Below are 72,089 nucleotides of genomic sequence, written 5' to 3'. Positions count from 1 at the left end.
AAAAAGAATGGAAAGACAAAAGGGGACAAACACTGTGTTCTCACATGGCAGAAGAGCAGAAGAAACAAATTTGCCTCCTCAAGCCCTTCTGTAAGGCACTAATCCATTCATATGGGCAGAACCCTCTTGACCTGATCACTTTGTAAAGGCCCTATCTCCTCATATCACTACAACAGGAATAAGTGTCAACATGAATTTAGGAAGGGACACACTCAAACCATAGCAATTGTTGAGTTATGAGACTTTACATCTCTGGATAAAGTCTCTTATCAAGTCTCTTAATTTGTAAACATTTTCTTTCACTCTCTGGTTGTTTTAATTTTGATGAAATGCAATATTTATCTTTTTCTTTTGTCATTATTACTTTTAGAAACCATTACCTAATGTAAGGTCACAAAGATTTGCTTTTACGTTTTCTTATAAGAGTTTTGTAGTTTCAGCTATTATATTTAGGTCTACGATACATTTTAAGTTTATTTCTACATATTGTATAAGGTAGGGCTCCAACTTTGTTTGCATGTGGGTATATAATTATCCCAGCATCATTTGTTGAAAAGACTTCTTTCTCCATTAAATTGTCTCAGAATCCTTGTCAAAAATCAATTGACCATGAGTGTAAGAGTTAGTTTCTGGATTCCTATGTCGATTCCACTGATCTATTTATCTGTACTCATGCCAGTACCACACTGTCTTGACTATCACAGGTTTTGAGTTTGGGAAGTGTGCATCCTCCAAGTTTTTTTTTTCAACATTGTTTTGACTATTCTGCATCTTTACCACTAATTTTTATAACACAATTTTCAAAATTGAAGAGGGAATAGAGGGTGGGCAATAGAAAATGCTTGCATTGGAAGCCAAATGTGAGTATGTGTGCTGGTATAAGAATCTTTAAGACAGAAGCTTACTTTTGCTTTACAAAGTAAAAATTCTCTAAGAAATAGTTATTGGTAATAATTACCATGATATAAAATTTTACAAGGAAATTATATAAGAATATTTTTAATGATGAAGACCTTAGGACATAAAACTTGCTAGTCTTCACCAATTATCTCTAATTTATTTGGATAGAAAAAGCTCTAAGTGGGATAATCTGGGGGAAAAATTATTTTCTTATTTTTACAAACCTTTATAAAATCTGACTTTTAAAAGACAAGGTGGAAATGTCTACAGATCAGAAGATTGGTGCCTGGACTATTGGCATTCCTAAATTCCTGTCTGCTAAATCAGAAAATGTACATGCTTGTCCCTTCACTGCTGAATAAGGGAGTTCAAGAAGCCACTGGTGACCTTTGAAACAATGAAATATCACTTGGTTTTCCTAATGATTACTCAGAGATGTGTGAAAAAGTGATTGCAAACAACTGGGAACAAATAATAATGAGCAAGGTGGGAGGCTGCACTACCTGGAAGGAAGGGTACAGGTGGGCTTTAGAATCAGACTGCCATGAATTTTAAACGTGAATTTCTTACTGGCTTTGTGATCTTTGGAAGGTTATTAAGCTTCAGTTTCATTATCTCTAGAAATTGGTAAATAGCTCTTGCAGGATTGCTCTGAAGATTAAGTGATTAATTTAGGCAAGAGATGCAATATGAACATGCCTAGAAAAATACCTGCCACAGAGCAGGGCTTCAATCAATCTCAGCTATTTTTTTCTCCAATGCCTACAAGTGGAAAAATGATGAAAAAGACTGAACAAATAATATGTTAACTGAATTATTATGATAAAGTTGATATTTCTTCCCATGAAATCTCATTGTTTTTAATAGACAATATTCGCGTAAGATGCAATAAACATATTATCTTTCTGAATAATTTTATACAAATAAACAAACCATTTTAAAAAAAGAAAAGAAAACCTCTTTCATCAGCTCAATTGTCCTAATTCCTGGTTAGGAAAATCATGTTTCTTTAACTCTTCAGGATCTGTGAATACCATATATTCAACAAGCAAGCTTCAAGTTCTCATGGGTAAGTGGGACAACCAGAAAACGGAAAGTTAAATGTGTACAAAAGTATGCATCCTGGTCACCCCTCTGAGGATAAGGATGTGGTCTCTGTGTCCAAGGTCAAGCCTACAGTGGAAGGCCAAATGCCCCAATTTAAAATTATAGTCCATATTGCACAAGGGAATCTGGATTTTGCTCACTGTTTCCTTGACATTACAACAGTATCTGGCACACAGCAAGTGCTCAATAAGTAATTGTTGGATGAGTGTATAAATGAGTGGACCGCAGCAGGTATCATCCAGTACAGTAGTTTTTGAACCTGTTTTTAGCTGTGGGCTCTTTGTTCAAACAAAATATTCAGTAGACACCCAATGTGATAGAGATGCAAAAGGAACTTATCTTGTCCAGGTAAGACTGATAGGCCTGCACCCCAGGGACCCCTAGATTTTGCAGAGCATAGCTGGAAACCCCCAATCTCATTAAACTCCTCGTTTCAGAGATGGGAACAGTAAGGCCCAGAAATGAAGAGGACTTACCCAATGCTACACAGTGGGGCCCCAAATTTTACTTTTGCGGTTGGGAGTCCCTATGCCAGTGGGGAAAAGAGCAAATTCTACTAAGTGTTTGCATCACCAGGAGGGTGTGTAGACACCTGCAGGTCATCCAGGCGGCTTCAGTGTAGGGCCGATATTGGTTGTTTATCCTGTTGTTAGAAATGCAACTTGTTCTATGATGCAATAAGGAGCTTCAAGCTGTGTCACTGAGGACTCTCTAATGGCAAGGCTCTGTATTTTGGCTATAACCTTATGACTTCCCAACTCTCCACCCAGGAAATTTGCTTCGCAATTTAGACATCCTAAAATTGTCTCCAAAAGAAAGTGAATATGGATTCTTTGGGGAACACTTGTGTCACATGAGTGGATGAGAATTTAGGAGCTGACTTTGGATCTGGATCTGATAACCCTAGCATCCTTCCAGATCAGAGAGTTGAGAGCATCCAGCCGAGAATATTAATTGGTGCTGAGTGTGGAAGACAGATTCAACCTGTGCTTTCTCCCTTGGACTTTCATGTTTGCTCAGGTCATGCCCTGTTTGCTCCTCCATCCTCTCACTCCTCCTCCTTAGATGCAGCAGACGGTCTGCACCACTGAGGGCCTTGTACCCAGCCCCTTCTCCTCCTCCTCCATCCAGTCAGCAGAGGGCTACCAGGACCATGGGCTGTGGCTCAGAAAGACCATCCCTTCTCCCTTTGCAACCTCTGCTCTCACCTCCAACTTATTCTCCTGCCCCTTATTTTCCATTATGCTGGAGACAGAGAAAAAGGGAATAAGATTCTCTCGCAGATGGAAATTACAAAGTCAAAGAGCTGAGATAATGTGCAACTTAATGCTAGCCACCACAACATTTCTCAGTTGCACAGTCCTGGATAAAGTATGACTTCTTGATGGACATACAACAACAGCAATAACACTGTAAGTCAAGTTGTTTGAAGACGCCCACGAGGTACCTGGGAGAGGTCTACCAAGCTGGCAGATGCTCCAGGCAGTTTGGGGGCTGTTCCTCCACTCGACCTAAAGAGGGAGCTGTTTCCTTAGAATGCCTGAGCGAGAGGCCCTGCCCGCCAGTCTGGGGGTTTGGGGATCACAGCAGCCACCTGCTTGTGCATCAGGCTGTCACTGAACAAATGCAAGTTGCACTTTTCTCATTTTTTAAAAAATTGTGTCTACTAAACTGACAAGAGTGCTAGTAGATCAAGTTCTGTTACCAGTCAGGCTCAATGTCTTTATCTGTAAGTGGGAACAGGGGCACAGGTCCAGCTAATTTCACTGGGTGGTTAAGAAGCCTGGCTGTGCTTGGCACAGATGGGTATCATGTAATAATTAAGCGTGTTTGCAGTAGAGACTAAAAGATCAGTTTCGAACTGATACCTCACCACATGGCCTTGGCCAGGTTTCTAATCTCTCTGCCCCTCAGGTTCTACTTGTAATTTTGGGAAAAGAATAGCACTGAATTTACAAGATTGTTGTAAGGAATAAGTGAAAAATGTGTGCGGTGGATTGGATGGGGCCAATACATAATAAGCTCTTAATAAATGGTAGCTTTAAAAAATATAGCTATTGAAGCAAAAATGTTTTCAGACCCTGTCTTATTATGCACAGGTGAGACGCATGCTCTACTTCCTGACTTGGTTCTCCCACACAAAAAAAGTCAAACAATATTCCAGAAGGGAGGAGTCGTGTTTCCAATCCAAATGGAAATATATTGCTTGGGCATGCCTCTCCAGGGTGCTTCATTGAAGGGAAGGCACCCAAGCCATGTGAATATGAAACAGGGAAGTTGACACCTCAGTTTACACATCTCAGAGGGAGTCACGTCAATGTGTTTTTGCTACAGCAATAATCCTTCCTCCAATCTGTAACCAATATTCATTTACTCATTCAATAAACAGCCATGAAGCAATAACTTAACATGTGCACTAGTATAGTCTGTAGAGATAGAAAGATGAATAGGCCCAAATCCCTGACCTTAAAGGTTTACAGTCTAGTTAAGGGAGACAGGAAGACAAATGAATAAATAGTCACGATACAGAGCTGGTAAGCACAGGGTGCTATGAGCATACGTAGCAGGGGCCCCTAACCTGGACTATAAAAGGGGGGTAGTCCAAGCCTTCTTAGAAGAGACAATGAGCTGAATTTTAACAGGGAATGTAAATTTGCCATTTGAAGTGGAAAGAAAGGATGTTTTAGGCACAAGTTCTTTATGTTTCCCCTCCGTAATGCAAGAGAGTTACACTAGATGGTTTCTAAGATGGTTTTCTGGAGAGAGGGTAGTAGGAAGAAGGAGCTTCCCTGTAATAAATTCTGCTTGTGGAACTCCCATTCCATGCGCACACAGCCATGGGAGAACATAGTATGCTGGGGAGCTGCCAGGTTGTAAGAGCAGGATTTAAAACAAGGGATGAAGCTGGATGCTGACATGGTCATGGGTGTTCAGAAAAATCCATCTGTGTGGAGAAAGGATGGAAGGGGTGGAAGCAAAGAAATAGGTGGGAAGGGCCGGGTGCCATGGCTCACACCTGTAATCCCAGCACTTTGGGAGGCTGTGGCAGGTGGATCATGAGGTCAGGAGTTCGAAACCATTCTGGCCAACATGGTGAAACCCCATCTCTACTAAAAATACAAAAATTAGCTGGGCATGGTTGTGCACACTTGTAGTCCCAGCTACTCAGGAGGCTGAGGCAGGAGAATCGCTTGACCCCAGGAGGCGGAGGTTGCAGTGAGCCGAGATCGCACCACTGCACTCCAGCCTGGCGACAGAGCGAGACTCCATCTCAGAAAAAAAAAAAAAAAGAAAAAAGAAATGGGTGAGAAGGCAGTTGGTTGGGGAAAATCATGAGGGTGTCAGGGTCAGAGGCAGTGGCAAAGGAGATGCAGAAGCGGGGGGCGGCTGACTACAAAGGCACGTAGGACGTAGAGTTGACAGGACTTGGTGACTTGATGGAGAATGATAGGGAGAAGTCAAGAAGGGCCCCAAGGACCCTAGCTGGGCCCATGGGACCATCTCAGAGCCCTTTCACCTAGCAGCTAATGAATATTCCCTTTATGCATATGGAATCTATGATCTTCATTTTTTCCAGAGCAAAACTTACAGTCAGCTAGGGGAATCAAGACATGTTATCGTCATGCATCCTCCATCTTTGTTTCTGGTTTATAGTGGTTCTGCTGTTGTTTCAGAAGGGAGGAAGGACTAGACCCTTGGAGTGACTGCTTGACAACTGAAGCCTTCAGAAGGGGAGAGCACCCACCCCTGGAGTGGTGGCAGGCTTTTCCATTCATGACAGATGGGAGCATAAAGCAACAAGATGTTTCCCCAGAAACCTTAAAAATGAACATACCCTTTTGCCCAGAATTTCTACTTTTTTTGGAATTTAGACTACAGAAAAAAATAATTAAAATGTACAAGAATGATCCTAAAGATTTATTTCAAGGATGCTCACTGCAAAGTTGTTTATAATTGTGAAAAGCTGGAAACAAACATGACACACAGAAATAGCACCTGGCCTTAGAGGACCCAAGACTGGGCCTGGCTCCCTAGCTGAGGAGTCTCAATATAGGGTATGGGACTGGGAAGGAGATGTCCCAAGAACATAGCGAGGCTCCTAATGTCACGTAGTGACCAACATGTTCTGTTTGAATTGGGGATGGGGCGGGGGGAGATGGTTCAGCTGTACATATCAAGAATGGACTCTTTTCCCTTTCTCTTAGCTCCTAAGCATTGCTAAGCTGAGTGGTCGCACTGGAATAACTAAGCTCTGGCTGGAACCTCCCCCGAGGAATCTCTCCTCCCTGCTGTTCTTCCCCACCCCCAGAAAGCTTCGTTTCATGTCTAAAACCTCAAAGATGTGCTGAGTCACACTGTGCAAATAGCAGTGGACAAGGGAATTATAAAACGTCACTTCCTTTCTTTCTTGGACATTTATTTATTGAGTACCTACTCTGTGCCATGCCCTATGCTAAGCCCCAGAGAGAGAATGAAAAAGGCAACATAATCCCTACATATGGTAGTTACTTTCTTACCCAATATCAATTCTCCCCTTCTTCCTAACAATCCAAATCCTGATTGCATTTGGAATTTCAATTCATTCAAGTCATTAAATGTATCATCCTTTCTCTTTGCCACTAGGGATATCTATCCAGTCCCATTCTGACCAAAGAGACAGAAGCAAGAGTCACTAAGTGCAGCTTCCAGGAAAGCTCTGTAGAAGGAGCAGGCTTCATTAGTGAATACCTTATTAAATTCCCTTTTTCCAGTCTGGAAGTTGGATATGGAGAAAGAACTGTCATTTTGTGACCACTGGGTGACAAGCATGAAGAAAACAGCCACAAATTAAAGAGAGCTGAGCAGAAATCTACATGGAAACAGGGGCTCTAATGATTAATCATATTACAGAGTTATCACGGTAACCTTGGCTATCTAAAAAAAATTAGTCCCCTAATTTGTCTAAGATATTGATTAACTGGGCTTTTGGTTACTTGCAGCTGAACACAATCCTAACTGTCACTTGACTACCCATGGCCTAGGGGAGTAAACAGATTTCTAAGATATGATGCCTTCCAGGTTGATAAGCAGTTATGCGAATAGAGCACAGAATGGACAGATCTGCTTTGATGGAGGAGAAACAACTGGTCAAAAGGGTTTCCGAAAGGAAGAGATACTTGAGTTGGGTCTTGGAGGATGAGTCATTCCTCAGCCACGAAGGAGTAGAAATGGTATCCAGGTTGACAGGACGTACACGCAAAGACAAGAGAAGTGAAATAACGTGGCACACTCAACAGTGTTGCTGAAATGACTTCATCTGACTGGGAAGAGGATGCTTGTGGGATAAGGTGGGGGATGACATAGAAGAGGGTAGGAGCCAGGTCATAAAAAGACTTGTGGGATCTTGGACAAGTCACCAAGCCAGTTCACGTCCAGTTTCCTTAGCTATAAAGAGAGGGGGTTCACTGAGAGGAGGGGGTAGCTGTGACCAGGGGCCTGCTCTGCAACCATCCCTTGCGGAACACTGGTTGGAGGCTCTGGCTCCTTTGCAAGACCCGGAAGTTTCCACAGGAAGTGCTGTCCTGCCTGGCCCATCTCCCTTGGTTTCACACTGCATGGTGTAGTCCAAGGACTGCGCTGGCATTTCAGTTTGAACACTAAGCGGTGACTCAGAACCAACAGAAGTGTGGACAACTGTTTACTAAGAAGGCAGCCTTTGGTGTGACAAATTAGAGTGGGCTGCTGGGTTGTGCAGTACTCATGAGCTAGGCAGCTTGGAAATAGCACATACCATCGCACTGGGCAGTTGATTAATTTCTTGTCCTGTCTTGCCAGGCAGGGCATCACATGCCAACCCAGTCAGACCCACCATCTATATCCAGGCCAGGGAAAGTGTTCTTTTTGTCTTTTTCTTTTTTTTTCTGGATGATGCCCTAAGTACTCTGGGATATTGTACCAGCATCCCTTGTTTGTTTTTTAAAATAACTCTTATCCAGGAATACGACACTTTCTACTATTCATATGTTTAGTTTCCTTAACCTCTTGGAGCCAAAAGATTGCAGTCTATAGAGAGGACCATAAAGTTTTAGAGTCATGAATTAGCTTCTAGATCATCAAACAATGTCAGTACTTTAATTCACAGAATATTAAAAACCAACAAATATATATGGATATGCTAGGTATAAGGAAGTGTGATGGGCTAGATACTGTAAGAGAACAGATAACAAGGAGGTGATTCCTGGCCTAAAGCTTAGGCTACCTTTAGAGCCTAGTTTAAGCTTACAATCTAGATTACAAGGCCAGGAAAGCCACATAGCAGACAGATCAGGATTTGAACTCTGGCTCTAGGGATGACAATGGGTGTAACTTGGACTCATTCTCTTAATCTTTTCCAGTTTCTCTTTACTCATCCACAAAACAGGGATAATAGTACCTGCCTCCCATGGCAGATATAAGAATTAGAGATCATGTGTGTAACAGCTACAGTGTGCAGTGGAGAGTAGTTAGTTGCTCAGTAAATGATGGTTATTCCTATTATCATTAAGTTAGAAAGCTAAATAATTTGAAGCAATTATAAAAGATATGTTGAATGACAGTTGAAAATACTTGCTGAATTCATGGTTTGAAGTGTCAGGGACTTTCTTACCTATACATCTTTCCTGTGGTTCTCACTAGAGACTTGGGAAAAATAACCCCATTTGTAGATGAGAAAACTGATGGAGAGAATTGAAGTGGAAACATTTAATTTGGACATTTGGAAACATTCAGTAAGAGGTGGAGCCAGGATTTGATCTTTCTGCACTGTAATAGCTTCTTGCCAGGAGACCTAGGGCTTCAATTCAGAAGTGGGAGAATCATGAAGCTGAGGTGGGCTGGGAAGCTTCAGAGGAGGTAACAGCAGTTCATCTGAACCCATCATTTGCTCCACCAATAATTAATACCTACTATTTGCAAAGAATTGTTCTGAGCAAGACTGACAAGATCCCTGTCTTTGTGGGGCTTGCACAAAGAGGAGTATTTGAAGGGCTAAGTGGAGAGGAAGAAGGGAAAGGACAGTTCAGGTGTGGAGCGTGTATCTAGAATCATTTCCTTAAAGGAATCTGGCTTGACCTCAGGCACCTACAAAGCCACCTCCTTTTTGCCTCCAGTATTTCCTTCCTTCCTTCCTTCCTTCCTTCTTTCCTTCTTTCCTTCCTTCCTTCCTTCCTTCCTTTCCTTCTTCCTTCCTCACTTTGTCACCCAAGATAGAGGGCAGTGGGGTGATCTCGGCTCACTGCAACCTCCGCCTCCTGGGTTCAAATGATTCTCCTGCCTCAGCCTCCCGAGTAGCTGGGATTACAGGCCTGCACCACCATGCCTGGCTAATTTTTGTATTTTTAGTAGAGACATGATTTTGCCATGTTGGACAGGGTGATCTCAAACTCCTGACCTCAAGTGATCTGCCCATTGTGGCCTCCCAAAGTGCCGGGATTACAGGCATGAGCCACCACGCCCGGCCAGCCTCCAGTATTTTCTTGTACCACTTCTCATATGCAGTTCCACCACTCCCTGCTTTGCTCGTTCTGATTTCCTGGCTCCCCCATCATATCCTCTTCCCCCTTGGCCACTCAGCCCTGCTCTGCCATGCCCATCTAGGCCATACTCTTCTAAAGACCACATCTGTGAGAGGCCCTGAGGTGGCATGCTTTGTAAAACCCTTGTGGGAATTACCCCCAGCTGAGCTGCTCTCTATCCACCCATCTCCTTACAGGAGAAGAGCAATTAGATGTTGAAAATGCCAGAAGGATTGATTGACAATGACAGAACCCACATGTTGCAGTGAGAATTATCTAGATTTGTCTGCTGATTCACACACACACACACACACACACATTTGGCGATGTGTATGTATTAGATAAACCTTGATTTCCTCCATGAGACTGGAAGCTCCAAGAACTGTGATTGTTATCTGTTTTGTTCACCAGAAGAGGATCCTGGCACAAAGTAGGCCCCAAGTATGTGCTAAGTGAATGAATCTTTGCAGGGCATGAGGAAGCCCCTCTTAGCAAGAGAGCTGCTGGGGCTGAGATGCACTTTGATGAGCCTGCCACTGGGGTGGAAGGGAGCCTCCTGGGCTGGGTGCCAGCAGGTGCCCCAGTTCCAGAAGGTAGTAGGAAACCACTCTTCAGATAAGAGAAGGAGGATTTGGATGTCACAGGAAGAAAACATCCAGGAGAGAGGAAGAAAGGAGAAGGTGAGAACTGGGCTGAGGTCTGTTTGGGGAAGAATCACAGGAAAAGAAGGCCCCACTGAAGGCCCTCAGAAAAGGGCTTGGGAAGAGAAGAAGTTTGTTCAACACACTTTACCCAGTTTCACGTATTGTATGATAAGAACTTCCTCACCCAGCTTCCCTGCAGGACTATCAATAACCAGCCCCCCCACCCCCACCCCTGCCCCGCCCTGCAACACACATAGTATTTCTTAATACTTTTGTGCAGACAGAGTTTGAATTGGTGGAGAGCAGAGAAGAGCTTAGAGAGGAGGGCAGTGACAGCTGACAGCTTGTGGGTTCTGATACAAACTCATGGGTGCTCCTCTGTGGCCTGCCAGTGACCACCAGGCAGTGTTATGAACAGACGTTGCCACGGCCCAGCGTGGCTGTCCTTGCAGACTCTTTCCTGTATCCCACAGTGCTATTCCCAGTGCTGTTGGACTCGCATGGGTGTTGTCCTTGTTTTAGGATCCTCCTTCCTATTTGAAGTCATTAGACTCAGTCTCTGCTAATGTGTTTGCTCTTAGGTGCCATGTGCTTATCAGTAGGATTTGAGGCTTAAATGATTTTTCAAATATGTTCCAAAATACACTGGCTGCTAGTCTATTACTCAACCCAGAAATGACTTCTCTCTCTAAGATGAACGCCCCATGGCTTCTTGCTAACTGTACTGCCTGCACCCTGCAATGATTGGAAAGCTAGAGCTTCTCCTTTTGGCAGATGGAGTCACTTCCTGATTGGGGTCCATTTGGAACTGAGATCCTCATCTTATATCACCATAACTCTTCCTGCTTGAAGCCCTGAAATGTCTGCTTTTGCAGCAAAGCCGTACGAGAGTTTTCTTAACCATTCTAGTCCCAGTAACAAGGAGGGCCTTCAGAACCTGCTTCAAACAATACCCGAAGATCCACCAGTGTGCCCTGGGGGCATTTCTGTGTGCCCTGGGACAGAACACCACGTGGTAAATGAATGGACTAGTTCAAGTTATAAACTTAAGTTTGATTTGAAGAGAAGCAAATCTTAAATTAATAGGCAATCTGAACTAGAAGTTCAATTATTCTCATCCCCCCAATACACACATACACGAGCAGCACTGCCTTCATTCGTTCCTGTGAGCCTGGGGCATCATTGTCTGAGATGCTGTTGTGTACGTTTCCCAGACTGCGAGTCTCTGGATCTAGACTCCAAGCTGGCGGTGCCTGGGGGCCACATGGAGCCTTTTCAGAACCCATGCTCCAGACTCTTCTGCATGATATAACCCTGCAGTAAGGAGAGCAAAACCCCAGGGAAGCCACTCAGCTTTCCCAGTGTGGCTAAATAAAATTCCATGCTGAAAAAATGGGGTGTCACCCACAGACAGACAACAGATGAGACCTCTGAGTGTATCCTTCCTGTGTTCAAACTTGTAAAAGCTTTTTTTTTTTCCTTCCTTCTGGGAGTTATTTAAATGCATTTATTTTCCAAGTAGGCAGGGTCCAGCTGCCTCTTTCATTAGGCTAGACTATTGCATTGTCAGGGCAAAGGGTGAGCTTTTGCCTTGCAGAATCTTAGTCATGTGCTGGCAGCCGGTGGAGATGCTTTGCACGCATGGGGAGTCCAGAGCATCAACTCAGGGTGAATTCAGGCAGTGCATTAATCTTCGTTCCTGAGCTCCTGGAGTTTCCTGGACTTGCAGCCTCTGCAAAGCCCAAGATGCACTGTCCATTCCCGCTGGTGGCCTTCAGTTGAAGTTCATCTAACCCCAGCGAGTTGTGTGTGTAAGGGACATTTTCAAAACCCACCTAAACTTACTTAACTGCTAAGGAAATCTGGCCACTCCTTAGGCTGGTTTCTGAAGGGGGCTCCCTTCTTCCGCCTGAAGATATCAATCAGACCACCCTTTCTCTCCTACCGGAAAACATCTCTTAGTTTTGGGTGCCTAGGTCCATATTTTTTCCTCCCTCCCCTTAATTTAGGCCCCATTTCCCATTTCTGAGAACTTGAAAACCACGGTTCACTGTAACAATGCCAAATCATTACAAGACAACCACAGTCTCGGGTAGACAGTTCTTCTAAAGTACTCAGGAACTCTTGAATAATAATAATATATTACATAATACTAATATGCATTGAACACATATCATGCATCAGGTATGAATATGTTATTTATCTTATTTAATTATCACAAGTCACATAAGTTTAGTTGTTGCCTGATACTAAGAAAAGTTAAGTAGCTTGTTCACAGTCACATGGCTAGTAACTGATGGAGTTGGGACTCTGACATCTGAATTCTCTGATTTGAGCTCCTGAGCCCTTGCTCCCATTTCTGGGAGATGGGCTGCTTCCACTATACAATCTCTTTTACAGTTAAGGCAACTCAAGACAAATGACCTGCCTAATAGATGAGGTCAAAACTAGAGCCCAAGGCAGGGGTTCTCAACCATAGTTACTCATTAAAATCAGCTGGAGAGTTAAGAACAAAACAAAAACAATGCCGTGGCTGCATCCTTAACAATTCTGATTTAATTGATCTGGGGAGAAGCCCCATCATTCGTATTTTTAGAAAGCTTCTCAGGGGATTCTAACCTGTAGCCTGGTTTGAGAATCTCTGACACATTACCAACTCCCAGACTAAAGCTTAACCAACCAAAATGCTCCACTTCATCCCATGTTCCAGCCAGTTCAGCTGGGACATGCCCAGAGGCAGGCAGTTAGGTTGCCCTACCATGCCCCATTGAGAGCTGAGAAAGTCTGCCCACCTGTAAAATAAGGAGAATAAGATCTCACAGGACCACTGGTTACATGTTGGGATGTACAATGCTTATCTTAACACAGAGTAAGTGCTCAGCAAATGGTAGTCGTGGTGAAAACAGTTGTCATTGTTGTAGGGGCAGAAGTTTTCTGTACCTCATTCAGATCTCACAGCCCAAGGGCAGAACTTCATCAGCCATGGGTGCTTGGATCAAGTGCCATTACTGTCATCAAACACCAAGTCATTCAAGTCAGTCCTGGACACACACAAACACACACACGCGCTAGCATCTTCACACCTGTGTATGCATCCAGGAAGTGGCCCTTTCAGCAACATTCTGTGTGAAAAGCCATGATGACAAATGAATGAGGTATATCCTAGGGTTATCAGTGAAAATCATCATAGTTTGCACTGTCAGCCTGAGTAAGCAAGGTCCACTGCAGGACTGCCCCACACAGGGAGAAGACACAGAGAGGAATCTCTTACTACTTGCTTGCCTAATCATTTCCACTTAACACACAGTGAAAGCAGAACTTCGTGACACGCTTGCCCTGTCTGGGCAAAGGTTCTGCTTTTTTAGGAAGATCTTGGAAAAAGAAAAAAAAAAAAAACAAATAACAAAAAGTCCCCCAAAACTTGGCCATGAGTGGGGAAGATCTTCTCAATCTTTCATTTATTCCACTACCATCTGTAGTCAGTTTCTTCATCCTCGTGCCATGTATCCACGTGCCTGGCACTGTGCTGGGGACTGAGACCTGCGTACAAGTTAGAGACGTCACTGCCCTGGAGCAAAAACAGAGGTCAATAACCTCGGGGATAAAATAGAGGTATATAGGCAACCCAGTACTAGCAGTTAAGACTCTTTTTCTGGGACATGTGAAAAGGCTCCCCATTCTGTCCGTCAGCATCCTGTTCCAGAAACCTCATGGTAATGTTGATATTCAGCCAGTATGCACCAGTATAGCCATAATGGTTATCAAGCTAACAAAATGCTTCTAAGTAGGTTGGTAAACTGCCATGCTCTGACCACGCCACATTACTACCCCAAAAATGCTACACCTAAAGCGTTAACCTGTGACGCACAGGGGGTCTCCAGGACACTGCTTTGATACCACCCCAGCTTTCTGATTGGTCAGTGCCTGTGCTAAGGGGGTTGCTAAGTATTCTGAACCTTACTCCTGCCTCTTAGTAAGGGGCAGCTCTAGAGTTCCTCTAGAGGTCTTGGGGCTGTAATTAATTTTCAAGGTAGAGACAGGAGACTGCATACATACAGCCAGTTCATGGGGTTACTTAGATTGTCTATTTGTTATAGCTTAGGGGAACTGATGGCTATTTTAGGGAGCTAAAATCATTACCTCCACAAACCACTTCTTGGCAATGCTTCCACTTTAAATAGGAAAATTTGAGATGCCTATATTTCCCAGAAGACCCCCTCATGAAGAAAAAAATACCCCAATATCTGGAAATACAAACAAATGCATTAAGGTAACACTTGCCGTTCAGAGTTACATTGTGTGTGAACATTTTTCCTCATTGGGAAACTTACCAGGAATGCATTCATTGACGAAATATGACACAGCCCCTATAGTTTGCACGTCAGAAAGTAGTTCTGATGATTGCCCCAAAAGGTAGGATGTTGAACCAGGAAGAACCCTGGACAGCTAGCATTGCCTATGGGGGTGCCCAAGGAATGACTATCTGGTGATAAGTGGGCTCCTCCCCTGCTCTGTCCTGCATCATCTACTCCAACTGTGTCTCCAGGCTTCCTGCTAGATTTGACCAATGGGAGGAACTGGGAGGTGATGGGAGGATGGAAGTAAAGGAACAGCCAGGGTATTTCTCCTCTTTCCTCCCTGCCTCAGGCAGCAGGTCAGGCATCAGTCCATAACTTCTGTGGGACCAGCTCCCGCAGGAGATACCAGTGGGCTTCCAGAATCCAGAGAGCGGCCCCTAAACTCCCACCATCCTGCTTCTTTTCCCCTCCAGCCAGGAGTCCTGTGGCTTTCTGCTGTTGGTAATGTTGGGTTGCTTCCCTGGCCCCTGTTGGCTTTTCTGCATCCCCATGAGCTGTGCATCCAGTTCCCTGCATTAAATCCCCTGTGTTTTAAACACTCAGCATGGTTTCCATTTTCCCAGTCAGACACTGACTATCCATTAGCTAACTCTGTGCTGTTTAGATGCTCCCCCATCCCTAGGCCTCAATTTTTTGGTCTGTAAATGAGACTGGAGGAAGTACCTACCAGGCTATATTTCAGCGTCATGGTATCAGGGGTGTGGGGACCTGCCTACGCAGAGACATGGAAGTCAACCTCTGAGGAGAAAAATGACCTTCCCACTTCAGGATGCTCCTGTAGGCAAGGGCATCCTTTTGTTTATCCCAAAGTCATTTTCATTTTGAACTGCAGCCTCAAATCCTTTTTTTGGGGAGAGGGGGGAATAGGCAGGGTATAGGTAATAAAGAATAGTTTTTAATAATGCTATTTTAAAAGCAATAGATTTCTTGTTTCTTTCTTACCTATTTCATAATTTGGCATTTCCTTATCTTTTCCTTAGCTATGTGCTATAGGTTCAAATGGTTTTCTCTCAGTAGTCTGGCATTTGGTGATGAAGAATACTTGTGGTTGTATTACCTAGTTATTTTTGCTATTTATTTATTTGTTTGTTTTTAGATTTTTGGCCATATAAACCACCATCTTTCGGGGTTGAGAGATTCTCATTGTCTAGTTTTTCTGCAAGCCCCCACCTATGCCCTGAATCATTTTAGCCACGTTTCTCTGGATTCTCGGAAATCCCTGGACATCTTCCACAGCTACTGTAGGTGAACACTCAAGTGATGTGCATGTTCATGCGGCTTAAGTAAAGAGCCGTTTTGTTGGTTTCCTGTTTTTCTTCTCCAATCACTATTTTGTACACAGCCCCTTATCTCCCCATCTGATCCCATTTTCCAGGCAGAGGTTCCACAGGGCTATAATCTGGCATGGAAGAGTCCCTGTGGTCCTCGCTGGGCCCCTCTTGTACAATGCTGGTGGCAAGGCCCATGGGCTTCCTCAGCTGCCTCCTGAGCTTATGGGGAGACAAGACCTCAGCAACTAGAGAGCTGGAAACACATGTTGTTCATAGCTAGATCCCTATCAGGAGCGATTCAGCAGGCAGTGATGGATCGGCTTCCTAGAACTGGACTCTGAGAGGAAGAACAGAGACGGCAGCAAATGTGGCCTCATAGAAGCCCCCCAGCAGTGGAGCAGGGGCAGATTTTAGAGTTAGATGTGGTTCCAACCACTGGTTCCACTGTATGGTCACTGTGCAAGCTCCTGTCATAATACTGATCGACAATATTGATTAAGCTCCAACTATGTGATATGTACTATACAAAGTTTTCCTGGATGCATTTTCTTATTTAATTCATAAAGCCATATGGATTTACCAATGAGGAAACAGGCTGAGAGCAATTAAGCAACTTGACCAATACTATATAATTAGGAAGTGATCTGCTTTTACAGTCTATGCCACTTTGAGAGTTAACTAAATTTTCCAGTTGTCAGTGACCTTGTCTTTCATATCACAATATTTGTGCCTATCTTACAGTATTATTTCTCCCTCCCCCCCTCTCTCCTTTCCATTTAACATTTGCTGAGCTTCCATTTTATCTATGCACCCAGTTACAGCTGGGTAACAATAGGATTCATTAGTCAATTATATATATATATATATATATGTACTATATATGTGTATATATATGTATATACATATATATTTTCAAATAATTCAATAAGTATGCAAAATTTACTTATGGAATGGAAGGTATTTTAGCAATCTGTCTTAGGTGGTACATGAGCCTGGATTCAAATGAGTCCTCAAAATGCACATAAAGAATTCATAACTGGCCAGGCACAGTGGCTCACGCCTATAATCCCAGCACTTTGGGTGGCCAAGCAGGAAAATCACTTGAGTTCAGGAGTTTGAGACCAGCCTGGTCAACGTAGCAAAACTTTGTCTCTACAAAACAAACACAAATATTAGCCAGGTTGGTGACACATGCCTGTAGTCCCAACTACTTGCGAGGTTAAGGCAGGAAAATCACTTGAGCCCAGGAGTTCGAGGCTGCAGTGAGCCATGATCACACCACTGTGCTCCAGGCTGGTCAACACAATGAGACAAGGCTCTCTAAAAAGAAACATAAAAACAAAATAAAATAGAATAAATAAAAAATAATTTATAACACTGTAAAACCATGGAGGCATATTGCCCCCATTTGCCCATGTGGCGCATGGAAGCAGCCAGCCGCAGAAAGGGGTCCCAGCATGAGCCGAGAGCAACTCTCAGGGCACAAGAGGAGTCACATCTTTTCTGTCTTTTTCTACCCAAAGCTCTGATGGAGAACTATCTCAGAGCAGGCCCCAAGGCAGTGGGCTGGCAACTAGAAGTTATTTGGAGGCTGGGGGAGTGAGGCAAGATAGCAAGACAGCAGCCGTCCCATTCCATTTGAGAATTTAATACTCAAGATTCCAACAACTCAGGAGCATGCTGAAGGACGTTTGAGCAAGCATGGGGTGGGAAGATGCAGAGTGCAGTTAGCCATATTTGCAGAGCGGCATATTAGACTCACTTTCTCTTGAAGACAGGACAATCTCAGCATGAATGAGGTCTTCTCAGCTCCTGGTTGCCTATGAAGAGGAGCCCTGTAGAGATGTCAAGCCAAACTTAGCTTCTTTGTGGGGAAAAAGCCATCGACGGTAAAAATGGGGGTACCTGAATGAGAGAACTTGAAACAGCAGTTTCCATGGTGTGAATGGATGCCTGGGCATTGGAAATGAGTCTGATAGTGACAGGGATGAAAGCAAGGGACCAGTACAAACATTCCTGAACTTGGCGCCCTGGGTTTCGCTGCCTTTCCAGTGCTCTTCCCACTGCTCTGAGGGAGAATGAGGGAATACCCGGGGGCGTTCCGGGTATTAGTATGGCTGTGTCCCGGCTGGAGATTGTACATCTGGATCTACAATCACCTTCCTCCAGAGCCCCAGGTCAGAGGAAAGCTTATTAAATATTAAAAGTTCTTCTCCCCTGATCTCTGGAGGTACAGGGCCTCAAGGAAAAAGAAGAATCACAGCTTTAGAAACACAACCAATTATATACTAATCTGTGGTCATTTTACATTCAATTTACAGTGTACGCTATTACCGTTGGCTTCCTTTCGCATTGTGTTGACATTTTCTGTGACTTTGTTTGCTTTACACACAGCTCACAGCAGACAGGAATTGGAGGGAGAAGGCTTTTTAAAAAAATAAAATAAAACTTTAATGGGCCTCCAGAGACAGTGGAAGCCAGGGAAAGACGGCATTTCAGGCACGCCATAATAATGTTTAGACTACTGTTTTCTACCAGTCTGCAAAGTAAAGCTATCTTTCCCCAAGAGAGAATGGGGAGCCACGGAGAGTGGAGAGGAGACAAACTGAGAGATAACAGAACAGAGAGAAGATGCAGAGAAGCGTTATTTAGGGAAATAGCCCTAGAAGAGCAAATGTGCTTGTGTTCAAATGAACGCCACCAAATGCCCCCTTCTCTAGGGAGACTTCCTGGATTCTCTGGGGTCACTACTCCCTTCTTTAAAGACCTATACCCCCCTCTGTATGTCTGCAGCGTATATTGCATTAAAATTTATTAGTTTCAACATCTGTCTTTGCCTTTATATTCTGAATTTCCTAAGAATAGAAAAACGTATCTTCCCTATGTTAGTATTGCCAGTGCCTACCATTATTCCTGATACAAAGTAGGGCTTGTGCATTGATTGATGAGTGTGCTATTATTGTATGTAGAACCCTCTGTGAGTGAATAACCCTGAGCCAGTTCTGTAACCTGTTCATGTGCAGCAAGATGGGACAGCTGTCCTAGGGAAGTGAACAATCTCACCCAGTTTGACTTTTATTTTCTCTGAAGTTCTTATCTTTGTGATTTTAACTCCTATATTAACACGTTAAAACTGTCCTACATCAGATTTACATTTTAAGGATCAGTGAAAAGGTATTAGCAAGTGTGCTCAAAGCATGAGGATTGTTTGCATCCTAATACTGAGTGAAGCACAGAAGCAGACCACCACGTTGCATCTGGAGGAGCATCATGTGTGCACACTCACACCTGCTAAAAATTCCCAAAATGAAAATGGTTGATGAGTTAGGATGGTGAGATTGCAATTGTAGTTTCTTTTCGCAGAAAAATTGCCTTTTTATGCTGTGTTTATACAAAGATAAGTGAATAAATATACAAACAAATATGAAATAGATACATTGGGAGGGAGGGGAAAACAAAAACCATGCTTCCATGTCCAAATTTGTTACCAAAAGAGCAAGTGGTGCTTTTTTATAGTTGCACAGAAAAGAACAGATTCTTTAGAACAGCACAGCACCAGGGTACGAGAATACTGAAGAGAAAAAGTATGAAATTTGTGCTATCCCTCCCTTTGGAGTTGTAAACTAGAGTTTGTTCTTGCCCTTTTAGCAAGTCGACTGTACGCTGGCCAGCTCAGTATCAGGGAAAGGGCAAGAATTTTTTTAAAATCCATTTCTGGTTGATGACATGCCCCTTAGTCATAGTCACCCCATCCCCCTTTCTCTCTTTCTCTCTCTCTCCCCCTCCCCCCACCCAGAAACAGCAAAATATGCTGTGTCCCACACGGCCCCTGGGAACCTAGGCAGGGCAACAGTTTCATATAGGTTAGCCTGGTTCAGGGTGTGAATCTCGTTGAAGATCAAATGAACTCCATGAAACTCCTGTGGTTGCTAAGAGACATGATATCTTTAAATGTCAATTACCATTCCCCTCAAAATAGCTCAAAAATCATCCAGTGTTTGAGCTTCAAAAGTCCCATGATATGCCAGATTTAAAAGACATGGACTAAAATCCTGTCTTCATGATATGCTGGTTTTAAAAAGACATGAATTAAAATCCTGACTTGATCATTTTCCAGCTGGGTGATCTTGGCTAAATTACCTCTCTCTGAGCCTCATTCTTCCTTCTCTGTTAAAAGGGAGTGGTGATAGGGAGCAATTTTTAAACTGCAAAACACTCTAACTGTATGAGTTTGAACTACTTAATTCACATCTGATATGAGAACATATGTGAGAGAGATTGAAAAAAGACATCAAAATATGCATTATTATCATAGGGTTCCCACCTCCTTTGCATGTATATTAAATTTACCATGTGTGAGGCAGATACTGAAATCTATGGGAGGTGAATGAGAGGTGATCTGACATCTTAGAATAATACTTAGGTTTTAAAAAGAAATTTGGGAATGATTTCTCAGTAATTCTTCACTTTACAAAATAATTAACCATGGTTTATTATTATTGTGTATCATTACACTTAATATTATTAAAGGCCCAGCTATCCTAGTTTGTTTTAAATGGGATTTAATTCACAAAATGTTTTGAGTCTAATTTGTAAAGGCACAGTTATTGTAGCAAACTAGGTAGTTAAGTTTTCCAATGTACACTGGTGAACAAGGCTTTAAAGTCCAAATGAGAGAAAATTGCAATGAATCTCTCTACGACCTGTAAATGGGTGGCTCTACAGTGTAAACGCTGACACTGACAGTGGGGCCCAATCGTGTGCGTGTAACTCTATGAGCTGGGCAAATGGATGAATCATTTCATTTGGTCCTTTCCTCACTGAGCTTTCCCTGGATTGGTCCTCTGGACTGTGTCTCTCACATATGCATTAGGGACGCTCTGAGGGCCTCCCAGCCTCTGCTCCTGGGGCCTCTGTCTTGGTTCCAGTGGGGTGCAGTAATGACACACTCTTTTGAATTCATACTTGAGTGAATCCTTGTAGTATTCCTCCTGCTCTTTCTGTCTGTGCTGTCCTTACTTCAAATAAGTAAACAGCAGCTGCTTGGACTTTGGGATTAAACAACCACAGCTCAGATCCTGTCAGTGGCTAATTGTTCATCCAGGGATGCTGGACAAGGTTACTTCAACTCTCTGAGGCTTGATTGTCCTTATCATTAAGGGGGTATAATAGTATCTATTACATAATTTCTTATATTAAAAAGTTAGACCATTTAACCTGGTGCCTAAGAGGTAGCAAGCTCTTGGTAAGTTATAAGCACTATTGCTTCTGCTGCTGCTGCTATTATTATTATTACTATGTACGGGATCAGCTTAAAAGAACCGTGGATTAAATAAATACCAGTCTGGTCCTGGTGCATGACTGTACTATAGGGCTTCGTGGCTAGAGGTTTTACATATGTCCACATACACATACGTACAATGCTTTCAAGGGCACATGGAAATCATCTACACTTACATAGCAAACCTAAAGCTGGCCGGGTGCAGTGGCTCATGCCTGTAATACCAGCACTCTGGGAGGCCGAGGTGGGTGGATCACCTGCAGTCAGGAGTTCAAGACCAGCCTGACCAATATGGTGAAAACCCTTCTCTACTAAAATTACAAAAATTTGCCAGGCATGGTGGTGCACACCTGCAATCCCAGCTACTCAGGAGGCTGAGGCAGGAGAACCACTTGAACCCGGGAGGCAGAGGTTGCAGTGAGCCGAGATCGCGCCACTGCACTACGCCTGGGCAACAGAGCGAGACTGTTAAAAAAACAAAAAACAAACAAAAAACCCTAAAGCTGTGTAATTAAATATAAATTTTTTTGACTTTGGAATGTCCTTTGTAATTTTTTTGTTTGTGGTAAATTTACCTTCAAACTTCACTTGGATTAATATGAAAGCAAAATGAGATGGGTATTTCCTAAATATGTATCAACAAACCAAGGGAAAGAAAGTGGCTCCCAAGTAATTGCGAGACGAAGTGAAAAATGAAGTTGCATGTAATTTACTTGCTTAGACTCAGTCCATATATGGATAATCAAAGGCAGCAAGGAGGAGAAGGAATATTGAGGAACCGCTAGTAATGCTTAAAAAAATAAAACAAACAAACAAAAAAGAATTTGAGTAAGAGATCAGGAGTTTCCTGTGGTTACAGAGAGAACCAAGAATGTTTGCCTGGAGAAGAGAAGACTTGGAAAGCCGTGGTATCATTCTTCTAAAGTTTGAAGAGCCCTTGTGTAGAAGAAGAAGTTGACTCTCTTTTTTTCTCAAGGGATAAACAGGACCAATAAATGAAAGCAAGAGAGAGAACAAGCTGGGCTCAACAGGAGGAAGGTCTTCTTAATCTCTTGAGTGGCTCCCAAAATGGAATGGACTGACTGTCAGGTCCCTAGTTCTTGAAGGGTTCCAGCAGGAGATGGGAGCCCATGTAAACACAATGGTATTGGGGGCAGGGAGAAATTGTTTGCAATGCCTCTCTGATTCTCTTTAAGATTTAAATATTTTTTACCAAGCTATAGAATTTCTATGCTTATTTTCCTGAACATTAAAATAGACATAATGTCATTTACCACTCCCATCACATGGACTACTCCTTATTAAAATATTAAAGACATGAAATTTGCACCTATGCTGCATAGATAGATAGATGGATAGATAGAACCTTTGAAGACTGAAGTTAAAGAAATACGGAGCAAACCTATTTGTTCTTAACTTTCTGAAATAACTTTAACATCAACTATGTAGGAGGAAAATCTCTAAAAATATCTTTCAACTCTTTACCTTTTTTTTTTTAAATAATATGGACCACCTCAAAGACATGATAGAAGTACTCAATGTGAGTTATGTGGGCCAAATCCTTCAGAAATCCTGATTTATAATAATGCATTATTAAAAATGATACTATCAAAACTTCTATTTTGAGGATCCGCATGTCATATATGACCCTAACAGCCTCCTAAGAGATAGATATTTTTAGTATTCCCATTTTACAGAAGAGAAAATTGAGGTTCAAAGGGGTCAGGAAACTTGTTCAAGGCCACCCAGCTAAATGTAGAGCTGTCTGACTCCCCAGCCCCTGCTCTTTCCACTGTGTCATACTCTTGGCCACTTCCTGTCTTGCTTGAACAAATATAGTTCAGGCAAAACGTACAAGCAATGATGACGTGCCACTGTCACACCTCCCAATTAAACCCTATAATTTCCGAGTCTGAACTGGAAATCCTTTGGCTCTGTGCTTTTGTCTGGCCTGCTCAGGAAAATGTTTATTTTGAGATGTGCACCTCTCAGAGCGGTTGGATATTTTCGATGGTCCATTCACACGTGGGCCACATTGAACTGAAGGTATAGAGCAGTGGCTTCACCCCACAACTGCAACAGCCCCCGCCCTGCCCTGCTCCCAACTTGGGGTCTGTTTCAGTGAGGGTGTTAAGGCTATTAGTAGGTCCATGGAGACTATAAATAGAGCCCTGGGCTTCAGCCAGCTCAGCGTGTTTATGTTTTTGGGTTGCGCTGCAACTGTTGTTGGTAATTATAGACGCGTGGGTGTGCATGGGTGCTGATGAACAGTTCCTCCTCCTGGTTTCCTCTTTGCACAAGACCAACACTGGGGGTGTCTGAACTCACAATCCCATCATAAGGTCCCTTATGTCCAGTCACTGCTGTATTTCCTGGCCAAACTGAAATGACCAGGGGGGCTGAAAGATGTCAAGATATTCCATGTCATCATTAGGGTCACCACCTGTGTCGTCAACGCTTTCTTTAAAAGAAATAAAGTGACATCATGTTTCATAGTCTTTGCAGACAAATGAGTAAAGGATTTATGGGTCTAATTGAAATGATGATTCCTAAGGGAAGCTAGTGGAATGAGGAGTACATCGAGTCCAGTAAATTGCCGTGATCTGTAATGTTAGCTCTGAAAGGGCTACATTCTCCTTTAGATGTCCCAAAGGTATGTGCAATCTTTCACCAGTGAAGAGGGTGGGGTCACCTCTTCCTGCTTTTCTTTTGAGTCTCTGGTGATCCAAGTGAAGGTGGTGGTCACAGCCTGAGGCTGCTCCCTGAGCTGACCATTGGCTACCAGAACAGTCAAGTATGTCCAATTCTAACCCATCTATTGAACTTGGGCTGTGCCAAAGAGACACCAATGGAGTAGAAGTAGCTGATGGAAATCAGGAGAAAAAATGCTGTCATCTTTTTTTTTGAGACGGAGTCTCGCTCTGTCACCCAGGCTGGAGTGCAGTGGTGCAATCTCCGCTCATTGCAAGCTCCACCTCCTGGGTTCACGCCATTCTCCTGCCTTAGCTTCCCAAGTAGCTGGGACTACAGGCACCCGCCACCACGTCCGGCTAATTTTTTTTTTTGTATTTTTAGTAGAGACGGGGTTTCACCGTGTTAGCCAGGATGGTCTCAATCTCCTGACCTTGTGATCTGCCTGCCTCGGCCTCCCAAAGCGCTGGGATTATAGACGTGAGCCACTGCACCCCGCCAAATGCTGTCATCTTAAAGGTACACACTTGGGAGGACTTTCTTCTCCACTACCCAGCCTTACCCTATGCCTTTGGGTGACGGTGGCAGAAAGTCAGCTGGTGGGAAAGAGAAAGTGGGAAGATTTAGGGGGCTGGTCCAATTCTATTTTACATGCCCCATCTTGTCCTACTATTGTCTTCACTTATGTAGTTCATCTGCCCTGATGACAGGCTAAGTAGGTTCAGACTGTTTAGCGGGCTGGAATAACATAGTACATGGAGTCAAGAGAAAAATACCCAAGTGGTGGCCACCTAGGAAGTTTGACCAAAAAAAATTTGGTGCCATTCCTCTTAACCCCAAATATCACCCCCTACGAACTGGCCCATTCAAAATGATCAAGGAGTGGCAGGTAATTCTTTATGTCCACAAGGCTGAGCACATGGTAGGTGTTCCTTAAATATTTGCCAGACTGATCTATTTGGAGTCCTTGATTTTCATGTGTTAACTGTCTTACAGCCCATACTTTCAATACTACAGATACTCCTACCCCTAAATTATTTCATGCATACTGAGTTCAAGAGTTCATTCATTAGCTGACTGAAGAACACTGGGTGCTTTCCCATAAAGAGCTGCACAAAACTGTTCAGTTTAACAGCACTGCCATGTTGGTAATGGGAGATTCATGTAATTGTCTGAATATGTAATTGCATTTAACAAAAATGACTGGGAACCAGAAAAGGAAAGTGCTGATATTAGTGAAAATAAGCAGAGAGGTCTCATCAATCTAATAAAATTAAGACAAAAATAGAAATCATCAAGTGTGCTATAAGTGGCAAGTCTTTAGCCTCAATTGGTTGCTCAATGGAGGATGGTTGATCGTGTGTTCAATTATGAAGACAAAGAAAAAATTAAAGAGCATGGTGAAATTCTGGAACTGTATTGTCAAATATAGTATCCAAAAGGCAAACCATAGTCAGCATTTCTATAACTATTTTTTTAAATCTCTGGGAATCCTCCTACCCCTTAACCAAATAGGATCTGAGTCTTATTGCTTGATCTCTATACAGTTGATTGTCATATGTTTTTAAGAATACATTATATATCAGAACAATATTCAAGATTCTTAAAGTCCTCTCCATTTCCAAAAAAAAAAAAAAAAAATGGGGGGAAGTAACACTTTAAGAAGAAGTAACAGCCAACTGAGAACAAAAGTCAAAGATTGTATCTTGGCTATAGCTTGTTACTTAACAATTAAAAGCACAGGTATAAAATTCAGACACAGCTAGATATGAATCCTGACTTTGCCATCACCTAGCTATGTATCTTGAACAAGTTACTTAATCCTCCAAACCTCAGTTTCTTCAGCTGTAAAATGGGGCTAATAGTAGTCACCTACCCCACAGGGTGGCTGCAAAATGCAAGTAAGTGAATATATTCAGTATGCTTGGTGCTGTACCTGGTACTTACTCTGGGCTTAAAATATAGAAGCCATTTTCTGGGAAGGAAGAAGGATGCTGCAAGGAGAGATGGGAGGGACTGAACTTGGCCCTTGACAAAGGGCAAAGATAGATCCTGAACTCTATTAAAAACTCAATGCGGAAACACTTACAAGTTCTATTACTACTGCTACTCCCTATCTACCCACTAGGTCATTCTGGCTTCTGCTGGTGTGAGTGGGAGTATGCTATTTATTCATCTAATGACTCCTTCCAAGTTAGAGAAGTTGGAAACCCTGACAACTGTTCCAACCATTAATTCTCTCATTTCACCACCTCTGCACTCAGGAAGGTGTGTCTCCTGTATTACTGTCACATCTGCATTTTGACTTCTCAATCGTCTGAGGCTTCCAGCTCTTTGGAATCAGTGATTATGGCTTTGTGATTACACAATTAGAAGAGGCTGGGTTTAGGATACGCTGTTCAAAACAATACTGTGGCTGCCTCACATAGCGTGGTGGACACCTGGCACCACCGCCTCCCAGGACACATGCCCACCACCCTGGGTCTCTGTGCTTGTTTCTCCTGACATGGCCAAGACTCTACCCCCATTTCCATTTTGACAGCTTTCTTGTCTAAGTTCTTTTTTAAAGGTTTATTAGGGTATCATGACATTGTTGATTGCTGTTTAGCATTGATTATTAGTATTAGCCCTGCTTATTGAAAAACTTTGAGAGAGTCTTATATTTCTAAGATTTCATCTAGACCTCAAATGCCCTTATGGTGTAAGCGCAGCTACAGCAGAGGTAGAATCTGAGCAGGGAGGGGAGAGTGGCTGCAAAATCTTGGAGAAAAATGAAAGGACAGAATACAATAAAAGAATACTCAAGACTGTAATGCCGAAGCCCTCAGCCTAGGGCCTGAAACACAGTGAGAAGCTCTCAACAGTTTCAAAATCCACCTTTCTTGTCCTATGACACTACCCTGGCTTTTTCGGTTGTGAAATAACTTTCAGACAAAATCAGTAGTTCTAAATATTTTGGTGAAGCTCTTTCCTCCTTCTCCTGGGCAAGCCTTCTGCATGCATTGCCTCCACTCACTCACCTCCCATTTCCACCTATGCTAATTTCACCTCCACACCCAGGGCCATACTGTGGCTGCACTGGATCAAGATCACCAAGTGCTCTATCCAGTGCATGCTTTTAGTCTTTGTCTCACTGGCCTCCCTGAAGCGTGTGACACTGTGTAACAGTCTTATCCTCTTGAAACCCTCTCTCCTGCCTTCCTTGACACAAATTTCTCCTCTTCTCCTTGGCAGTTGCCCTTTCTGGCTCTTCCATCTTTGCCCACAACTTTGAGTTGACGAATTGAGGGACTGTCCTTGACTTTTTGCCCTTCCCACAGGACAGGGCCTCCCCTGCCATGCTTTCGACAGCCACCTACTCATCAATGGCTCTCATGTTTTTCTCCTCATCTCTGACCTATCTTTTGTGCATCAAACCCACATAAGCAACTGCATATTGGGCCTCTCCACTTGGGTGTCCCACAAGCATCTCAAATTCAACATGCACAACACAGAATTAGTTATCTTACACCCCTTTCATTCCATGTCATCTATAGTCACTCAAACCAGAATCCTGGGTGGCATCTTAGACGTCTCATTTTCTTTTAACTCTCAACCCTCTCCCTCTACTACCCAATCACCAAATCTTGGTAATTCTCTACTTCTCTAATCCTTCCACTCTTCCACTCCCTTATTTGCAAACTTCACATCTTTCTTGAATTATTTTAACAGCCTCCCAACTACTTTTCTTGCCTTCTGTCTCAACCAGGCTTATTCTCCCCACAGATACTCAAGCGACCTTTTTAAAATGAAAGTCTAATAAGCCTCTGCCTTACTTAAAGTCTAGCCAGTAGCTTCCCATTGCCTATGTGGTAGAATAAAAACCCCATTGTAGGGCCTGCAGGGGGCTCTGTGATCTGGCTCCTATATTTCATCTCTGCTCTTCCCCCTCCCTTCTCTCCAACTTATACTCTGGCCATGAAAGTTCTAGAAGTTCCCCCAAAGCATCATGCTTTTCAATGTATTTGGAAAGGCAAAAAAAAAAAAAAAAAAATGCACTTGCATTTCGTTCCCACCTAGACAGCGCCTACTTCTTCATGAAGGCCTAGTCCAAGCATTTTCTCTTTAGTCTTCTATAACTTTCCCCATCCCCCCAACTCCTCTCCCCTCCTTAGAGAACTGCCCACTTTCTCTGATCTGCCACAGTATATATATCTTTGGAAGGCATCTACCACACTTATTTACATGTCTGTCTCTCTGCTAGACTGAAAACTCCTTAAGGGTGGGGATGATCTCTTAACAGTCTTTACTTTCACCCCTGTGCACAGATCCTGCCATAAAACAGTTAGAGAACATAGCATCCCACTCTCCATCAAATCAACCAGAACTGAAAGCTCAGGAAGCCGCGTTTGACGGCTTCACTTTTAGTTTCAGTTGCTCAGTCTGGGCAGCTCAGAGCAGCTTCCTGAGCCTCCACCAGTTCAGAAAGCATCCAATCTGCAGTGAAGTGTGCACTGTCATTTGTTGAGCAGGAGCTTACAGTGATCCTCCTGATAGGGAGGCCTTTGCCGCCTTTCGCCCAAACCCCATGCCCTCTGGACTATGCATCTTAAAGGTCATGGTCATGGGCAGTCCTTATCAATCAAAACATCAGGCGGAGAAAAAAACCCCACTCTCGGATATGGTGAGACATGTCAGTTTCAAAACATTGCAGATCGTTAAATGAGTAATGTTAATGTGATCTCAGAATAGTAAATACACCCCCACAAGGAAAAGATATTAGCTGCATTATCTGGAAAGAAAACAAGAAAGGAAAGCAACATTTGGCTACAAAAACTATGGAAGAGATGTCTGTATGGTGATTCAAGTTCTACTAGGGCAGGTAAATTGCAGTTTTCTGATTGTCTGCCCACTCTCCTCCCCCCGCCCCATGTGGGCACATGCACTCCCTCATTAAATCTCTTCTCTGGGGTAGGGTATGGGACTTGGGGGAAGTGAAGGGAAGCGGGGAGCACACACATAGAGGAAGAAAACAAAGGCCTTCATTTTCTAAAAATATCACTCACTATGATTGAGAAAGAGTTTCTCAAGAAATGCGAATGTCCTGCACAGGAAGTAACACTTCATCACACGGCTAATAATCAGCCGCGTGCTTGTCAGGGTTAGGTTTTTCCCTTCTGTGGTGAAAAGGTGGCCCCAGGCAAGCCTGGATATCTTTCCCGCCAGCCTGATAGTTATTTAAACACATTCAGCTCTTATCTCCCAAAATGTGTGAGTGTGCTACTCCCATTACATCAAATTCATGTGGAAGACTCTCAGTGGCGGGGGATGGGGGAGCCTGCAATTTTAAAGGGTTTATGTGGAGCCAGACTACCGTTCCCCCACCCCAAATTGTCTTTTCCACACTGAAGCAGCTTGCAGGGGCCTGAATATTTATGCAGTTAAACAAAATGTACTTTCCTTCCACCCTCTAGCTCAGTAGCTTTTGCCCCTTCTCTCTCTGAGGCCTGGTTCTTCCCCAGAATCCAGCATCATTAAGGCCCCTTATCCTTAAAGAAAAGAGTTAGGTCAGCGAATTCACTCCAAGATATTGGCAACTCACTATATCCGATATTTACATTTAAAGGAGAGAGAGGTACTTTACCCAAAGGAATGACTCTCTGATGGTGAAGTTTCTGGTCTTACCACAGGAGCCAGTGAGACTTTCCAGTGCCTCTCAAGTCTTAACTACATTGGTGACCATCGATGATGTCTGACCCTCATGCCAGGGTCATAGCTCATTCCCTGATAAGGGTCTGGTTGCTTTCATCAGGATTATCAAGTTGCTTTTATGCAGTGCATTTTTTGTACAGCTTTCTTTCAGAAGCACTTGGTAGGTAAATTAAATCCCAAGGGTCCTTGCCCCTTGCCCAGAGATCCTTAGCATATGCCTCTCCATCCATAACTCCCTTGACAGAGAGGATCCAGGTTGAGGAAGGGTGAGGAGGTTGCCACCATGTGAGCTCTTAGTTGTGCCAGTCTTGAAGACTTAAGTCATATGGTAATCCTACAACAGATACATGAAGCTCCTCATTCATTAATTTATTCGAATATCACTTATTAAGCTTCCACTCCGTGCCAGCCATTGCTCCAGAGAGTCACCAAAGAACCAGACTGACAAAGTTTCTGCTCTGATGGAGCTGAAAGCTGGAAATTGGTTTAAACTATTTCTGTCTGTCTCCAGAAAGCAGAACTGGGACAAATGGGTAGGAGCCCCAGGGAAACAGATTTCTGCTCCATACAATATATTCTTACAACCAAATATGGAATGGTAATGAGCTCCCTGTCACTGGAGGGATCTGAGAAGAAGCTGCATGATGACTTCATGCATGGTGCTGGGCTGGATCTATTGTCTTTAACCATTTCTTCTAGCAGCAGGAATCTTTTCTTAAACAAAACCTTACCAGAAGTCCCAATACATAAAGCAGAGTGCTGAAGCGATATGTACAGATCTGGAGTCGCCCCCAACCTACTCACAGCCCCCCATCACCCCCTGCAACATATCCCTCTGTTCACCAAACCTTGGATATCCACAAACCACTGGATGCGATGATCATGAAGCTCCCAGACTCCCCCACTGTCATGGGCATCTGTGAGTCTAAGTAGGATGGTGGATGATTTCTCACCACCATCTTCCCCCCTCTCTCTCTCTCTCTCCATTTCCACCTTTTCCTAGGAGAGAGTCTGATGAAGCCAGTGAAATGAGGCAAAGGCTCTGGGAGCATAGTGGGACAATGAATGCTGTCTGAGAATGTCAATATGACCAAAGACATTGTTCCACTCTGGTGGACCTGAAAATCATAATGGGGCTCCAAAAAGAGCCCATTGCGGGGGATCCTGAACCGTAAGTTAAATTCAAAGGTTGGGCCTGGCACGGTGGCTCATGCCTGTAATCCTAGCACTTTGGGAGGCCGAGGCAGATGGATCTTGAGGTCAGGAGTTTGAGATCAGCCTGGCCAATATGGTGAAACCCCATCTCTACTAAAAAATACAAAAATTAGCTGGGCGTGGTGGCGTGCATCTGTAGTCCCAGCTACTTGGGAGGCTGAGGCAGGAGAATCGTTTGAACCCGGGAGGCGGAGGTTGCAGTGAGCTGAGATCAGGCCACTGACTCCAGCCTGGGTGACAGAGCGAGACTCCATCTCAAAAAAAAAAAAAAAAAGGTCAAAAAGGCCAAAAGGACCTTGGAAGAAGAGGACAAAAAAGCAGAGAGAGAAGACACTTACAGGCAGCTCATTGAAACAAACAAACAAAAACTTCATTTGCACTATCCTCAGGAAAGTTCCTGTGTATTCAATACCTTCTAACATAAAGCTTACTTTCTAGTAATAGACCCTACTTACACCCTTCCAGATGTAAGAGCTGATAGTAAGGGATTGCACATCGTTCTCCAATCTGGAGCAGCAAGTTGGAGAAGCTGTCTGCCTTCAGGCTCTGTGCCTGGAAAGTCCCATCCCCATTTTGCACAGTGTGGGTGGAAAGGGAAGCCTTCAGCAGCTCAGAGGACCCTGGCTGGCAGCCACTCACTGACTTGGGACTGGTGATGGAGTGTGGGAGAGGGGAATCTGACAACTTGAAAAAGAGCTTGAAGTCTTCCTAAGCACAGAGCTACCACACAGAGCTTCAAGCCTGCCCAATCACAACCTTGCCATCATCTCAGCTAGCATTTTCCTGACAGTTTCTGAAAAAATAATCAAAACTGGACTCACATCTTCTAGCCTCATAGCTAGAAGTGAGTAAGTCAGCTGAGCTTTGCTTAAACTCATGGTTTTCCAAGGTGTGTAACATACACAAAACATAATTTGGCAGGGAAACATTAGTAGGTGCTACTCAATACATTTCTGAAGAGTAGCACTTAGGGAAACTCTGGTCTAAACAAAACTAAGCATGTTACTGTAGGGCTTTTCAGAGCCTTGAAAATGCTAATGTGAATTGTGACTCTCCAAGAAAGGAATACAGTCATATTTGTGAATTCTGCATCTTGGATTCAACTAATCTTGGAAAAGAAAACTTCACAAAGTCACACATGCAAAACTTGAATTTGCTGTGAACCAAGTACTGCATAGAATCCTTGCAAATAAATTGGTGTGTAGGCATTGTATTAGGTATTATAAGCAATCTAGAGATGATTTAAAGTACATGAGAGAGGATGTGCATAGATTGAATGCAAATACTATGCCATTTTATATAAGGGACTTGAGCATTCTCAGGTTTTGGTATCTGCAGGGGACAGAGGGGTCCTGGAACCAGTCCTCCATGGCTACCAAGAGATGCCTGCATAGTATTCAGTATTTCCTAAATTTATTTGAACTCTGAATGCTTTTTTTCACAGGGTAACTTAAAGTACTTCTTTTTCCTGAAACACAATTTGGAAAATACTGTCACAAAGCAAACATTAACCACATTATATAATTTTAGAGATTTATTTTTCATTAAGGTAAGCCAGTATTTCCAAAATACTACAAGGTCTTATCCACCATCTCGAGAGGTAAGACTTCATGTAGATGAACTGTCTGCATCACTGAGGCTTCGAACACCAAAACAATTAAACCATTTAACCTAAAAATCTTTCTAAAGTGTATTATACACTATTTTTAATTGTTAAAAATAAAATTAAATATTTTTGAGTATAAAAGTAAATACATGCTTATTTTTCAAAGCCTAAAAAAATTGGAGAAGAATAAATAAGGCAAAAGCCCATAGCTCTGTTAACATTTATTGTAATTTATCTCATCTTATTTTGCATAAAATATTAACATATAAAATAACTGTCACAATTCACTTAATATTTTCTGTGTCATTAAACAGTGAAAACGTATGTTTTAATAGCTCTATGATAGTCTATAATGGAAATGCATTATATTTCATTTAATCACTTTTATTATGTTTTTATTATGAATAAGGATTAATATCTATTTTTAGAAATCTTTGCCTCTATTTTGATTTTGTTTGAATAGAGATACCTATAAGTAAAATCATACATATTATCAAATTGCCTTTCAGAGGATTTGTACCAACTATACACTCCCAGCATTCTCTAAGAATAATATTTTACCATCCCTACCAACATTAAATGCTGTTATTTTAAAAAAATCTGTGTTAATTTGATAAGTTATAACTGCTAACTTATAACTGTTTGCACTTTTCATTACCAGTGAGTTTAAACGTTTATAAATACTAATTTGACACTGATATTTTTCCTTCTATAATACATAACATATGACCATTTTCTCTTGTGGCCTTAATATTTTACTCATTGACTTGGGTGAACTTTGTTAAGGTTATTGGATCATGTCTGTGACAAATAATTTTCACAGCTTGCTGTTTACCTTTTAATTGGGTTCATGATTTTTACTATGTAAATCTTAACTTCTATTTATACACAAATATGGCTTTTTTCTTTATTTCTTCTTTTGCTTTTGTGCTTAGAAAATTATTTCTCTTTCAGAAGTCAGATGAATATTCACTAAATTTCTTCGATGTTTTACGGCTTTATTTTTAAAATCCTTTTTTAAAAAATATGGTGTGGTGCTTACTTTTTAAACTGAATAAAACGTTATCTTAATGACTCAGGATCACAATTTTGAATAGTGTTTAAAGTTTTGTAGCATTAAATAGAATGCTCCCAGGAGCCACTGAAGTGGATAGGGATACTTTTCCCTATTCTCTGTGATGTCAGACTTCTGTGATTCGTTAACTGGGTGGCTCGTTTTTGGTTTTGATCACTCTTTTTGACGTTAGGCTCCCAGCTCTCATTTCCCATTGTAGACAATTGTAGCCACTCACAAGGTTTCCTACTTTCAACAGCTCAAGCACCAACTAGCCAAATTTGTGCTACTGTGCACGAGGTATATGTATAGTTGAGCCTGGGTGGGAAAGGCAGAAGAATAGCCCCCCGCACCCCCCACCAAAGATGTTCATCTCTGAATGCATTTTGTTACATTTCAAGGGGAAATTAAGGTCACAGATGGAATTGAGGTCACAGATGTAATTAAAGTTGTTAATCAACTGCCCTAGATGTGGAGATTATTCCAGATTTCTAGGCGGGCCCAATATAATCACAAGGGTCCTTACAAGTGAAAGAGAAAAACAAGAGAGTCAGTGTCCGAGTGATTTGATATGAGAAAGACTTGGGCAGCCATTGCTGTCTTTGAAGATGGAAGCCATTCATCTCTGGGAGGGGCTGCAGCCCAGGAATGGGGATAGCTGTTAGAAGCTGGAAAAGGTAAAACATCAGATTCTCCACACTAACACCTCCAGAAAGAAATGTAGCCTTGCTGATGCCTTGGAGACTCATTTTAAACTTCTATTCTCCAAAACAGTGAGACAATAAATGTGTGTTGTTTTAAGCTACTGAGTTCATGGTGATTTGTTACAGAGGGAAAAGGAAACTGACACACTGGGCCTAGAAGTCTGTTCAACAGAGAAAACTGCACGGCTTTTGTGCATGGCCTTGGTGACCGCTATTTTGTCTGCTCTGAGGTTTAGTTTCCTCCACCCCCCAGTTATTTCCATGGTTGCTGGAAATCTAGAGCAGAGCCTAAGCAGGACATTATTTTACAGGAATTGGCCCCTACAAGACAAGTTGCAAACCCTGGGTCAAAGGGTGAAGTAGAAGGAAGCTGGAAAGACATAGTATTTTAGAAGGTTTTCAGAGAAATCACAAGGCAGGACCTTCTGCCCAGTTTGGAAGAAAGAGCATTCCATCGTGACCCTTGGACTGGGTGAGAGCATCATCCTTTAATTAATGTCTGCGCTGGGTTAGATAACCATCACTGTCTCCAGGTAAATTCCCTTCTATCTCTAAATGACTGGGTAGTTCAAGGGCATGAGTCGCAAAGGATCCTCTTAGTGGAAAGAGTCTTCTGAGAGTAGGGTTGGGGGGGTTAAATGCTGATTTGGATTTTGTGACACCAAAGGCCTTGGAGCCATACCAAGAGGTAGAGCACAAACTATTCCCATAAAAACTGGAGTAGTTCTTAAGAATAGTATGCATATAACAAGAAAAGATCAGGAAGGGAGGTGCTAGCACCGGGCAGAGGGAACCTGCCTCCAAAATGCATCTGGACACTTGCCTAGTGGCTTGAGAGGAACCTGCACTTAGATAATTTTTGGTAGATGTTGGAGGGGAGTCTGAAGAGTGTGAGTTACTTATCTCTTTCTCTAATGCCTAACACAGTGCCTGGCATACAGTAAGTTCTCAATCGATTCTTGTTATGAAAATGAACAAATGAATAAATTTAGTAACCCTTTGTCATCTTTAAAGCCCACTATGAGCTTAGTAACACAAATCAATCCTTAGTAAAAGTTTCCAACCCTAGCAGATAAGATTAATTTATACAGCCCTGGTTCAAGTTAACTTAGAAAACAAAAGGAGCAATGAGGAAGTATTTTATTAATGTATTAGAATTCTTTTGTTCCAAGGGAGGAAGAAACTGGCTATCTCTGAGTTATAAGATTTGGGGTGATATTTGAGGAAGAAAAGCAAAGTAGTTAAAGATAAAGAGAGAATAATAATTATATCTTAATGCCATAATTTAATGTGTACTTTTAATAATTGAGTGCATGTATGGCATTTACAGAGCAGTGCCTGGCATGAACACACTCAATACACGGTGACTATCATTGTCATTCTTCAACATTTTTAATTGCTCTTCAATGATCAAAAAATAAAACTTGGCCGGGGGTGGTGGCTCACATCTGTAGTCCCAGCACTTTGGGAGGCCAAGGTGGGCAGATCACCTGAGGTCAGGTGTTTGAGACAAGCCTGGCCAACACGGCAAAACCACATCTCTACTAAAAATACAAAAATTAGCCAGCACGGTGGCAGACACCTGTAATCCCCATTACTTGGGAGACTGAGGCTGGAAAATAGCTTGAACCCAGGACACGGAGGTTACAGTGAGCCGAGATCATGCCATTGCACTCCAGCCTGGGTGGCAAGAGTGAAACTCTGTCTCAAAAGTAAATAAATAAATAAATAAAATAAATAAAACTCAGAAAAATAATAACATAAAGTCATCATTTATGACAAGACCAAAGAATACATGGGTTTGTTAATTTATGAGAAAGGAAAGTAACTAATGGATGATGACAAGACTGACTCTTTATAGGTTTAGAGTAGCATATACAAGACACACTGTTATGAAAATAAGAGCACAGATTTAAATATGTTTTCTTGGTGATGTTCATTACTTAAAGGATTACATAGTGAATCCTCTACTAAAGCAAAGAATAATCCTTCAAGGCGATATTAATGCTATAATTTTTGAATATGCTGATTTTTATACATAAAGTCTCATGCAAATAGGATATCTTAAGATAAACGAGCCAAGTGAGGGGTTTCACTCAGGGCCTAGAAACATAAGAACAAATATAACAAGGTCACATAGAGATCAGATATATTGAGTAGTGTTGATTAAGCCATCTCCTTAAGAGAATAAAATTTACTCTCAAAGTACTGGCTGGAGCATTTAGAGATTCATGGAGAACTGACAATCCTTTTAGACCCATTTGCAGAGGATGACCCATTTGCAGTCATCAGGGAAGTGATGGAATGGATGGGTGTGGGTCTAAGTTTTCCAGTGTAGACTGGCTAAACCTCTACATGGAATATGAGTGACTGTGTAGTCTTTTTTTCTTGTTTATTAAAGAAACTTGGTAAATGTACAACTTTAAGACCAGCGCCTTCTTCCCTACAACCCGCCCTCCAAAGTGCCAAGTATGCTGACAATCTGAGCCCTTGTTCTTGACAGAAATGAAATGTCAAGACCCAAGTGATGCCATATGAGGCCCAAATTGGTTTTACGATTGACCAATGTGATCCATTTTTCAGCTCACATTTGTAGAAACCTACCAAGAAGGCAGTAGATTCTTTTGTTTCTTGAGAAAGAAAAAAGAAAAGAAAAGAAGAAAAGACTTTTGAGCCCTTAGAAAAGAACATATGGGCACAGGGAGGGGAACATCACACACCGGGGCCTGTCGCGGGGTTGGGGGCTAGGGGAGGGATAGCATTAGGAGAAATACCTAATGTAGATGACGGGTTGATGGGTGCAGCAAACCACGATGGCACGGGTATACCTATGTAACAAACCTGCACGTTCTGCACATGTATCCCAGAACTTAAAGTATAATAAAAAAAATTTTTTTAAACTGAATAAGATTTGAAACTCAAAACAATTGCTTATATAGAAAAAAAGAAAAGAAGTTGCTAATCCCTGGCATCTAGTATAGATTGGGTTCACTGACAAAGAATTATTCCACTCATACACACTTTGTTTTTGATGGGGCTTCTAGAATGTTTAGGGAAAAGAAAAGCACAAGACACTGTGCACCTTGATTTTGGCAAAGCATTTGACAAGGTCTATCACAGCGTCCTCATAGAAACTGTGGACTGGAGCGTAGTACAGCTGATAGACTGTTCTTTGAATGGCCAAAGAACACGAGTCTGTGGGCTGACCAGCAAGCAGGAAGCCTCTCATATGAATGCTTCAAGGCAACTTGACCTTGTCCTGCTGCAATAATTTTATCAAACATTCAGATGAAGCTTGGATTAGATTGCCCAGCAGACTCACCACCATTGGGAAGAGTGATAATTTATAATCTCAGTTGCAGTAAGGAGACAAGAACAAAAGATCCCCAGGGTGCATTAGTAGTTTAGACCCTACAGAGCTATTGTCCAAACCTGGCTGTACATCAGAAACACCTGAGTCTGTGTTAGAAAACACAGATACTCAGGCCTTACCCCAGACTTACTCAACTAGAATTTCAAGAGGTAAAGCCCTGGCATTTGTATTTTTTAAATAAACTACTCAGGTGATCCACAGGTAATCAGCTCCATACTCTACTTGCAGAACCATTGTCCTAGTGGGATTTAGCAAAGAAGCTTTTCCAAGGTAATAATGATACATTACCCAGTAGTATCATAGGTTTTCAAATTATGAGAAAATCCTTCCCTATACTCTGGCTCCATCCAACCTTGACTCTTCCTGTTGGGGGTGGGCAAGGCAGGGTAGAGAAGGAGCACAGGGCTTTGATCAAGCACGCTTAGGCTTTGATGTCAATCAAACTAGGACTTGAGCCTGGGTTCTGCAGCCTACCACCTGTGCAAGGGGGCTCTGTGCTTGCATTTCCTTATCTTAAAATGTGGAGATTTAATGAGATCACACAGGTAAAGGGTTTGCCTAGCACATAGGTGGCCAGTTGACACCAGCTATTATTATTAATAGGCTGTTCAGTCAACTCCCCATTCTGTGGATCTCAGGTCCATAATACTAGCAGAACACACCTACCCAGAGAAGGAAAGAAACTATTATCTATAGGATATGAGCTATGTCCTGGCCACTAGGCCCCCCACAGATCTAATCTTACTTCCTTTAATTGTCACCCAAACCCTCAATTTTACAAATGAGGAAGCTGAGGCTCAAAGAGGTCAAATGACTTCCCCCAAGTCACCCAGCTATAAAGGGACAGATATACACCAAGAATTTGGCTAATAAACTTATGCTAAGGATTCCCCATGGCACTTTTTAAGTGGTTAATATATGGAGTGGAGAAAGCTTTGCCCTTTAAAAAAATCTAAAAAGAGACATTTTGAAACTGCGAGGGAGGGGAGAAGTCACACCACCTACACTCCCTGTTACCTGAACACTCAGCAGTTAGCCGAGGAAAAGCCCAAAGGGCAGCCATTGCATGCTGGTGCCCTCTCTTGCTGTCTCATCGTGCACACACACACACACACACACACTTCCCTGACCACCTTATTTAAAATTATAACTCCCCATGACACGCTTATTTATTGGCCCTGCTTTCATTTTCTTCTTACAATCTCATCACTGTCTTGCATTCTATCATTGCGGTTATTTATCTTGTTTACTGTGACTCCTCTCCCACTAGAACGTTAGCTCTTTGAGGGAAAGAAAAGAAAAGATGTTTCTTTATCTTATTTTCTTCTACATGCATACATCTGAAATAGCCTGGCACACCTTGGCATTCAATAAATATTTATGGCAGCAATGAATGGATGAACGAATAGAAAACATCTCAAAGGGTGTCAATCATAAATGTTGAAAGTCATTAAATTTATTTAAATAGCTGCATGTTCTGGTTTTTTATTATAAATATGTATTCTTTGTATCATAATAGTTTTTAAAATGGAACCTCAATTGTCCAGGTTATTACTGACTTGAAGCCAAATCAAATCAAAGGGCAAACAGCAAAGGGCGATGATAGGACTAAGTTGATCTTCCAGAAGGCAAGTGTGCTGGGTACATTGCATAGGCCCCTCCAGATTCCCTCTCTGCCCTTTCTTACTATGCTTTGTGCCCTAGGACACCCATCTCTTTGAGCTGCATCAACAAACTCCCTTGGCCTTTGGCTTTCAGTTGGGAAAAGAATGAGGTTGGACTGTTTATTCCCCAGCTCTCACCTTTACTACTAGGTCTCTGCAGATTGGCTGTGTCCCTATGGAAGGCCCCAGTGCCTGTCTGTCTGCCACCTTCTCTGCACTCCTGCTCTTTCAGGTTCTATAACAGCCCCCATGCTTGCCTGTCTGGGCCTCAGGCAGTAACAGCTCTCCATTTTTGCACAACCTGGAGTACTTCACTCCCTTTGTTGGTCTTCCAAACTCTGCCCACACCTTTAAAAGTGTCCCTTTATTAAATTTCCCTCAGTGACCCAGTTGAGGATGCCACTAGTTTCTTTCCGGTCTCTGGCTGTGCCAGTGTGGAAAGGATAAATGTGTTTAAAGTTAGAAGACCTGCATTCTAATACAGTTTCATGACTGACATTCTCCAGGCCAACCACCTCTCTGGACTCAGTTTCTTCATCTGGAAACTAGGAAAATTGGGCAAGGCAACCTCTAATATCTTGTGATTTTTAAGAAGCCCTTTGCTCAGAGAACAAAGTAGTTACTTCCCCATCGACCAGAAAGTATTAACTTGATCTAGATCCTGAAAAGGGCCCAGTCTTCCAGGAACTTACCACAGGGGCTGCTGCTGTGCCACACACAATAAAGCGGAGCTTGCCTATATTAAAGCTGGGAAAACCCAGCTCGATCTTTGCCCTCACTTCAGCTGCAAATCAGTAAGTTCCTGGAAAATTGAAGTTATATTTTTAAAACTATTATAAAACAAATACATATTTATAATAGAAAAATTGGAACATGCAGCTATTTAAAGAGAGAATAATTACTTTCAACATTTCTGTTTGATACCTTTCTAGACTTTTTCTATTCATTCATTCATTCCACAAGTATTTATTGAATGCCAATGCTTTATGTAACAGCATTTAGGTTTAGAATCAGTGTACTTCTGGTTGTATGAAGGATAGTTGTATTACATTAGATGTAATTATGACATTATTATTGTCTTTATTTGGAGATTGGTATGATTTCAGGAGATGTGTATGGGTGCCAAGTTAACAAGGGGTGAACTGGTGATGGTTGATATTAGGTGTCAACTTGATTGACTGAAGGATGCCTAGATGACTGATAAAGTGTTGTTTCTGGGTGTGTCTGTGAGGGTGTTGCCAGAGGAGACTGACATTTGAGTTGATGGATTGGAAAAAGAAGACCCACCCTCATTGTGGGTGGGCACCATCCAATTGGCTGCCAGCACGGCTAGAACAAAGCAGGTGGAAGAAGGTGGGATCACCTTGCTTGCCAAACCTTCTAACTTCCTTCTTTTTCCAGTGCTGGATGCTCCCTTCAGCTCCTCCTGCCCTTGGACATCACACTCCATTTAGCCTTTGAACTCTGGGACTTGCACTAGTGGTTTGCTGGGAGGGGCTCTGGCCTTCAGCCACAGACTGAAGGCTGCACTGTCAGCTACCCTGGTTTTCAGGCTTTTGGACTCAGAATGAGCCGCTACCGGCTTCTCTCACCTCCAGCTTGCAGACGGCCTATCATGGGGCTTTGCCTTGTAATCATGTGAGCCAATTCTTCCTAATAAACTCCCTTTTATATAAACACGTATCCTATTGGTTCTGTCCCTCTGGAGAAACCTGACTAATGGTAAGTATTTGTGTTGCCAAACCAGAACTCTGGATGCCATCTCAATTCTCCACTTTGGTCAAGTATATTAAAAATATCTGAAGAATTATGTAATCTTTGCTCCTGCATGTGCAGTTTGGACACAGGATACCTAAGTTCCTGGAAGGGTAAATTTTTTTCAGTCTATCAGGAACAAATCTAACCTTTCTGCCATTGACTTAGCCTCTCTGCCTTAGACATGGGCTCCAGCTTCTGGTGAAGCTTTCCCTATTGCCAAACCAAAATGTCAACAATCAAAACAGATGGGAAATAAGGAGACCTTCCTGGGAAGTGGCTATTGTTTAGCCAAGTAATATTGAAGCTTTTAGAGTAGTGTCTTTGAAAGTCAGAGCAGATTCAAGGCAGTGAATGCCTTCTTCTGGCAAGACTGGAAGAATGGATCTGCCCAAGCAGACACAGTGACTGTTGTAGTGGTTACTCACACAGTTGTGGCAGATCAGGGCTGTCTGACTCCTCCTCCCGCTTCATCTCTTCCCGTTCTCAAACCTGTGAAGGAGGATTTTGTTTTGTTTTGAAAAAATACTACATCAGTGTTATGTTCTCAGAGTGCTAAATATCAGCAAGAAATGGATTTCTCCATTTTACAGACACTCTATTTTGAAAAATATTGAAGATCTAGGCTTACCTCCAAGAGACCAGTAAAGAGCCAGCATGGCCCCCTAAGATGAAATTACAATGATCACCTTGACTACCCAAGGCCTCCTTAGAATGCCAAGGAACAGAAAGAGAGGGAGAGAGGAAGACCCCAGGAGAAGTGCAGTCCAAGGAGTCCTGCAAAGCAGACTGTGTGGACTGAAAGGCAACCTGCCCTATTTTGCACCAGACTCATCTGTAAAACGGGATGATGGTATCTTCCCCATAGAGCTTCTGTGAATATTAAATGAGTTAATACATACAAAATGCTTATGACAAGGCCTGGCACATAACAAACTGTCAATAAATGCCAGCTATTATCCTCCTCTCCTACTCTTCCTCCTCTTCTACATCTTCTTCCTTCTCTTTGTCTTCACTCAAAGAACTTGCCTGGTCTGTCCTTAGGAATTCCATCCTTGTTCTGGTAATCAGTGGAGCCTGTACACCCTTTCACATATTACAAGATATATTGATGGTGTTTTCACAGTAACTACATTAGAGATATTTGCAAAGTTATACTTGACCCTGAAAATAGCTTTGATTGGCAATGATGCCATCTCAGACATTCCCCTGTGCCAAATACTGCCACTGAGCAGAGAGCACAACATGGATCATGGTCAATTTGGTGACTCAAAAGGCAATTTAGGTTCTTACTATCATTCATCCAACAAATATTTATTGAATGCCTGGCATATTCCAAGCCATAGCAGGAACACCAGGATGAATCAGACAATGATTTTGTCTTAAAAGAAATTTTCATCCAAGGGCAAAGAAAAATCAGGTAGATATTTTAAAAATATAGACCGAAAGTGATATGGGGCACAAGAAAAACACACCTAGAAGCCTGTGCACCCTAGGTGACACAAGAGAATGGTTTCTGCTGAGAACTCAAAAATCGAGACTGCAGTTCATACAAATGCAGATCAACGACGCCACCATCAGTAGTGAATTTTCTTAAGACAATTACCTCGAACCCAGGTATTTGGTCTTTGTCTGGGGGTTTTCATTCACCAGAACTGTCATGCAGGCCAAGTTTGCCATGCTTTCTGCCTTTATATCAGCAGCTCCTCTCCCCCGCCCCCACCACAACCTTCACACACATTGCAGCAAGGCATCCAGTCCTGGAGGGCAACTCATGCTCCTTAACATCCCTACCTCAATCAAAATGTCCCATCATAGAGCCATTGTTCTACAGGGACCCTGGGTGGAAGCGGGCCAGTCTTCAAAGGAGAGATCACCAACACCATGTGCATAATATATTTGACACACAGGACCTCTGAATTTATGTGGGTATTCATTCGGCCTATGTTTAAAGCTGTAGCCCAAAGCATTATAGACACTGAGTCAATGGTGATAACAAATCAATAGGTTTTCACTAGCTCAATCACAACAAAACCTCAATAACTGGCTGGCAACTGTAAAGGTTAATGTGGCTTCAGTTTAGTCATCCCATTGTAATCTCTATGAATGGCACAGGCTGAAATTGTGCTGAATGCAGTTTGCTCACCAAAACTGGGAGGCCCTGCCTGAGAAAGCCATGGAGTTTGACAGCTGAACTTGGGCAAAAGAATAAATATTTTTAGATAAAACATATCACAAAGGAATAATGGTATTGTTTCATGTTTTAAGCATGCTAATTGCAAACATATATGCATGTGGCTTTGTAGATGTCTTTCTGAGTTGCATTTGTAACTTTGTCAATACAATATCATCTTACCTTGATACACCACTATATGTCTTGGCTATATGACATCAGTGTCTTGCACAATGATATTGTGGAAAGGTCAACACTGTGCCAACCCACCTACAGCCTCTTCTGAGGGTACCCATCCTGCCCACACTTTCTGCTGAAGGGACAGGCCCAGGAAGCCATACTCAGTACCCAGTGCCCCACTTCCTCTATCCATAGATGATTGGCCCTGGCAGGGCACCTGAGCCAAAGGCAGACAACCCATATGCTGAAGAGGGAGGTGCAGACTACTTTGAAAGATGAACTGGACCAATCAGATTCTCTCCGAGTGCCCTAAACTTGAAACAAACAAATAACCATCAGTTAGTACCGGGAGCAGAAGAAGACATGGCATTTGTTGCTTAACCATAGAAATCAAACATCCATGAACTCCTACTGTGGAAGACCTGGGAGCTTCCTTGAATCTAGAAGCACCTTTGAGTTTCCTTGAATCTAGAAGCACCTTCAAGTTCTGGATTCCTTAAGGCCAGGGTCTGATATGGCTCCTGCTCTTGGATTTACCATTTAAAAATAATGTAATGTAATGCAATATGTGAAATCCCTTTGTCCTGAGTTGGCTCGAATAGATTTATGTTTCTTGCAACAAAAAATAAAAGCCAGATTAAAATCAGTGGGATATTAACACCTCGTCCCAACTGATCTCCTGGGCCATAAGGCCATCTGGAGAAATCACAAGAAGCAAGACAAACTGGCAATGTCTTAGCCATTACTGGGAAGGCAATAGAAACCAAAAAAAGAAAAAAGGGAACTGAAAACGTTTAAAGACGATTTGGAAAGTTTGTGTGCATGCACCTCCCTGTTGAGTGTGCAGTGACTTGTAGAGCCAGCACTGTGAACAGAGAAGATGGCCTGAGTTGTTGCTCATGAACGAAACCTAGCATTTGAATGCTCACACTTAAAATAGGCTGTGAATGACTGCCGGTTATGAGACATGCTAGATGCACAGGAATCACAAGTGATCGAAGCCAATTCACAAGAAAAATCAGGATGATATTATTTGAAGCAGCCTCAAAAGCAGGTGCTAGGTTTAGGGTGTGTCTACACTGCCCTGGTTTTTATTTCCACTCAGGTTTGGAAACTAAATGACACTGCTGTCTATTTAAAACTGTGTCTCATATATGTTCATACAAAGTGTGTCTAAATAAAACATAATTTACAAATATCTCCACAATGGTAGCATTTCATGGCCAAAGATATTTCATGGCTTGGAGTTAAATACAATTTGGCCTCCATCTAAATGTTCCAGTTGATTTAGAAATTGAATTATCATCACATTTGATCCAAGAAGACATCTTACAAGTTTAAAAACTAAAATTTGTAAATAGGAGGTTTCATGACTTAAATGGAATTTCCTGTGCCTCTGTTATGTAAATTACATCTTCTTGCTATAGGGAAGCAGTATGTCGAAGTGGGTAAGATATGGACGTTGGAGATAGATGGGCTTGAGTTCAAATCCAGGCTCTGTGATTTATTAGTCATGTGGCCTTGAGAAAGTTACCCCCTCAGTTTCTTTATTTTTAAAGCTAGGATGATGATGACAATAGCACATGCATTTCAGGATGTTGTAAAGATTAAATGGGTTAATAAACGTACATGTTTAGAACAGTGCCTGGCTCATAGAAATACTCTACAAATGCTTGCCACTATTATTGGTAATTCTTTCATTGAACGCACAATCATTAAGCCAATTCTTACTGAGTCCGTGTGAGTACTGTGCTGGGTGTGTCCTTTTGTAATCCTGTTGAAAAAGCACAGCTCACAAGGAGAATAGGAATTCTCATTCTAAATTTACGGTTGCAGAAATGAAGCTTAGAAAGGAAGTTAACTAACTCTTTACAGCCTGCCTGGTTACTAAATCTCAGGGCTAGGATTAATAAATTCATTCCTTTGTGCGTTCAACATTTTTTTTTTCAAGACAGAGTCTCACTCTTGTCATCCAGACTGGAGTGCAGTGGCATTATCTTGGCTCACTGCAACCTCCACCTCCTGGGTTCAAGGAATTCTCCTGCCTCAGCCTCCCGAGTAGCTGGGATTACAGGCATATGCCCAGCTAATTTTTGTATTTTTAGTAGAGACGTGGTTTCACCATGTTTGCCAGGCTGGTCTCAAATGCCTGACCTCAGGTGATCCGCCCACCTTGGCCTCCCAAAGTGCTGGGATTACAGGCGTGAGCCACTGCGCACGGATCAACATGTTGTTATTGAGCACTAGCTACTTATTATTCTAGGTGCTGGAATACAGAGAGGAACCAAACAGATAAAAATCCTTGCCTGCACGGAGCTTACCTTCAGCTAAGGGAGACAGTCAAAAACAAGGTAAGTCAGTATTATGCATAGGAGATTGTAAGGTGGAGTGCGCTAACAAGAAAACTAAGCTGGAAGGGGAGTGGGAATGTGTATGTGTGCGTGTTGAGGGAGGTGGAGTTGACAATGCAATTGTTGCTAGAACAGGTAACTAGGGAAGGTCTCACTCAGAACAGGACATTTGAGGAAAGGCGTGAGAGGAGAGGAAGCAAGCCATGGGTGGGGGAAAGATTTCAGGCAGCAGAAAGAGCACATGCAAAGGCCCTGAGGCAGGAGTGTGCCTTGCATGTTCCAGGGACAGTAAAAAGCCAGTGTGCTGAGGCAGAGAAAGCAGAGAAAACAATGGAAGATGAGATTAAAGAGGTAAGGGATTAGCTGACATAGGTACTTACTGAAGAAAACCCCTCCCTATGTTCCTGTTAACTGGGGTTCTTCCACAAAGTCAACACATCTAAAGAAGCCACTGATGAAACAGGCTCCCCCCTTGGAAAGACCATCTCGTCTTCCAACCTCTCCATCCTGCAGAGAGGAAAACCCAAGTTTGGTGTTGGCAGTCAGGTAATTCATCAGATCTGGAAACCACCTCATCAGCATCCCCCTGGCCGACTGGAAGCAACCGTGACGTTGTGCTGAACGCACTTGCAGAGTCGTGCTGTGGTCTCTCTGAGCTCATCACAGCACCTCCCTATGCAGGAGTTTCAATTCAAGGTCATTTTTGGTTCCTTTCAGTAGCAGACTCAGAACCAGACCTATTCAAGTGTCGGAACAGGGCAGACATATTAATAGCTAGACCCCAGTAGGAGTTCTATTTTCCATTTCCTCCTCCCCCATATTTATTTGTTTCTTCCTCTCCTCTGTGTGGTAAAGGTGATCTTGCATGATATTTTCAGATGAGGCTTAAAAAGGTGGAGTGGAGGATGGGAAGATGACACCCTGAATTGGAGCTCACTCTTTCTCAGTCCCTCAGGCTGGAGTTGGGCTCCCTGGGTTCAAATCCCCATTCTATCACTTAGAAGCTGTGTGACCTCAGTCAGGATACTCAGCCTCTCTGAGCCTCAGTTTAAAATTTTGAACTGGGGCCAGGTGCATTGGCTCATGCCTGTAATCCCAGCACTTTCGGAGGCCAAAGTGGGCGGATCACTTGAGGTCAGGAGTTCAGGATCAGCCTGGCCAACATGGTGAAACCCCTTCTCTACTAAAAATACAAAAATTAGCCGGGCGTGGTGGCACATGCCTGTAGTCTCAGCTACTTGAGAGGCTGAGGTAGGAGAATCACTTGAACACAGTAGGCCGAGGTTGCAGTGAGCTGAGATTGCGCTACTGCACTCCAGCCTGGGTGACAGAGCAGGATTCCATCTCAAAAATAAATAAAATAAAAAAATAAAATAAAATAAAATGTAAAAATATAAAATTTTTAATTGGGGATGATGATGACATCTTCCTCAAAGACTTATCATGAGAATTCAGTGTGGTCATTTAATTCTGTTTCAGGATTTAGCCAAATTTGGGTGCTATTTCCCTTTTGGGGGGGACTTTTCATCACAATGAGAAGGATGTCTTAGGACTCCAGGACATTGAGAGGTGGGTGTCCAAAACATGTGGTTGTCTCTGCATTCCCACTCAAAGCAGAATCCAGGTATTTTCCAGGTGCTTCCCTCTCTCTGCTGAAAGTTCACTTCATCTCCATCTGGGTGGTCCCAGCCTCCCAGGCTGGTAAGCCTCTTGAATTCTTAAGAGCAGAATTCAAGAATTCTTAGGAGAGGTGGGCCCTCTGTGGTCTAGAGAAGTGGCCCACTGCCTCAAATGGGAAAGATGTTCTAATTGTATTTATTCCCTTGCCTGGGGCAAAAGCTGAAATTTTCTGGTCTCACGCAAGGAATTAAGGAAAATATTTGTAAATTCTTTGGAAGGAGAAACATGAAAACAACAAGCAAATATCCTTTCTAGAGAAGGAGATTTTTAGCATGCGAATTTGCAGATTATACCTTTCTTCCTTCAGTGTAACTTATCTTTTGGGAAAAGGGCACCCAGAATTTGGTGAATGTTGTCTAATGGCCACAACTTATTAACCCTATGTGTTCCTGTAGACAGGGAAAACAATTACTACACAGTCATGTCAGAAAGCCTCCCATGACAGGGATAGAGCAAACAGTCAATATTACTCCTGGCAATAAACCAATGAATAAATAATACATCAGGAATAGCTACAGCATTTCATAGAAACAGCCAAAGCAATTATCTTAAGATCATTGTAATTAGAAAAACATTCCCGTGAAATGTGTCTGTAATTCAGTGATTTAAATGAATAGAATAATGTTTTCTTACTGGCTCAGACTACTACTTTAGAGATAATTTATCATGGTGTCTGATGAAGCTCCAATGGCAGGAGCCCTTCAGATTATGATTTTAAATTGTTCTGACCTATTGATGGCGGCAGCAGCCCATCTGGAGCAGCCGCTGGGGGGATGCCAGCTGCAGCAGGGGAGGCGCAACCAGGGCTGCGTGCTCTGCGGAGCCACCCGGGGCCAGGAACAGGTGGGAGTCCCGGTCCCCACCAAGTTGGTGGGGAGGGAGCCCTGCGCTCTCGGGTGCCCCTGCAGTAACCAGCCGCAGCTCTGGACCCAGGCATCCCTCTGCTCTTGGGGCCAGGAAGCCCCCCCTTGCCCCTGCTAGGCTAGGAAATGTCTGCTCCTGCTCCCTGGCCTCTCCCCACTCCCGGCGCCGGCTCTGATTTTGGAGCAAAGTTGTGTCCAATCCTGTGCACTGTCGCAACCTGACCAAGGGTGCGGGTGCTCAGGGCAGCACTGACATGCCAGACCCGCAGCCTACCCTCTACCTTGGCCCCCTCCGGACTTTGGGCACCAACAGTGCCAGAGGGAGGCTGGGGGCGCTGAAGGTGGCTCAGCGCAGGCCTGCGCCCCTTGGCACAAACAGCCAAGGTGCCATGGACGGCATGTTGATGGTGAGAGGCAGGCAGGTTACTGGCCAGAAAGGGGCAGGTCTGTAGTGAAACTCCACCTTCAAGCCAGGGACAGCCTGAATCCTGGGGACCAGGCTGCCAGTTCTGGGTGGAGTCCAAGGCCCAGAGTGAGAACTTATGGTGCTTTTGCCAGGCTTGCCCATGGCTGCGCATGAACAAATCAGCACACACTTCCCCACTTCTGAGCCCATTAAAACCCTGGACTCAGCCAGACTCAGACAGAAGTCAGGACTAACAGCTGTGGGAAGGAGCTACCCACTTCCGGTCTCCTTGACTCTTTAGGATGACCTGCCTGCAGATACGAGCTACCCACCATGGGTCTCGTCTCCACTGAGAGCTGGACACTTGCCAGGACGACCTGTCTGTGGAAAGGAGTTACCCACTTTGTGTCTCCTGAGAACTGTTCTGTCACTCAGTAAAGCTCCTCTCCACCTTGCTCACCCTCCAGTTGTCCAGGCACTCCATTCTTCCTGGACACAAGACAAAAACTTGGGACCTGCCAAATGGTGGGACTGAAGGAGCTATAATACAAACAGGGGTAAAACATAACCCCCGCTCTCCATAATGAGAGAAGAGCTGTGGCCCTTCAAGGAGTTCAGACCGGGGGGCTCCCCAGGCCAGTGTTGTGACACCTTCTTTAGGGCTCTGTGGTTCCTGGTGTCTCCAAGCTTCTGGGCACCCCTGTGTTTCTCAGTGCCCACAATGGAAGCCGCTTGTAGCACGCCTGGTCCACCATCAGCCTCGCACAGAGCCAGCGCCTGGAGCTGGCCTCCCCACTGCAGCCGGCATGCCTGGCTGTGTGCAGTGGCCAGAACCCCTTCACACTCACACATCCCTCGCCACTCTGCGCATGGCTCACCCTTGACAGGTGTGGAATCTGGCCAGTAGCTAGAGCTGAGTGCAGCCTGCGGGGCCAAGTGGGTGGAATGAGCCCAGCGGTCCCGAGGAAAACTTGGGCAAAGGTTCCACTGGCAACAGAGGTTTCCAGCTGGCAAAGTGACACCCTAAAGATCCTGTGACATTTTCCAGGACGCTATCATGACCACAGACTCAGCATCAAACAGTTAAATGACCTTCACAGAAACCCATGAAATGAACTTAAAGAAAAGCCATATGAGGGATTCCTGCAGGTAAAAAGCCTGCCACAATGTAGATAACCACCTCTGCCTTATCACATTGGAAAATTGTGGCTGAGCTGTGCCAGGATTTTGTGAAGGCTGAGGCAGAAGACAAAAGAGCCTGGCTTAAAGATGTATAGACCCACCAATTCCACTCCTATTTCTAAACCCAAAGACATGTGCACCAAAAGACATATGCAAGTATGTCCATAATTGCCCAGACTTGAATCAACTGAATGTCCAGCAATAGTCAAATGGGGAAATTAAACATTCAATGAAGGACTACTCATCAATTCAGTAATTTTTTAAAAAACCAATTGCTACATACAGCAACTTGAATTAATCTGAAAACATGTTGAGCCAAAGAAGCCAGCCACCAAAATATATGCACTGTGTGATTCCACTGACATAAGATTTTGAAGCAGACAAAACTAATCCACAGAGAAGGAGATCAGAGTAGTGGTTACCTTAGCTAGTGTGCAGGTAGGGTTTATGGAATTAGAAAGACACGAAATAGCCTACTGGCTGCTGGACTATTCTATATCTTGATTGGAATAATGATTACATGGGTGTGTATGTATCAAAAACTCACCATCTGCACACTTAATATTTGTACAGTTTACTCTGTGCAAATTATGTCTCAATTTAAAAATGAAAAAGTAGGAAACAAAAAATTAATATAGAGGTAAACAGGATGTGTGGTTTTCTGGGTGGCTTTTATAAGACTCAAACTAAAGAATTGTGGCTCCTCTGTAAGGAGAAAATCTGAATCCCATACAGATAGACTTGTCCCAGGGTGACACCGTGTTTGTTCATCATAAACCAGCACTATTGAGACTGTTGTGCCGGGCAGTGGGCTGGCTGGTGGCAACACAATGGGAAAATGGGACTGTCGTGGACTCACTCTATAGGGGAAGCAACACTTCAGAAAGAAACAACACACACAATTCTATCACTTTGAAATGTGATAGAGACAATAAGAAGAAAAATATACAAGACATACACGAGATCTTTTACAAGAAAGAACAAGAGGGAAGCCTACTTTTGTTTGGGAAGTCAGGATAGTCTCTGAAGAAATCACATTTGAATAAAGATGTGAAGGTTGGGTAGGAGTCAGCCAGCAGAATTAAGTGTAATGGAAAAACATGGAAGTGGAAGCGTGTGTGTTTATGTGAGACAGAGAGAGAGAGAGGAGCATGAGTAAAGGTCTTGAGCTGACTGCCCCAAGGAGCTGGGAGAATTCTAGTGTAAATAAAAGTTACTGAGTGGGAGGCGAGGAGGGAGAGAAGGCTAAGGGAGGAAGGTAGACAGGGGCCACGCTATAGAGCACTTTCCGGGTCATGATTAGGGTTTAAATGAATGCCAAGTATAATGGAAAGGGTCAGAGGGTTAAGTAAGATCGATTTACATTTAAAAGAGATCACTGGCTTCAAATAAAAGAATAAAGTAAAAAGAGATCAGAACAGTCAGAAGAACCAGATAAGACTATTGAAGTAATCCAGGAAGGAGAAGGCAACTTGAATTAAGATGGTGGCAATGGAAATGGAGAAAGGTAGATGGAAATAAGCTAGCTTTTCGAAACAAACTTACCTCCTCTTCTGATAACCTAATCTCTCTTCTAAAACTAGCTATTAACTCTAACCTGTGCTCTCTCTCTCTCCCCCCGCCATCCTACTGAAACACATATACACACTCACAGCAGACCCTCACCCTCTCACCCACTAGATCCCAACTGTGATGAGAAAGCAACAGCAATGATGCCCATTCAGGGCCTTGCTAGCAATTCCAAGGCATTATTTAATTCAAGAAAAGGAAATCAGGAGTAAATGCTAACATTCATTCAGGGTCACCTACGTGCCAAGCATTGGGTTAGATACTTTCACATTTGTTGTCTTGGATATCAAATTCGATATTATTATCCTCACTTTAATAGGTGAGGAAATTGCAGCATGAAGAGGTTAAATAATTATTTTATTGCAGCCTCATAACTATTTTAAATGGCAGAAGTAGATTGATTTCAGAGCCATCTGATTCCAGAAACCACATTCTTTCTACAACACTCTGCAAATGATTCTTTTATCAAAGGTGTATGGCTTTTTAATAACAAGACACCAAGAAGAGTAATCCACAGGGATGGCTATTAATGGTGACATTTTAGATTTTCAAACACCTGGTCAAAGGCAGATACCTTTGAAGAGCAGTCTTCAGATGCTCTGGGACACAGCCCCTTAGGCAACCTCGTACTCTAGTCCACCTGTGATTAACTACAAGTCTATCTCCATGCACAGGTGCCCTGGATGCCAGTGATATCTGAGAGCAACCACTAAAGGTCGAAGGTGGCTACACAACCTCAAAAAGTGGTGACATCAGAGCTGAGTTCAGCCCAGGTTTGCTGGGGCAGGTAGAGACTTGAATAATACTGAAGTGTCTTAAGTTGGGTTTCACCATAAGACAAATGGATCTAGCTCCTGCCTTAGAAAACAGCATAGCCTTGTGGGGAGGGAAAGGGTAAGAGTGAGAATCTCGCCAATTCTAGGTTTTCCTCCTGCTTTAACAGTGACTTTGCCCAATTACCATAAACACATTTCTTTGAGGTGGCCATGTGACCAGAGACACCATATCCTGGGGACTCAAGGAAGAGGGATGAATCCACAAGGGTTCAATCAGAGAAGCAGGGCCACTCTGAGTGATACAGAACTAGGGATTTGTTATTAAGATGAGCACGATTGTGGGAGCTGGTGAAGGGGGTGATGGCAAACTGCTTCTGTACCTGGTGGGGGCCTATAGCTGCTGTAGCTGGGCAGCTCTGGTAATCAGGAAAGAAGGCTGGATCTAATGTAAGGAGAGCAACATTAACTGGAAGCATGAGAAAAATTAGAACTGTCACCAGTGGAGGGTGTCCAGGTTCTTGGCATCTTGAATGAAAAAAATGGACAAAATGCACAAACAAAGCAAGGAAAGAACGAAGCAACAAAAGCAATTTATTGAAAATGAAAGCACACTCACAAGGCAGGAGCCAGCCTGAGCAAGCAGCTCAAGAGCCTGGTTACAGATTTTTCTGGCCTTTAAATACCCTCTAGAGTTTTCTCGTTGGTTACTAGGTGTACACCCTATGTAAATGAAGTAGTGGCCTGCAACCAGTCTGATTTGTTGTAGAAAGCGACCAATCAGAGGCTGAAGTGAAGTTACAAAGTTACGCCCTATGCAAATGAGGACTTGGCCCATGACCAGTCTGACTGGTTGCAGGAGGGGACTGATCAGAGCTATTTTCAATTTTTCATCTGCCACGCAGAAGGGCAGCTGGGGGCAGTGCAAAGGGAGTAGCCTCTGCTCCTTTTGTTACTTGGGCATGGAAAGCTAGGGTTTTCCTTTTGATTTAGTTCTAGGAAGTCATCATGAATTGGCCTTCCGTTCCCTGCCTTCAGACCCTATTCTCCTGCCTTAGAACAATGAGGGCAGAGTGGACCCCACGTATGCCTCTTATTGCCTCCAATTTTGACAATGTGGGGAACCTGCAGAAGCCCACACCTTCTCCATGAGACTGCACACACAGTAAGTTTGCAATGCAAGAATCTGAAGGAGGAGATTGGGTAGGAGCTGAAGCAGCTGCAGGCCCAGGCACTGCTCCATGACAAGAGGATGAGCCATTAGGTCAGCATGAGCTATGGGGCCTGCCTGACACCTACACTAATCCACAAAGAGTGGCTACCGCTTCCTTCCCTTCTGCCTTCCCAGTCTCATGCAAACTTCTCTTGTGGTCAGTCCTAATCTACAACCACACAGGGAAGACAGTTCTGGGAAATACTTCCAACTTAGCTAAGTTGACACAGTACCAAGGCCCTTCAAGGGGAGACCTCTAGAGACACATAATTACGTTAACTAAATATTTTATGGTGTTGGTGGGGTGGAAAGAGAATTCCTATTCAAACCTATAGTGCAATCCTAGCCAGATCCTTTGACAAAAAAAAACAAAAAACAAAACACTTGAGCCGGCCATGGTGGCACATGCTTGTAGTCCCAGCTACTCAGAAGGCTCAGGTGAGAATATCACCTGAGCCTGGGAGTTCGAGGCTCTAATGAGCCATGATCGCACCACTGCACTCCAGCCTGGGTGACAGAGCAAGACCCTGTCTCAAAAACAAAATAAAACACTTGAAAATCAAGTATGAAGTGGAGGAGAGACAAAAATCAACTAATAAATTATTAGTGAGTGCTGATTATATGCAAAGCCAAGTCGTTAGCATCACTGTGAAGATACAGGCAGCAGCAGGATAGGATTCCTGCCCTCACTGGAAGGAAGATAAGGTAGACAAGTGCCACATATGCATTATACACTTAATACTCCACACTCCCGGGGGCTCCTGCAGGATACTTCCAAAGGCTGCCTGCTGATAGGTTGATAAAACAGACTTGAGCATTCTCAGACTCAGGTTCAAATTCAGCCTTGCCCCCCACTAGATTTATTTGCTTAGTCGCTCTGAACTTCCATTTCCTGGTTCATAAAGTACAGTTAGTAATAATAATAATATAAGTTGGTTATAAAGGTGAAAAGAGATTTTGCATGTGAAGCACTGGCACACAGCAGGTATTCAATAAGTTGTAGATATTTTAATGTTGGTGATCATCATCCCTGTTCCGTTTTAGACCCAAAGCCTACCTGAGTAGATGTATGACCTTAGTGCCAGGGACCTATGAGCTTGCAAAATACATATATGTGTCCAATCTCTTGATGATCCGCAGTTTGGATAAGCTGATGTTTTCCATATTCATATAATCATTCGGTAAATAGTAAGGGCCTAATACTATGCAAGACATGTGTGTCCAAACCATGTTCTAACAGCACAGCAATATAAGTCAGGGAGCTAAAAGCCTCAAATGGCGAATGCAAACAACATTCTTAGGAGCCGAAGTTCAGTTCAGCAAATATGTCCTGGAACTTGAAAGAAAAGGAAGAGGGGTTGAAAGAAAAGATGCCTCACTGTCACTTATAGTGGTCAAGGAAGATTTCAGAGAGCAAGTGGCATTGGGGTTCAGCTTGGAAGAATAGGCAAGATTCACACCAGGAGGGAGGAGGGCAGAATTTCTGGGGCAGTGGAAGCTGGAAAGCCCATGATGTAGTCACAGGGGAGCAGGGAGAGCAGAGTGGGCTTGTTCGGTAGTAAGTAGGTCAAGAAGTAGACTGTGCGGGGCTTTGAATGCCAGGGTCAGGAGTTCAGACTTTGTATGGTGGACAGCAGAGTCACTGAAGGTTTTCACAGAGAGAAGGGGCACAATGGAAGCCAAGTTTTAGGAAAACGAAGGTGGCAGAAGTCTATCGTCTGTATAGGATTGAGGAGAGACTGCAGGCAGGAAGGCTGACTGGACATCCTGCCACAGAAACTCAGAACTAGAGAGAGGTCCAGTAAAGAGACACTGAGAGTGCAGGGAGGACTGCAGGGACTCGTGGGAAGGGAGAAAGCAATGCTCTTGGTGCCTGCTTGCACATAAGGAGTGACTAGAGGTGTGAGAGATGAGCCGGAATTCCAAGCCTGGGCAGCATGAACAGAAATAGGGAAGCCGGGGCTGGGGTGTGGGAAAGAGAAAAGAGGCTGTGTTCCATGTGGAGAGTCACTGAGGAGCCCTGAAGGCACAGGCAAGAGATGAGGGCAGAGGAAAGATCGGGGGGTAACCTCCAGAGAAGGGCAGACTGAACTCAGAAAATGCCTGAATATAGGGAGGGACAGGAGGTACCAGAGAAAGAACAGAGGCCTGGCATCCCAGGAAACCTAATGAAACCTTCCAATTGCTGATGGAAGACAGTGAAGACCTCCAATCCTTATAGTTCTTCCTGATCCACTGGTGCTTGTTTCTACAAGGGAAACATCACATTGCAGACCTGCTCAATGGCTAAAGAAAAGAGAAAACTCAGACCATTCCCAAAGAGAGAGAGTATTCCCTCAGAAAGAGTTACGCTACCGCCCACATCGTGGTCATGATGCTGCATGCGTCAGAGTCCCTCAAGAACCAGACGGTGCATTCAAAGTGTTGAAGAGTGATGATGCAGAGGCCATTTGCTGAGTCAGGCACCAAGGACCAGCCACATTCATACACTGTCATCCTCCTCATCCTGAAGGGGAGCAGAGGGAATGGAGTTACTTGAAGCCTAGAGAGGGCCAAAGGGGTAGAGCCAGGTGCCCAATCAGAGTGGTGGCTATAGGAGAACATAGCTACTGCCCAGAAGAGCAAGACGAATAAATACCCCAACGTTTCTCTCCTCCCACCTCCCTGTGTCCTATAAGCACTTCTCATTAGCCAAACGACCCAGAAGCCACAAGACAAGGAAGTCTAGCCAATGCAATCTGCAGTGCTCAGTCTCCCGAAGCACAGAGCAGGTCAGAAAGGTGTGGAGGATGGATCTTGGAAAGAAAATGGAGAATAATGAGAACATTGGCCCATTTTCTTCCTTAGTTCAAAGTTCTACTTTGAGCAGAAGTAGACACGATTAATTTTTATTATAAATGATACACACTTGGATGGTGTTTTATGATTTCTGAACTATTTCATATAGATTCTCCTTTTTGAGCTACACAGTATCCCTATGAGGTAGAAAACACCATGTTATTTATGTCCATTAAACTCTGAAGTCCAGAGACATTAAATGATTTATTCAAAGTCACACAGTGAGTGAATTGTGAAGTCCACGTTAAAAATAATGCCCTCTAATTCTTAACCCACTGCTCTTTCCCAGGTGTGAAATTAATTTACCCGGGAAGGTGCCCCTGCTGTAAAAGACAACAGGACACAGCTGTCCAGAACGTGGCATGTCTTGTGGCCCTGGCCCATTTGGGTGCACAGAGCTGTCCTGAGTTGTTTTCAATAAGCAAATATTCCTGACACTTCAATTATCCCAACCCAAACAATGAATACATTGTGCAAGAGGCTTCATAAATTTCATTCAGTTGGATGCAATGAGAATAATATAAGTCAAAGCTTTGTGTGTATTCCCTCAAAAAAAAAAAAAAAAGAAAAGAAAAAAAGAAAGAAAGAAAAAAGAAACCACCCAACAAAACAGAAATTGTTGTAAGGAAAACATCTAGGCTACAAAAAAGAGGCAACACAGGCTCTGTGTTCATCTCTATCCCTGTATCTCTGCAGAGTAAGTGTCTTCAGTCAGGAACCCCAGTCTCTACAAGTCAAAGCAGGAATATCAGCCTTCTTACACTTGGACAACTCCAAAACTGTGTGATTGGTAAGATTTTTTTTTAACTTTCCTATATTTGATGTCTTGTCCTCCTCATGTATACCCTCCTTGTCCACTTCCTCTACCCTACTGTCATGGGCTGAATTGCATCCCCTCCCCACCGGCAAAAGATATTACTGAAATTCTAACTCCCAGTACCTCAGAATGTGGCCATCTTTGGAAATAGGGATGTAAAAAAGGAATCAAGTTAATCTGAGGGTGTTACAATAGGCCCTAAGCCAATATGACTCGTGTACTGTGAAAAGAGGAAATTTGGACACAGAGACTGACACATAGAGGGAAGATATGCATAGAGACATAGAGAACACACCCATCAACCAGCCAAGGAACACCTGAGGCCACCAGGAGCTCAGGGAGCCCTGGAACAGATCCTTCCCTGGAGCTTTCAGAGGAAGCATGGTCCTGTGGACACCTTGATCTTGGACTTCTGCTCTCCAAAACAGTGAGACAATAAACTTCTGTTGTTCTAAGCCACCCAATTTGTGGTACTTTGTTTACAGCAGCCCCTAGGAAATTAATACACCCACTAGATGTATGCACATTTATATCAAAGATATAGCCAGGAAAATGGTAGTTATTTTCTTGGCAGAACTCAAGGTTTCATACAAAAATGTCCACAGAAAGTGCTGGAAAAGGTTTATATAGATTACACATTGATCCTCTTTTCCAACTCTGTAGAACAGGAGTGGATTAGGTTTTGTGACAATATCTGATGCGTTGGTACCAGAATTAATTATGACGCGTTTGGTTCCAAGTAATAGTATATCCATATTAAGATGGTTTAAACAATGAAAACAACATCTTGACTCCCATACCTGAAAGTGTAGATCTACTCTGGGCTTTAAGCATGATTTTATTAAGGCTCTAGATTCATTTCTCTGTAATTCTCTTCGCCTTGACTCTTTTGTGTGTTGATTCCATCCTCAGGCTGGCTTCCCCCATGGTATCAAAATCATTGCAGTGGTTCCGGCATGCATGTCTGAATCCAACACTTCCTGGAGAAAGAATGCTTTTATGCCCTAGATTCTTCAGCAACAGTCCCAGATGTGGTGCTGATTATTCCATTCCTAACCAATCCTAGGGGAAAGCCAAGTACTGATTGGCTATGCTTCACTTGTGTGGTCCAATCACTGTGGCAAGATGCTTGAATTTCCCTAATGGCTTGGACCATTCAGGACCTCCTGCTGGAGGTAGGGATGAGTGATCAGATATGCAGGATACCCCTGAATGGAAGATGATCTAAATGAACATTGAGGAAGCACCACATGTCCAGTCCAGAACTAAACCCTCTGCATATTGCAAAGTCTAATCTTGTCAAGATCTGATTGTTAGAACATTAGCTTGAGCTAGACCCACCTGCTTAAATGTGGAATCTAGAATATGAAGATTTCATTTACTCTCTGAGGAGGACCTATAAGTTGAGGAGGTGAGATTATATTTATTTTATTTATCAAGCACTGTTCCAGTTACTATGGCTACATAAGAAGTTATCTCAAAATGTGGCATCTGAAAATAAAAATCATTATTATCTCTCGAGGTTTCTGTGGATCAGGAATTCAGGTTGAGAGTAGTTGGGCAGATGTAGCTCAGGTTCTCTTGGTGGTTGCAGTCATTAGGTGGCTAGTCATTAGTCATTAGTGGCTAGGGTCATATCAAAGGCATCATCACTAAATGTATACACATTTATACCCAAGGTGGCACTTCACTGGGGACTTCAACAGCTGAGGCTTCTTGGACTTCTGTATTCCTACGTTGTCTCTTCATGTGATCTCTGCAGCATGGTGGCTTCAGGATAGGGCTCTCAAGGGTGTGTGTGTGTGTGTGTGTTTTGTATCTATCTCTATCTCTCTCTCTACACACACACACACACACACACACACAGAGAGACAGAAGCAGGCGGGTCCTTATCACCTTCCATGACCTAGCTGTAGAAACCAGCAGCTTCACTTCTGCAACAAACTGCATCAGAGAAGTCACAAAGTCCCTCTGGGTCCAAGGGGAGAGGAAACAGACTCCACCCAGAATACAGAGTGGCAAGGTTCTAGCAGAGCACATGGGACCAGAAAATTACTGTGTCCCCATATGAAAAATACAGTCTGCCACACACGCTTATAACATTTATATACCATAGACTGTTCCGAGTGTGTTACAACAACAAACTCATTTAATGGAATAGGGTACTAGACTTCCTTTTATAGATGGCAGATGCTGTGTGTACCCCACCCACATTTTTTTGGCCCTCATCATTTCAGCACCTACCAGCTCATCTTCCAAATGCAGGATCTTGGCCCGAGAGCTTCCACTGGCCTCTGGAGCCTGGTGTGTTCTTGCACGCAGCAGGCCAGATGTATTGGGGAATAGATTTCCTCTAGGAGCAGCTGTCAACAAATAATTGGCAGGAGTTGATTTATAAATGCCCTGGCTCCCTTGCCCTGTGGTGGCAGGATGGGATTTGATTCTGAGGCATGTGCTGTATGCTGGCTTCCACAGTCCCCCATGCAGTAAGCTTCAGTGGCCCACAGTGGCAGCTTTCTTGAGAATGCAACTCCATTGTCTGCCTTTCTTTCCCTGTCTTCTTCCTACTACCACACTAGTGTTTCCTGTTCCTCCCAAATAATCTGGATTTGAACTTTTCTGGAGGAGCCCAGACCAAGACTTTTAACTTGCCCAAGATCACTCAGTTAGGAATTTGAACCCAGATTATGATTGTAGGTAGCTTTGAGAGGCACTTTCTTAGCACCTATTAAGTGACATTAGAGAAAAGGCAGTGCCGAAGAGCCCAGGAAAAGGAGGTAAAATACCTCCAGTCTAGACTTGGGATGTTCCAAAGTTACAGCCACCAAACACTTATTGAGCTTATACTATGACCCAGGCATTGGGCTACATGCTAGGGGACCTTGGCTCACTGATTCTGGGATGGATATAAAAATTCTTGGCCAAATTCTCCCTCTTAGCTGTGATGAAGAACATCATAAAACTTTTAGATGAGAAAGCCCTGCTCTAGTATAAGATTCATTTTGCTAATCCTGCTTCTGGGACTTCAGCATGGGCCGCTGGGATGGGGCTAGAATGAGCGTATTAGTTGGGGATGCCATAATCAAATACCATCGACTGAGTGGCTTAAACAACCAAGATTTATTCTCTCACAGTTCTGGAGCCTGGGAAGTTCAAGGTCAAGGTGCTGGCCAGTTCAGTTTCTGCTAAGAGCTCTCTTCCTGGCTTTCAGGAATCTGTATCCTTTCTGTGTCCTCACTTGATGGAGAGAGGTCTCCTGTCCTCTTTTTATAAGGACACTAATCGTGTTGTATAAGGGCCCCACCTTATGACCTCACTTAACCTTAATTAGCTCTGTATAGGCCCTTGCTCCAAATACAGTCATATTGGGGGTTAGGGCTTCAATATATGAATTTTGGGGGACACAATTCAGTCCATAGCAGTCAAGTTCTAGTATAGTTTTCTGCAGGGGTTCACACCTTTTAAAGCATTTTAGCTTTATTTTATTTTGTTAGCAATCATTACCCACAGCAAGTCGAGGGTGGAAGCACTTTTGACCACAAAAAATACTTTTAAAGTCTAAAAAGCATAAATATTGTGTGACTGGATGGGCCAGTGTCCTGTCTTAAGGAAGCCCTGCCAAAGGCCTCCCAGGGCAATTCATGCTGCTCCATTCATGGGAGACTGCAGTCCCACATGTAAGTGCCTTCATTAAATCCTCTCCCACTTTTGCTCAAACTCAGGGTTTTTTTTTGTTTTTTGTTTTTTATTTTTTTCCTGAGAACATGCTGTCTCTTTCTCTCTCTGAAATTCTAGGTAATATCTGTATGATTAAAATAATCTAGATTAGAAGTGTGCTGCTTTGGCCAAATAGCTGGGTTTCACAGCAGCCAGCTCAGCAAGCCCAGTCTTGGGCTCTAAACAAGGTACTCCAGTTATTGAATCTAATCTTTCTCCCTTGTCTCTGTCTTCATAGGCAAATCGACAATCATTGGTTTGTTGACTGAACATCTGTTAGTTGTAAGGCACGGTGTCATATGCTTTCCTTGGGGCTTGCCTTCAAGCAGCTAACAGAAATAAGAAGAAAACAGGTGAAAAAGACAGTGTGATAAGGCCATGGTGGTGGATTGTGGATGCCCTGCCCTGTATCCACCTGAGTTTACTTGGGAGAGAGCCTCTACAGCATGATGGCAACTTCCCCCTCACTGACTCAAATGTTAATCTCCTTTGGCAACACCCTCACAGACACACCCAGGATCAATATTTTGTATCCTTCAATCAATAAAGTTGCCATTCAGTATTAACCATCACACCTTCTAAGCCATCATCTCCTCCTAATCCTCCCATAACAATGGGTATAAGTTATGAAGGTGGGTTAGAAACTAGTGCCTATCCCTCATTAAGTTGCCAGATGGATTTAACAGCACCTCAAAGTCAACATGCCCCAAGTCAAAGGCTTCTTTACCCATGAAATAAGCTGGCTTGCTACTTTCCTACATCTCTGAATGGCTCCACCATTCCTCTGGCAACCATGCTCTCAAAGCTCGGAGGGAGGAAAAGAAAATGGATCTAAATAGAATGCCGGGTCCCACACTGGATATTTTCACACCTTACCTCATTTAATACAAGCAAGGAGGTAGACAATATTGTCTACCTTTGCAAATGAGGAAACAGAGGCTTAGAGAAGTTAAAGAATTTGCCTGAGAATAAAGCTAAAAGTAGCTTTAAAACACTAGAGCTGGGATTGCAAGTTTGATGCAAAGTTTGTGCTCTCTTCATCCTTCACCAAGACCTTTCATTTTCCCTTTAAATATCTCTTACATCTGCATTTCCCTTCCATTCCCATCACTAGCACTGTCTTCTAATGCCCCACCCAATGGGGAAGTCTCCAATAGGTCCCCCTGCTTATAACAGCCAAGAGGGTAGCTATAAACTAGGTCCAATAACATGCTTCACGTGAGGGAACTGATGGACAGCTGTCTAATGCATAACCTCTGGCCTCAAAGGAATTTACAGTTCAGAGTCCAAAATAGCAAGGAAGTGGTGGCAGGAAGGTGAGAGAAAAGGGTGGGAGGGCGAGAGAGGGGAGGGAAGGGAATAAGGTATGGGCAGTAGAGGGAATCTGTCAGTCTCATGGTTTGCCCTAAGAACCCTTCTGCTCAGCCCCAGCCTGCTTCTGGGAACTCCTCCTCACCCTCCTTGCTGTCCATATGGGCTCAATGTGAGTAACCACAATTGTAGAGTGTGGCCGTCATCTTCTGACATGGTCCTAAATAAACCTAACTGAGTAGCCAGAAGAATCACTTCTAAGGTAAACATCTGTAAACATTGGTTATATTTATTTTCAATATTACTGGTTAACATTGTGGAGCTATTACTGATGGGCCAGACTCTGTGCTAGGCACAGACTTTCTACGGATTATTTCATTTAATCCTCACAGCAACCACCATGCATTTGCAGATAGGCAAGTCAGGCTCACAAAAACGTACGCAGAGTTTCAGGGTTGTGATGGGTAGAGCCAAACCCATCTGCCCAACCCAAGGGCCCGTGCGCTCCAACCCTGCATCGAACTGCCAACATAATACACTTTTTAGAAAAAGATTCTTGTTGCAAAAATACCATAGGCAGTGTGTGTGTAAGGTCATTGTAAAAGTGTAGATAAGCAAGAGATAAGTGTTATCCCACCACCCAGAAGTAACCGCTGTTAACATGTTGGCTTATCTGCTCCCAGGTGTTTTTGTGCCTGTACATACTATTCTTCTTGAATAAAAACAGGATTACACAGTGTATACAGTTTTGTAACTTTTGTTCATGAAACAATATACTGTATAATGAATTTCTTTCTTTATCATGAGATAGTCTTCTACGATACAGGAGGTTTTGTAGGATTTATTTATTCTTTTGAATGGATACACCATAATTTATTTAACCAATTCTTTATTTTTAGACATTTAGGAATCTGGTTTTGTTTCATCCTTTTAGTTTTTCACTCTTGTAAATAATTCTATGGTGGACGTCTACGTGGTTGAAGCTGTCCAGCCAAGCTCCTCACACCCTCTCAGGCCCTCCTCCAAATCCTTTGCCATGCTGCAACTGGCGGGCTCACGGCCTTGGAACATGGGGCTTCCTTTGTCTGAGTCCCCTCCTCTTGCTCCAGTCATCAGCTAACTCATGCTGTCTCTCAGGTCTCAGATGAAATGCAGCTTCCTCTAGGGAGTCCAGGCCTTTCCGCTGTTTGTGCTCCTAGACCCTACTTTGTTCCTTCATTGCATTTAACATAATTATGATGAATTAATTGGCCATGTAATTACTTATCTAATGATGATGTTCCCTACTAGACTATTAGCTTCATGAGGGCAGTGTCTTTGACTCCATTTTTCACTATGCTATCCCCAGAGCCTAGCCAGAGCACTTCGTAAGAGTTCCTAAAATCTTTTCCATAAGGTTTTCAATTTACTTTGCCTCGATCCATCAGAGGAATCACTATATATGGCAGCTATAGCCTTATGAAATAGATTTCTTAACTAATAAGGCTTGAGAGTCAAAATTTTTCCTTGATCCATGGGCTGCAGAATGGATGCTGTATTATCACAGATGAAAACAACATTCATCTCCTTGGACTTTTCCGTCAGAGCTCTTGGGTGACCAGGTGCATTGTCAATGAGCAGTAATATTTTGAAAGGAATCTTTATTTCTGAGCAGTAGGACTCGATAGTGGGCTTCAAATAGTCAGTAAACCATGCTGTAAACAGATGTGTCATCATCCAGGTTTTGTTGTTCCATTTATAGAGCACAGGCAGAGTAGATTTAGTATAATTCTTAACAGTCCTAAAATTTTCGGAATGGTAAATAAGCTTTGCTTCAACTTAAAGTCACCAGCTACATTAGCCCCTAACAGGAGAGTCAGCTTGTCCTTTTAAGCTTTGAAGCCAGGCATTGACTTCTCCTCTGTGGCCATGACAGTCCTACTTGTCATCCTCTTCCAATCTAAGGCTATTTTGTGTACATTGAAAAGATGTTGGTAAGTGAAGCCACTTTTATTAATGATCTTAGCTAGATCTTCTGGATAACTTCCTGCAGCTTCTATATCAGCACTTGTTGCTTCACCTTGCACATTTATGTTATGGAGATGGCTTCTTTCCTTAAAACCTCATGAACCAAACTCTGCTGGCTTCCAACTCTTCTTCTGCAGCTTTCTTACCTCTCTCAGCCTTTGCAGAATTAAAGAGAGTTAGGACCTTGCTCTGGATTAGGCTTTGGTTTAAGGAAATGTTGTGGCTGGTCTGATCTTCTATCCAGACCATTAAAACTTTGTCCATATCAGCGATAAGGATGTCTTGCTTTCTTATCACTGATGTGTTCACTAGAGAAGAACTTTTAATTGCCTTCAAGAACTTTTCCTTTGCATTGGTGACCTGGCTAACTGGCACTAGAGGCGTAGCTTTTGGTTTATCTTGGATTTCAACATGCCTTCCTCACTAAGCTTAATCATTTCTAACTTTTGATTTCAAGTGAGAGCCACACATTTCCTTTCACTTCAACACTTAGAGGATATTATATGGCTAGTAATTAGCCAAATTTCAATATTTTTGTGTTTCAGGAAATAGGGAGGCCCAAAGAGAGAAAGATAGGTAGGAAAACTGCCAGTTGGTGGAGCAGTCAGAACACACACCATATTTATCGATTAAGTTCACCATTTTATATGGGCATGATTTGCAGTGGTCCAAAGCAATTATAATAGTAACATAGTGACATAAAAGATCACTGATCACAGATCACCATAACGTATAATAATAATAATGAAAAGTTTGAAGTGCTGTAAGAATTACCAAAATGTGACACAGAGACATGAAGTGAGCTCATGTAGTTGGAAAAAAATGATGCCAGTAGGCTTGCTTATTGCAGGGTTGCCACAAATCTCCAATTTGTTAAAAAATGCAATATCTATAAAGCACAATAAGGCAAAGTGCAATAAAACAGGGTATGCCTGCATGTGAATCAGAGGTAGAAGATTCTTGGCCGGTTGCAGTGGCTCACGCCTGTAATCCCAGCACTTTGGGAGGCCAAGATGGGCAGATCACTTGAGGACAGGAGTTCCAGACCAGCCTGGAAAATGTGGTGAAACTTTGTCTCTACTAAAAATACAAAACTTAGCCAAGCATGGGTGGCACACACCTGTAATCCAAGCTACTCGGGAGACTGAGGTAGAATCACTCTAACCCAGAAGGTGGAGGTTGCAATGAGCCGAGATCGCACCAGTGCACTCCAGCCTGGGCAACACAGCGAGACTGTCTCAAAAAAACCCTAAAAAGCAAAACCAAAAACAAAAAAAAAATAAGAGATGAAGATTCTATTTCCAAGGTTGCCACAAACTTTGTGATCTTGGGCACAGAGAAGCTGTGAATTCTAAAGTCCCTTTGAATTCTAAATTCTGCAACTCTGTGCATTGGGCAGTGGACAGAATGTGAACTTTGACATCAGAAAAACCTGTTTTCAAAAATGTGCCTCACTGCTTTCTAGCTGATGGGTCTTCTAGTTAAACTTTCTGATTTTAATTTCCTCATCAATAAAATTGGGCTAATAGTATCTTCCTTGCTGTATTAGCATGAGAATTAATGCTAACACGTTGGACAATTCTTGGCATCAATTAAGGACAGCACTGGTGGTTCCCATGCTGGCCCTGCTGGTGGCCCAGCAGCAACTTCCTTCCGTTGCCCATGTAAGCCTGTCTCACTATAGGAAATCTACACACACATTCACCACCAAGTAATGCCTCAGACACCCTCACACTCTTGAACTTTCCTATGACTATGATACATGCTTTTCAATCTATCTTAAGGTGACCTTCACTTGCACGGAAAGTCTGAAAATGTACAGTCAGAGTTGCGTAACTGTGAGGTTGGCCTATAAAGGAAGCAGCTTTTCTCTTCTTCCTTTAACTTTTTTTTTTCATTCACTTGAGGCATTCCCCTTGTGGGCGTGTGATCTCCCCAATGGCAGCAATAGCTCAGGCAGCCACAACCACAGCCCTCAGCTCGCTGCAAGTGAGAGCACAGAGCACCTGGCCTCCTAACAGCCCGGAGCTCCAGCAGTTCCATCTGCTGGCCGCCAGAGCAAAGGCTCAAGAACCTCTAGGCTTGCCCTGAACAATGCACAGGGGGCAGCTGTCACTCCCTGGAGCAAACTTACTCTGGGGGAACCTCTGGTCAAATTCCAACAGTTCAGAATTCCAGAGATGCCAGGAGAGCCGAAGCAGTGAAATGACCCTCCACTCATCAGCACACACACTTATCTGTGGTCCAGGTAAGAAAGTGAAATGTTATCATCTGAGTGCACATCATGACACAGGAACCAGAAGACCATTTCAGAAATAGATTGATTCAGTCTTGTTACTCTATGCATGTACATATAAAACAAGAGCCACAGAAACAGGCTGCTTTCTGCCTGGTAGTCTTTAACTCTGGTCACACTTTAACATCACCAGGAAAGAAAACTAGGCAAAAAGACATGGTCAAATATTACAATAGCCAACCCTTACATCAAGTTTACCCTGTGCCAGGCACTGTGTAAGCACTTAGTCTGCAAAACCCCAAAGAGTAGCTAATGACACCATCCTCATGTTACACATGAGGAATGGGAGTAATGAAGGGTTAAATAACTTGCTCAAGATCACATAGCTCATGAGGGGCAAAGACAGAGTTTGAATCCACCTAACAGTCTGATTTCAGACACCAAGCTCTAAACCACTGTGTTTCACAAAAGAAAAATTACAAAGAACTGAAAAACATATGAAAAGATGCTTAACCTCACCAGGGACCAAGAGAAGGCATGGCAAAAAAGGACATGCTCAAATACTTGTAAGAGTGTACATCAGCCCTTTTAGAAAGGTGATTTGTGAGTGTCTACCAAATGTAAACTATGAATTCGCCCTGGCCCAGGATTCCACTTCCAGGAATCTATGCTGCTGGAATACTCAAAAGCTTTGTGTACAAGGATGCCCACAGATGGCAATATCTTTGAAAACCCTCTAGCCATCTCTGTATGTGACTCATGGTAAAGTACCTGGCACTTCTTAGGTGGTCCAGAACTGCTTGCAAAAATATGCAACCAATAAATATTTATTTATCTAAATGATGATGTGTTGTCCAAGTACTTCAGTAATGAAATGCTACTAACAATTCAATAGTGAAAGTGTGATCACACCAAGCTTGGCAAAACTAAAAGGAATCACAAAAAGGCTCTTCTCTTCCAGGCTCTGTGGGGGAGGAAGATGGCCCCACTTGCTGCATTATCTGGGTCCCCCACTTGGGGGTCTGATGGAGTGCAGCCAATGGATGACACCAGCAGATGAGAGGGTAGGAGTGAGAGATGGTGTGTTTACTCCTCCTCCCCCCCATCTGTACCTCTGTTGCTCTACGCCAGGTCATGGTTTCGGCAGTGGCTGGAGTTACTTACAGCCTCAGATCCCTCTGGCTGGTCGCTGTTTCACGGCTTTGACTCACATTGGTTTTGGAGATGCTTCTTCTCCTTCAAGCTTAGAAGAGGGGATGGTTTCTACTGTTGCCAGCCTCTGGCTGCCTCACTACGTCTTCATTGCTCCACTCACCTGCCCACATGTCTGTTCAGAGCCCCTTACTCAACAGTCTCCGACTGAAGCCCTTGAGTGTGCCATCTTTATTTGCCAAGACCCTAAGTGATTTGGTCTCAGACTTTCATCCAGTGTACATCTGTGGAGGACCTATGGGGGTTACAAGCATGAGGAAGTCAGTCCCTTCCACCTGTCAGCTCAAGGGAGCAGCTGTTCCATGGGCCCATGCAGGACCTAATCCTTCAAATTCAGTGGGGGCTTTGCTCTTATCTAAGTGACGATGAATTCAGATGGCAACACTTGGTTAACTTAGTTTTTGTTCAGGTGTCTGTCTCAGATAAATCTAAATCTAGTTAAAACCTCTCTATCTCTAGAAATCTCTTAACTTCATCTCACAGGGCAAGTGCAGTGAGTTCAAAGAGGCTAAGGGGGAGTGAAGTGGAAGCAAACCTGCTTCTCCTTGAGTGTCCCCACCTCAGGGAAGGATACTGCCAAGCATCTGGTCCCAAACCTGGAGCCCCAGAACCTCTCACTCTACCTCTCTAAACCTCTCTCTGGTCTATCCCCTCCCATCCATCTTCATTTCTACCGCCTTGGTCCAGGCTCTTACCTTTTCTTGTTTGCAGTGGTCATAAGGAGTGGACTGTGACCTCATCTCTGCATTCCAGTCTGGCACAGTGTCTGGCATAAAGTGGGCCCTCAGAAAAGGTTGGTTGCATGAATCAAAGCCTGTCACTGTAGCCTCCCACCTTCCTTCCTTCCTCAGCCTATCGCCCACCTGACATGGTGAGATCTTTCTAAATCAGAGATATAGTTACATCATTACTTAAAGTCCTTCAATGTTTCCACCATGGCTGTTAGCCAGGGCTTGCCAACCTCTGTCTATAAAGAAACAAACAGCAGATATTTCAGGCTTTGTGGGCCCTACAGTTAGTTTCTGTTGCAACTACTCAACTCTGTTGTTATCGTGTGAAAGCAGCCATAGATGGTACATAATCAATTAGCTCAGCTGTGTTCCAATAAAACTTGATTCACAAAAACAGGCAGCAGGCTGAATTGGCCCAAGGGCCACAGTTTGCCACTCCTGCTCTAACAAGTATGTCCAAGCCTGTTGATGTGGCATCACAACCTGGATTCAGCCAGCCTGAGTCCTGACACTCCTACTTCACACTTTGCTCACCATCAATGCCACTTTTCTTCCAATCCTTCCCATGTGCTGTGTATTTTCAGGTATCTGTGACTTTACATTTGCTGTTCTCTTTCTAGAAGCCCTTCCGTCATCTATATGCCTATGAAACATTTACCTTACAAAGCCCCTTGCTTTGAAGGCTTCCCAACTACTCCCCCACCCCTGCCCCCAGAGGCTAACCTCACCCTCTTTTTGTTGCCTTTGCACCTGCTTCCATTATTAGAGTTCCACCTAACTCAATCTTGTCATTACTTGTTGACATGTCTGTATCCAATTACGGAAGGGACAGGCCTGTTACAGAGCTGCTTAGGAAATGTCTGCTGATTGAGTTGAGATCAAGGTGCCCAGTTCTTGCCTGTTGCCCAAACATAACTATTTAGTGCCCCCTTTCACTCTCAGAAGCTACCCTATGGAAATGATAAATTATGTAGTTGCCCTACCTTTCTGCACTTTTGTATGGGTAGCTACCTGCTTAGCCTATGTGTGGGATCACAAGAGAAGGGTTCAGGATCTCCCTTCCCAGTGTTTACTCCCTTTCCTGTGTCAGCCAGCAGATAGGTGTCCCTGGCCTCCCCAGGCCCAGCACAGAACAGCTGCAGGCCAGGGCAGAGAGGTTGCCAATGCAGGTCCAGTTTTCTGTCTCCACTCAGCCCAATGAGATAGAGTCAATCAAGACACTGAGCACAGTAAGATTTGCAAGGAGGGTACAATCCCATGGTGACCAGTTAACTCTGCCCTATTCTATGACCACGGGATAACTCTAACTAAAGCCAGGGCAGGGGGGAGAAAGCAACGGGACGCCATGATCAGTGCGGGAAATCCTCCAAGCCCAGGCCCCAAGAGGGTCGGGCCACTTGTGGGGCCTTTATGCACAGAGAGGAAGTATCTCGTTACAGTGACCGTCCCTCTTCAACAGTAATAGGAGTAGCTTCTGGAAAAGGTGCTCAGGAGAAAGAAAGAGAAACACCAAATGACTTTTTCCCCCTACGCCTCCTCCACTTGTTTGACAAGCAGCCTGGTTGCCCTACCCTCTTTCCTGAACTTCCTCTCTCCACCCCCGCATTTCAGACATGTCCATCTCTGTTCCCTGGGCCCCTCACAGGAATACAAAATTGTCACCCGGAAGTGGGGCTGTGTAAGAAGCCCTTGCTTCTTTGAAAGCAGTCCCAAATCCGGGAGTGGTTCCATAACTCTTGCAGCTCAGAAGTCAGAGCAAAAGGCAACTGAATGCATTTGCCAAAAATGTCTCTCTCTGCATGTGAATCCCAAGTGCTATCTATACGGCAATCTTCACAAAACCACCCTCCTGAAAGGTCAGCCTTATTATTTTCAAGAGAATTGAGCTCATTCTGACCCCAGGGTTCTAACTCGTGACCTTGAATCTATGCTCCTGTCTTTTTGTTTAATAAGTCTTTTGAGTAGTTTTTGAATAATTCCCACCCCAACTCCAGCTGCATTCAATTCTCTCAAATAGACATGCATCCAGAATTGTGTATAAGGCAATGCCCTGCTTTTAAAAAAAAATGCCAATAAACAAAAATTCAAGCTTAGGAAACAAAGGAATCACTAGCAGACATTCAGAAGGATTCTTCGCATGATGAGGACTCAACTACAATTTCTTTACAAACTGAAAGTGCTCCTTCACAAATGAACACTTAAATTCAGGAGCACTTTCAGTTAAAGCAAAGGAGTTAAAGCAAAGACTTCGGGAGCCAGCATCAAATAAAGATCATCTCTCAAACTATAACAGAAGGAAAACAGGAATTAATTTATTCCAGACTTTTAAGAAACACCTCCTCTTTGACTTACATTACATAGAACATAGGTGTATGCTTGATATAAAACCAAAAAAATAAAATAAAGCTCAACAACAAACCATTTGGTGGCAAAAAGCCGTGAATTCTGAAACTTTAGCAAATTGGTGACTTATTGTCCACCATGCACAAAATACTCCATAAATTTAGAAGAGAGGACCTTACCTGAACAAGGCATGCTTCCCGCTTTCAGAGAGCTATCCATCTGGAGGAGAGACAAGAGAAATATATGAATAATTTACATAAAACCAAAAATACGGTATGTGATCTTGGGCAATTTATGTAACCTCATTAAACCAGTTTTCTCATCTTTAAAATAAAAAGTACCTATCACAGGATCTCCATGAGGATGAACTGAGATGATGCAAGTGAAGGGCGTATACAGTGGAGGGAAGAGCTAGGACATTATTATATATTAGCTGTACTGCTCTTGGTGGCTCTTATCATCATCTGTATGTATTTCCCTTACATAGTCATTAGAGAAAGCGGAAAGATTATTCTATTCAGTAGAATGAAGAAACAATGGATGGAGGAGGTAGAATCTGAGCTAGATCTTAGAGGATAGGTGGGATTTTGGGAGAGGAGATGGGGTTCAGGAGGGGTAGCCCATGATAAGGATGTGAGCCAGGTTCAGCATGAGGAACAGTGGAGCCTGGGTCCTAGAGGCTGTGGACAGATTTGGCTGGCATGAAGGATCTCTTTTTTTTTTTTTTTTTTTTTTTTTTGAGACATGGTCTTGCTATGTTGCCCAGGCAGGAGTGCAGGGGCACAATCTTGCCTCACTGCAGCCTCGACCTCCCAAGCTCAAGCAATTCTCCCACCTCAGCTTCCCTAGTAGCTGGGACTACAGGCGGCCACCACCACACCTGGCTAATTTTTGTGTTTTTTATAGAAACAGGGTTTCACCATGTTGCCCTGGCTGGTCTTGAACTCCTGAGCACAAGCAATCCACCTGCCTTGACCTCCCACAGTGCTGAGATTACAGGTGTGAGCCACCACACCTGGCTGACACGAAGGATATTTAACAGGGAGAAAAAAAGAGGCAAGGCTGGAAACAGAGGCTGAGATAAAATTTTGAAAGAAGTTTAACCTTCCCAAATGAGGTATTTGAATGTTACCCTATTGGCAATAGGGAGCAGCCAAAGGTGTTTGAGGAAAGGAGTAATATGCCGTGAGTTATATTTCAGATACATTCTTCTGGTAGCAGTGTACCAAATGGACAGCAATAGAGAACCCAGTCAGGCTACTTAGCTATTTTAATGGCCTGGGTAAGAGACAATGAGTGCCTAAACAAGCCAAAAAGTCTATAGAAAACAAATGCAGGGCATAGATGGCCAAAACACTTTGAAGGAAGATCAGCTGGCCTAATTCAAAGGAGAAGGAGAGAATTGAGTCCTCTTTTGGTGATTTAAAGACCTTTGAACTTGGGTACAGATACCATTTTAAAAGTTAGAAAATGCAGGAAGAGGAACCAGTTCAGGGACAGGAGAAAAACCATCTGTTGCTATAGTGTGTGAGGTTAAGGCTTCCACTGGCAAGAAGCCCTTGGATAGAAATGAATCCTTCTGTTTCCTCCTCTATGAAATGGAGATACCTGGGTGTACTCCATAACTTCTACAGTTAGCCT

The 72,089-nt window shown here is 43.2% G+C and overlaps 1 protein-coding gene and 1 long non-coding RNA gene across 2 annotated transcripts; one reads left to right on the top strand and one right to left on the bottom strand.

Moving 5' to 3' along the window:
• Positions 1-17,446: 17,446 nt before the first annotated feature.
• Positions 17,447-43,550, bottom strand: LOC129006564 (uncharacterized). The gene is made up of 3 exons (XR_008492023.1): positions 43,203-43,550; positions 41,275-41,338; positions 17,447-17,647 (listed from the first exon to the last, which is right to left on the bottom strand). It is a non-coding gene; the product is annotated as an uncharacterized LOC129006564 (long non-coding RNA).
• Positions 43,551-44,635: 1,085 nt separating this feature from the next.
• On the top strand, positions 44,636-60,941 carry LOC129045056 (talanin). The gene is given in 9 exon segments (XM_054503325.1): positions 44,636-44,643; positions 45,463-45,550; positions 45,981-46,016; positions 46,018-46,246; positions 47,030-47,059; positions 47,062-47,119; positions 50,932-50,939; positions 56,799-56,864; positions 60,847-60,941. Coding segments are annotated over 9 exon segments (618 nt in total).
• The last annotated feature ends 11,148 nt before the right edge of the window (positions 60,942-72,089 follow it).

Source organism: Pongo pygmaeus, chromosome 8, assembly GCF_028885625.2.
Source record: "Pongo pygmaeus isolate AG05252 chromosome 8, NHGRI_mPonPyg2-v2.0_pri, whole genome shotgun sequence".
Lineage (NCBI taxonomy): Eukaryota > Metazoa > Chordata > Mammalia > Primates > Hominidae > Pongo > Pongo pygmaeus.
This window is presented reverse-complemented; position numbering and strand designations above follow the sequence as displayed.